This window comes from Gorilla gorilla, chromosome X (assembly GCF_029281585.2).
Source record: "Gorilla gorilla gorilla isolate KB3781 chromosome X, NHGRI_mGorGor1-v2.1_pri, whole genome shotgun sequence".
Taxonomy (NCBI): domain Eukaryota; kingdom Metazoa; phylum Chordata; class Mammalia; order Primates; family Hominidae; genus Gorilla; species Gorilla gorilla.
Window position 1 is genome coordinate 113,655,927 of NC_073247.2, and position 72,089 is coordinate 113,728,015.

The 72,089-nt window shown below is 38.2% G+C and overlaps 1 protein-coding gene, 1 non-coding gene and 1 pseudogene across 6 annotated transcripts; 2 read left to right on the forward strand and 1 right to left on the reverse strand.

Moving 5' to 3' along the window:
- Positions 1 to 4,359: 4,359 nt before the first annotated feature.
- Positions 4,360 to 54,076, reverse strand: ZMAT1 (zinc finger matrin-type 1). Of its 5 annotated transcripts, none has more exons than XM_019019496.2 (7): positions 53,723 to 54,076; positions 26,308 to 26,414; positions 20,214 to 20,315; positions 19,963 to 20,137; positions 17,901 to 17,969; positions 8,703 to 8,802; positions 4,360 to 6,892 (listed from the first exon to the last, which is right to left on the reverse strand). In XM_019019496.2, exons 1-7 carry the CDS (start codon positions 54,009 to 54,011, stop codon positions 5,581 to 5,583), a joined length of 2,154 nt encoding a protein of 717 aa, XP_018875041.2. In that variant the 5' UTR covers positions 54,012 to 54,076; the 3' UTR covers positions 4,360 to 5,580. The 5 variants fall into 5 exon arrangements, with proteins under 5 accessions (XP_018875041.2, XP_055232576.1, XP_055232574.1 ...); XM_055376601.2 differs by having other exon boundaries at positions 17,901 to 17,966; positions 53,723 to 54,042; XM_055376599.1 differs by having other exon boundaries at positions 53,471 to 54,042.
- On the forward strand, positions 29,174 to 34,348 carry LOC134757937 (zinc finger protein 844-like; annotated as a pseudogene).
- Positions 37,652 to 37,758, forward strand: LOC115932464 (U6 spliceosomal RNA). Its single transcript, XR_004068744.1, has one exon. It is a non-coding gene; the product is annotated as a U6 spliceosomal RNA (small nuclear RNA).
- Positions 54,077 to 72,089: the final 18,013 nt, after the last annotated feature.

Below are 72,089 nucleotides of genomic sequence, written 5' to 3' on the forward strand. Positions count from 1 at the left end.
GGTTTAGTGGCCAGCAGGAGAGATGGGGACAGAAGCTAGGGGAGCAAACTTGTCTTGTAAGGCAGATGGCAAAATACTAACCTCATATAAGAAGTGAATGCTAGTCCTTAATTGGGAGAAACGGGTTGGGTTGCCAGTTTAGCAAAAAGATAAAAGAAATACAAAGATACTCAGTTAAATTTAATTTCAGATAATGAATTTTTAAAGTATAAGTTTGACTAAAGTATTACATGTAACATTACAATTAGCTCTTTATCTGAAATGCACTTTTAACTGGGCATTCTGTATCTTATTTGACAATCCTAGAGCTCAGAGGGTTCAGGTGAATGTGGGATGAAGATGAAGAGATGAAAGTCTCTTTATATGTTACCAAGGATGCCTTCTTTCATATTTTGCCCAAAATTGTCATTCATTTTCTCAGCTTTTTTCTTTCTATAATGCATCAATGGCATCTAAAAAGTCAGCAAATTCTATATAATTGCCATTTCCCCTAATCTTCTCAATTACTTGAGATATTACACTTGCATGTACATTCATTTCTACTAGTATCACTTGAAAGTTTAAACAACTGTACTGCCATAGCATGCCAGGGACTACCTATTATCAGTATTTTATCTATTACCAATGACAGAATCCTCATTGCCTGCTCTGAAAATCCCATTTTGGGGTCTGTTCCCTAGGATTACTTCTGTTATCCCCCGTTTTAGGTAAGGTTCTAGGGGAAAATGACTATGAGATAAGAATTTGATTGTAGACAATTTATAGGGGCATGCTCAAAAGAACCTTTGTGAATTGGTGAGGGAGGAAAGAATAGCAGAGAAATAATTGAACTGATACAGTCACAACGAAGGCCTCAGCTGATCCTGTGGTGTTTGGTAACTGAGATGATCTTTCAAAGTTGCCCAAAATTGAACCAGGAGGTCTGGATTTTGTCTACCTACATCATTCCATCAGTGGATGCGGGCTGCATAACCTTAGAAGAGGCAGTTGCCTTCAGATAAGGGCAATTCTCCAGAATTTGGAGAAGTCAGTGCCCCTGACCTGAGAAGGTATGGCAAGGGGTGGGGAGTGGTTCCGGGCAGCAAAACACAGCCTCCATTTCAACAAATGTAATTGTATCTCTGTTGGCTATCTTTTATCTATTACTTTTATCGATCTTTAGTATATATATTTTTAAAATTCTGTTTATCTTCATTTCTCTCGTTACCAGTTTCTAGTGTCGTGTATTCCTTCCAAGTTAATCTTCATTTGTTTTCTTTATTATTATTTCCTTAGTCCTGTCAGTTTTTGTTTCATAGCCTTCTGTTATTTCCGTGTTCTTTTTCTGATTTATACTGTTTCAAAGGTTTAAATGTTTTCTTTCAGCTCATTTAGAAATACTAGGTCAGAGTTTTTATCTGCTTTGTGTATGCATGTTTCTGTGCGTTCACATCCTATGGGTCTTGGCTCTCAAGGTGTTACACTCACCTGTTGATGTTTATTTTGCTATCATACTTTCTGGGATTTGATTTCTCTGGATTCTTCTTCCATCTGCTACTATCTGAACTTTCCTTTTCCCTTACCCACAATCTCTCTTCCCTGTTCAATTTGATTTCTGAAATAAGCAGTTTTCTTTCTGTATGTGGAATTTTTTCTTCTGGAAGAAAACATATGCTGGATAGTTGTGAAATCCTTAAGGGACGAGTTCACCACAGCTCTCTCTGATCTCTTGATGATTCTGTGCAGTTTTCTTTACTTATCTATAATTCAGAACCTGTGATCACTTCTTCCAATGTTTCAATCGCTCTCAAACCTATTTTCCCAGTTTGGTCAAGAAATAATGATATCTCAGAGTAGGGTGATGACAGTAAAGATGAAGAGAACTGAACATTAAGATAAACATTTTGGTGATATAATCAAGGGGAATTGCTTATGGTCTAATGTAGGAGAGAAGAGATGCTCAAAAATGGTTTTTGGCTTAGGCAATTAGATGGTTTTACAGAAATAAGGGAAACTAGATGAACAATTGGTAATGACAGAAGGCAGCATTCTATTTGGCTATATTAAGTTTGCAGCGCCTATTAGATAACCATGTATATATATCAAATAAATAAATCTTTGAACTGAGAGAAAATGGTCTGCTTAGATGTCCTTCGGGAAGCCTTTTCTGAATGCCCTCTTCCCATCCCATTAAGCTCATTACCTTTGCTACCCACAGCGTCCTTCATCACTTTGATTGAAGCCTTTATAAAACTTATTTTGTAACTGCCTATTTATTGGTCCATTTCCTCTGTTGGACTGTGAGCTTTTTGAAAAACAATCTGTGTTCATTCTTTTTTCAGGTTCCTTCCTGGCACAATGCTGACAGTCAGCTCTTATTTGTTCAATGCATGCACACAAGACAGTAAATTCTATTTTTCTACAGCTCCAGTTTTTGAAAACTATTTTCCAGATTTGCCCAGTACTTGCCTCTCTGTATCTTCTACCCAGTTCAGGATTTATCTCTGAAGTTAGATACTTTTAACTTGTTCCAAATATTCTCTTATATATTTGACTTAGACCATATGTGATTTTTATGTCTGGGTGAGCATATTAGTCTTTCAAACCAAGCATGTAATAAAATCCTCAACATTGTTTTCACATATAATATCTTAAATTATGCTTCCTCAAATATGTTTTTGTATTGAAATACCCAAATGTAGGATTTACTATTTATATCATTAAATTTCATCTTAGTGAGTTCAACACTTAATTCCAGAAGTGGAGATCATTTGGGATCCTACACATAAACATCTTGATTTACATATACTCTTACCTCTAAGTGCTCAGAGGCAGAAGTTGGGAGCATAACACACGTGCCAAAGTTGGGCTCCAGACCCTTTCCCCACCTTCAACCAGAAAATTATGTATTTAGGTTAATGTAAAATTTGTTTTATGGTGAGGTTAACGTAAAATTTATTTTTGGCAAAAAATTGTCTTAAAATTTTTGAAAACCACTTTTCTAGAGCAAGTCACTGGTGCATATCCCAAGACCGTAATCAATACTACATCCTTTTCAGTCTACTCAACACATCACCAATTTAAATGGTTTTGGTTTTTAAAGTTTGCATGACTTATCCACTATAGATTAAAAATGGGTGGATAATTTTTATGAATCATTGTATCTATTTTTAAAAGATGAGAGTAATTTTGTATCTTAGGGAATATTTTTATAATATATAGTTTTGAGTCCTCTCCAACTTTAAATACAAGCTTCTATGAAAGAATTCGTCAATTTAACAGATGCTGGCAATTCAATTGATCTTATCTTGCACTTTGTGAAAAGGTGCTGCAGTTCTTGGTGTGCTCAAAAAAGATAACTGGCCAATTTGTGCTTGGTGATTCGCAGTCTATGTATTCTACTCTAGTTCTTCTTTCCCCTCTCCTTTCACCAATACACCAAATGTATTTAAAAGGGGGGATGATATTGTAGCATAAAATAATCTTACAACAACAGTCTCATGGAAGAAAAGTGGATTTGGGAAGCATCTAATTCCATTTAGGACTATTTACTCAACTAGGTATAAACCCAATCAATCATATTATGCTTCAGCTTACATTTACTATTTTATTTAAATTGCAAAGAACAGCTATTAAATGCCTTGCCCAAATGCAGACATGTCACCTATTAAATGCTTTGCCTAAATGTAGATATGTCACCATCTAAATTTATTTTGTTATCTTTAAAAAATAGAGACAGGATCTATGTTGCCCAGGCAGTTCTTGAACTCATGGACTCAAGTGATTCTCCTGCCCCAGCCACCCAAAGTGCTGGGATTACAGGCATGAGCCACTGTGTGGAGCATAAATTTGTTTTTTGATAGGATTAACACATGAAGAGAACACAAAGCCTACTTTTCATATTCCTAGTGATTCCAAGTTGGATTCTAATGGTATTCTCACAAGGTCACAGAGCAACTTGATGGTGCAACTGAGACCAGAATCCTGGAATTTAGATTCACAGGCCATTATTACACTGTCTACTATCCCATTGTGATCCTCAAATACTTAGTGGTACTGCTCATAAATAAAGGGAGCACCAGCGTAAAAAATTTGTCAAAATCAAACAATTCAAAGGTAACACCCTCTGGTCCTCTACTACTTACCAATTCTTCCTTCTTCGGTTTCAACCATTTAATTGGTCATATTTTCCTAACCTTAAACTGAGTTTGAGACTCAGTATCAGCCTCTGTGAGATAAGATGTAGAAAATATAAAATTATTACAACTTCACAGTGTGATCTCCTCAGAGGTATTAAGTGCCAACTGTTTAATTATTGCCCCTCCAACTCCCAAAATAATAATTTTGGATGGGAAATTATCATTTACATAAAACAATATATAGAAATTAAAACACTTTAATATAAACATTTCCAGAATATAGACTGACTTTATATCAGTACTTTTTGAGACCGTTTTAAAACTATATATCATCTAAGTTTATTATAGACTGTTTCATTTTCCACTTTCAGAACTAGAAAATGCAAAAATACACTGCAAATTAGATTTAACAAAGAAAAAATCAGTTTAAGTTATTTCATACATATTCCTTGGAGAAAGCTGAGACACATAAACACAGAAAAACAACAATAAAATACCACCAACACTACCACAAAACCAAGCAAAGAACTGATTTTGTAATGCTTGGTAATTCTGTCCTTTAAAATAAATTATCTCCCATGAATAAATAATTCACTATCACAGCAATTTGATGAGCAGAAGTAGAGACAACTTCATTTAGGGAAATTACATTATACGTGAGATACGTGAGAAACATTTAATAATTTTTTTTCTTTTTTAAGAAAATGAAGCAAAGTAACTTGAGGAAAAGGCATACTGAATACTTTTACTTCACTTGGCTTTTTTAGAGATTAAAGTAGCCATCCACCTAGAAAAATTACAATAACATGAATTTTATAAAACCAAACTTTTTTTCCTTCAACTTTGAAGGAACAAAACTAAAAAGTTGAAAATCCTAGAGTAGACTCATCCCAAATCACTGTCTCTTCTGTCTTTTCTTGAGTAGGTTTCTTTTTCTCTTAAGTTCTTGTGTTCTCATGTTAGTGTTGTTCAGAGGCTAGGTTTAGGCTTTTTTGTTGTTGTTTCTTCTTTCAATTAAATTTCAAGTTTTTTTAAATAGCTTTCCTGAAGTGACACTGACTGTATCTACCTCTCCTTTTCTTCATCTGATCCTCTTGCTTTTGTCTAAGTCCATTTTCTTAGCTGATTTCCTCAATTAATCCTTGGGCAAACAAAACTAAAAGTTCAATACCCAAGAATAGACTCATTCCAAAACACAGATTCTTGTCTTTTCTGTAACAGGTTTCCTTTTCTCTTATGTTCTCCTTGAGTTCTTATGTTCTTTCTCAGAGGTTAAGTTTGGGCTTTTTTTTTCCTTCTTTTAATTCAATTTAAATTTTTATACAAAAAAAACCTAAGTGTCCTGAAGTGACACTGACTGTATCTACCTCTCCTTTTCTTCATCAGGTGTTCCTTTTTCTAAATCCATATTGACTGTGTTTTTTTTTTTTCAATTCAACCTTGGGTAAACAAAACTAAACATTCAAAATCCAAGAATAGACTCATCCCAAAGCATTTCCTCTTCTGTCCTTTCTTCAACAGATTTCTTTTTTTCTTTCCTGTGCTTACGTTCTTCTTTCTCGGAGGGTACATCATGGCTTTTTTTCTTTTTTCGATGCTTAAGCTTTCCTGAACTGACCTTGACTCTATCCTCCTCTCTTTTCCTTTGTCTGATGCTCTTGTCTTTGTCTAAATCTGTATCTTCATAACTCTTTTTCCTTTTATGCTTGGACTGCTCTTTCTCTGGCCTTTCTTTGCCTTCTTCTAGGTGTCGTTTTCTCTTCTGATGTTTCCGTTTATGACCTGCTTGATGGTCAGCAGTATTGTTTTCTGAGGAGAGGTGCTTGTAAACTTCAGATTCTACACTGTTTGAGCCAGAGTTATTTTCTTGCTGATTAAGGCTCAAGGGTACTGGTTTTTCTGGGAAACAGTCTCTGGTGAGTTGACAGTAGCTAATAGAATCTAGTCTCTGTTTGCTATCATGAGCTGGTAAGCAATGAGGTAACTGGTTTTCCACTACTTGTGAAATACTATATGGTCCTGAATAGGTCTGGAAAGTCTCACATGGGAGCTTTTGCTCCAACATTCTATGTCTGGGTCTGACATCAACCATTTCTCTGTTCCTGTGTGTTTCTACAGAGCTATCTCCTATCTTTCTGAAACAAGTTTTTGGCTCTAGTCCTCTGGCTTTCTGCACTTTTATGTAATCTTCAAGTTCATCTTGGAAAGAATCATACGTCCTCTTTGAATGGGTTGGTAGCCACTGAGGTAACTGGCTTTCCACTGGTGAAATATGGTATGGTCGTTGGTAGGTCTGGGAAGCCTCATGTGAAAATCTTTGCTCACACATTCTTGATCTGGGTCCAGAATCAACCATTTCTCTGTACCCATGAGTATCCACAGAGTTCTCTCTCATCTTTCTGAAACAAGTCTTTGGATCTAGTCCTCTGGCTTTCTGTACTTTGATGTAATCTTCAAGTTCATCTTGGAAAGAGTCATATGTCTTCTTTGAATGAGGTAACTGCTTTTCCATTGCTTGTGAAATATTGTATGGTGCTGGGTATGTTCGGAAAGTCTCAAATGGGAGTCTTTGTTCAAACATTCTATGTCTGGGTCTGGAATCGACCACTTCTCTGTATCTACGGGTTTCCAAAGAACTCTCTTCCATCTTTCTGAAACAAGTCTTGGCCTCTAGTCCTCTGGCTTTCTGCACATTGATGTAATCTGCACACTCATTTTGGTAAGAGTCTTGTGTCTTCCTTGAATTCTTCACTAGATTGATAACAATGGATTCTCTGTAAAGAAGACAGTAGAAAATTCTTATTAGATTATTTTATTCTAAATATTTTATTTGTTCTTAAAAGTATTAGTCTGAAAAAACAAAAACAACAAATTAAAAAACCCAAACAGATTTTAAAAACCTACTTCATTATAAAAGCTATAAATTGTGAATTTTTATGCCAAAAAAGCACATTGGACAGTGAGAACCTACCTCATTATAAAGCCATAAATCATGACTTTCTATGCCCCCCAAAAAGGAGCATGGAAAATGATATATCTCCTAGGCACCTCACAATTTTTATGCAAAAAAGAAAAGGAAATTTCCTCTGGTCCGGGATGAAAGGGAAGATGGGTATAAAGTAGCAGATATATTTGATGTTGTTGTAGCACTAAAAATGTTAAGGCATGTTGGAATGTATGGGTAGGGACTAATAATATTTAATGTCCTGACAGATGCTCTGATTTGAATGTCATATCATTTTTAAAGTTTTCATTAGTTCCTTATATACATCTTATAAATGTGATATGTGTTTATTCTGTAATCTTGAGATTTTTAAAAATCTAAATTATAAATCTAGCCAGGTGTGGTGTGTGTGCCTGTATTCCCAGCTACTGAGAGTGAAGCAGGAGGATCTCTTGAGCCCAGGAGTTTGAGGCTGTACTGCACTATGATGGAACCTGTGAAAAGCCACTGGACTCCACCCTGGGCCAGAGAGCAAGAACCCATCTCTGAAAAAAAGGAATGTAAATGTAGGTTAATTGGGTAAGTCAGACAATTTAGCTTCTAAGTATTCGGATACAAATAATAGAAATATTTTCTACTAGAATAAAACAATGTAACAGAAAGAATATGTCTTGATTTTATTTTATTCATTTTATTTTATTTATTTTCTTGAGACAGGGTCTCACTCTGTTGCCCAGGTTAGAGTGCAGTGGTATGATCATGGTTCACTGCAGCCTCAACACCCTGGACTCAAGCGATCCTCCTACCTTAGCTACCCAAGTAACTGTGACCATGGGTACATGCCACTAAACCTGGCTAATTTTTCTTTTTTCTCAGGTAGAGATAAGGTCTCACTATGTTGCCCAGGCTTGACCTCAAACTCCTTGGCTCTTCCTCCCACAGTACTGGGATTACAGGCATAAGCCACCAGGCCTGGCTCTATGTCTTGACTTTAAAAGCATCAATACAAAGATAAATAGTCAAATACCCTTTGCTACCTGAACTACCCAATCTCCAACTGTCCATTCAATTCTCCTCTCCTTGAAATAACAGAATAAAATGGACTAAATATTTATTGAACTCCTACTATGTGCCAGGGCAGGCACCTTACACATATTATATTTCATCATAACAATCTTATATAAGAACTGACCAAAGTTACACACTTGGTAGAAAAATGGATCTGGTATTCTAATCCAGGTCCATCTAATAGCAAGACCTCTGTTCTCAACCACTATACATCACTGGAAAAATGGTGACTGGGTCACTGAATCCCTGGAACCAAGCCAACCTTCCAGAAATTCTCTGCATTTGTGTGGTTAGTGTGAGAGTGATCCTTTAGCATCTCTCCAAAGAACACTGCTCTCTAGTCAGGAGGGGTGCCAGTAAGCCAGGTTTGCCAGTACACTATCATTACTAGAACTAAAACTAGAACCCCTGAGGGACACTAGTATGCAATATGTTACAAATATTGCCAACCATACCCAGGTTAAACTCATAGGGACATGAATGCCTAAGACGTTTGTAAAATACATCAAAGAGTGCTTGACTAGAAGCTCTGGTCTTTGGCATTATAGGAAAATTTTGGCAAAAATACTTACTTAATTTGATGTTCACTTCCTTGCATGTGGGACCGGAACATATCTAAAGATGTAAAAGCAATACTACAAATATGGCAAACATAGGTTCTCATACTAAATGCTGAAAAAACAAAGAGTTCAAGTTAAGAAGGTCAGTATAAATACATTCAGAATCACATAATGTTAGAACTGGACAAGAATTTATTAGAGACCATCTACTTGACATTTTCCAATAAAGATGGGGCCCAGAGAGGTCAAATGACTTGGTCAAAGTCACAGAGCAAGTTAGTAGTAGTGTTAGCCTCTCAGAGCCCACACCTCTTAATTGAATGCCCAGAATTCTTTACACCACACCACACTGCTTCTCTAGCTTAACTTCTTCCCTAAGAATCTGCTATCTGTCTACTTACTGTTGCTACATGGAGGTGCAACAGGCACCTGAAATTTAGCATGGCCAACCAACCTTTGCCTCTGAATCTCTTAACCAGCCTCTTTTTGTTTGCCCCAACTCTGTTTCCACCCAACCAAAACCTGAAACGTCCCAAAACATTAAAAACAAATAAAGGCAAATTTTTTACTCTCTTACCTGAGATCACTGCAGTGCCTTAGTTACCAAAAGTAATTTCCACAGATTTTAGAAAGGAGAGAGGTTCAGTGAGCCCCACTCTCAGGATAAAAGCTGAAAGCAAAATTCTAAAACAAAACTACTAGTTACCACTTCAAAAGAGTCAAAAGCTATACACTAGGAACTATATAGTAACTAGCACACTATTCTGCTTTGTAGGTAGAATTAGAAGCAAGGGATACATTAATTTTTTAAAAATCTCATCATCCTTCCACTTTATCTTTGATCAGAAGAAGCAAATTAATACATTTCATAAGCCAAATATAAAATCATTCTGACCCTAGGGAGGAGGAAATAAATTGGTACGTGCAAAGATTTTAGGGACAACCACGGTAATCTTTTAAACCAAAAAGTGACCTAATCATTTCAAAGAAGCTAAATTAATTATTATCAAGTATATTGGCCTTGTCTGAGCAAAGACTATTCATAGAAACAGGAGACTGCTTGCAAGGGGAAGGAAAGATGCTGACTCTGAAGAAAATGAGGCTGCACACTACTGGCTATTGCGGGCCCAGGAAAACTCAGCAGGTTATGTCAAAATATGAATGAAATGTTCCCTCAAAACTATCCTTTTCTATGCTCTAATTTCATGCATACTAAGTCACTTTCTGATTATAATTGGTTTTTCATATTCTTTGATACCAAGAACAGGATACCCTGGATGATAGACATCAAGAAAAACTAGGAAATGGAAATATGTATCTCCTCTTACCATAAATCAATACCAGAATGACAATACAATAACTTAAAGTACAATGTTTCCCAGACTTCTTTGATAAAAATCAACTGGGGTGTCAGTTAAAAATACAGATTCCCAGGCTCTCCCCTGGAGAACATGATTCAATGTTTCTAGGGCAGGGACAAGAAATTTCTATGATCACAAATATGGCAAATGATTATCACAGGCTTTGTGAGAAACATATTAAAGTAATATCTTTCCAGTTAGTTATCAGCCACTTTCAAGTTTGTTTGCGGTTAGTGAGTCCCTGATTTGAGGCTGATCATCTTGAAGATTTTGGACTTCTTGCAAAGCTAAGGACTAAACCCAGGAGAGTACATATTCACAACAACCTCTTTTAGGAAATTCGTACCATCTTTTACAGGTGCTGGAACTTAGGCTCAGATTAACTTTGCCAATACCATATATTTTGAGGGTACCCAAGTTGTGCAAGATAAGCAGGAGTCCTGGTTTCCTCTGGATTAGTGGTTCTCAACGCTGGTTACACATTAGAATCATATGGAAAAATTTAAAAATATTGATGTTACAGCTCCATGTCAGACCAATTAAATCAGAATCTCTAGGAGTGGAATTAGGCACCCTTACTTTTTGAAAGCTTTACATACGATTTAACTGTGCAGCCACTGTTGAGCACTTGCCCTAGATCAAGCTTGTCCAACTTGCAGCCCACAGGCCACATGTGGCCCAGGGTGCCTTTGAATGTGACTCAACACAAATTCACAAACGTTTCTTAAAACATTATGAGATTTTTATGTGATTTTTTAAACTCATCAGTTATTGTTAGTGTTAGTGTATTTTATGTGTGGCCCAAGATAATTCTTCTTCCAGTGTGGCCCATGGAAGCCAAAAGATTGGACACCTCTACCCTAGATTATTGAGCTAATAATCTTCATTATGACTATAAACTCAGATTATATTTCAGAGTTTTTACATATTTATTTAGTGCTTATAAAGTATACTGTATACAGTGTTCTCCTCCATTCCTGCTTTGTTTCTCCACAAACTAAATCAGAAATAATATTCTAATAGAGGTAACATAGAGGTTTAGAAGAGCTGCCAGTCATGTATTAAAGATCCAGAGGCATTTCTAGAACTGTAGTCTGATTACCATTACCTTAGCCCTTGGCTTTTTCACATACTGATGTTCTTTATCTTTTTCTAGGATTCAGACATCTCAGAAAATGATATACAAAAGTTGTGTAAACCCTTTCTGTGAAGATATGAAACCTATTTATGGCCCCAAGGTCAGAATTCCTGATTGAATCCTCCTGGGGCCTGCCTCCATTCTGTTTCTTATACTCTCCACTCTTTTATTTCAGAGACTATTCCGAGGTTCTGTTCTGTTCTTGGCTGTTCTGCTCTCAGCCCTTCTAGGATTCCTTGTTTCTGAGTTCACCCAGAAACTCAGGCTCCTTTATAGCTTGTACCCTTCAGAATCTTCACTAACCTGAAACTTGTGGGGCCTACTCTTCCCCTAATCATAACCCTATCTCATAAGTCTCTGAACTAAGGTCTTTGTTTTCAAAGCATAAATTGGGAAAGTGCGTGTCTAACACTGTTTTCCATCTTGGCTCCATATAAAAATCACTTAGGGAGTTAAAAAAGAGAAAACAAAACACGAATGTGTAAGTCCCAGAGATGGTAATTTAATTGATTGGAGGGTTGGCCTGAGCAATGGGAGTTCTAAAAGCTCCTCACATGATTCTAATTAGTCAAGGCTGAGAACCACTGGTCTAACATCTTAAATGGGGAAAAGCCAATTGAGAGCTGCACATAATCAAAACTGCAGCTGTCAGGAAGAATTGCTAATGGACGCTGGGCCTACTACCTAGGTGATGGGATGATCTGCGCAGCAAAACCACCATGGCACACATTTACTTATATAACAAACCTTCACATCTGCACATGCACCCATGAACTTAAAATAAAAGTTGGAAAAAAACTGCATGTGAATATCGGATTTATGTTATAAAGAAAAACAGAAAATGTCCAATTTACCTATTTTAAAATTATGACAGGACAAAACATTTTTACAAACCTAACATTTGTTACAAACCTATTCTGTGATGGGTACTACATATACTACTTCAGTTAATTATTATTCAATCCTGTAGAGTCACATTATTTTCATTTTATACCAGAGGAATCTGCGGTGCAACTTGGCAAGTGACTGTATCTCCAAATCTATGTTTATCCCTCTATACAACACTGACTCTCAATAAACAATTTGCAAATATGAATTGAGAAAAAGTTATGCCCTCATTACCATATAAAGCACTAAGAAGGATACTGCAGAATAAAATATAATCCTTTGTCTCAGAGAAGCTAATTCCCTTGAGGGGCTATAATTGTATCAATTGTCAATGAACAGTAAAGCCTATGAGAAATCAGAGAAAGGGGAGAACACAAAGAACTAGAACAGTAAGAGAAGTTGTGATGGATCTTTGAGGACAGAAAAGATTTGAATTTGTAAGAAAGCAGGTAAGGGCATTCCAGGGGATGAAAATAATATCAAGTATGGCAGAGACAGAAATCAGCACAATGTGTTGAATCCAAATAATCGGTTTAACAAATACTGAATACCTATGTGGCACCAAGCATCAGGTTAGATGCCAGGGATACAAGATGAATGAAACAGCCAAGTTGTTCACAAATCCAGTGTGAGAAAGATACATGAACAAAAAATTTCAGTCTCACTTGGTAAAAGTAAGAGAGGTATGTTTAAGAGGTATGCGAGCAGAAAGAAGCAGGGGCACTTAGCATAATACGGGGGTCTGAAAAAGGCTACTGGAAGAGATAATGTCCTAGCTAAACTTGGAGGGATGATGAATAGTTAACCTGAAAACAGTTGAGAAGAGTGTTTTAGGTACAAAAATTCATGAAAAAAGCATAGAAGTGCTTACAGGAACTTCTTAAAATTTGGAATTGTTGTAGAGTAAAACATAAGAGAAAGAGATGGGAAGAGGCAAAATGGGTCAGATCAAAGAAAGACTTATATGTTATGCTAAGGAGCCTATATTTTTTATTCTGTGCTTTGGGAAACCTTGAAGTGGTTTATGTATTAAGTGACGTGGTTGGTCAATTGTGTGTTTTAGATGAGTCTCTTCTGTGGCTGCAATACAAAGGATTAATTAAAGAAGAGTAAGCCTAGAAGTAAGGAGATCAGGCAAGACATAATGAGGACATGGACTCATTATGGTCTCAGTAGGGGTAGAAAGAAGCAGGGAGATTGGTGTAACATTTAACTTTAAAACTGGCAAAAATTAGCGACAGAATGACTGTGACGGATTGGGGAGAGGAAAGAATCTAGAGAAGTCTAAAATAATTCCCAGAAACCTAATTTGGTAAGTGGGTGGGTGGTGATCCCATTAACTGAAATTGGAACTTCAGATGTATGTGTTGTTTTAATGGGTGGGAGAGTAGGCAATGGTGAATAGTGCAAGTTTGAACACAGGGTCTAAGATAGCTACTAAACTTTCATGTAAAGGTGTCCAACAGGCAGTTATATACAGGAGTATGAAAGGCAGAAGATAGGTCAGAGAGATTTTGGAGATGTCAGAACACGGGGGTGGATAGTCAAAATAATCAGAGTGGATGAAATCTCCTGAAGATAATGTATGGGTGGGCACAGGAATAGCAACATACTGATAAAACCCTGGAGAATGCCATTCTTTAAAGAAAGATGGTAGAGAAAGATGAGCCTATGAAAAGTCCACCAAAGCAAAGGACAGCAAATTATAAGAATGAACAGAAGAGAGTGATGTCAAAGGAGCTAAATAAAGATGTTCATTGGACTTACAAATTTAGAAGTCACTTTGCCACTGTGAGTAGTAGTTACAGTGAGGTGGTAGACTGGTGGTGTGAAGGCTGAGGGAATAAGTGCCAAAGAACAGCAGTGAGTTGAGTAAATAATAAGTGGAGACAGTAAGAGTGTACTACATTTAAAAAATAATTTGGTTAAGAAGGGAAGGGGAGAATGTAGTAGTTAAAGGAGAACTCAGGGTTACAGGAGGATTTAGTTAAACCAAGATACTTGGTAGTAATCCACATCTGATGGCCAAATTTTTCTTGATGAAATCACAAAGGAGCTTGTCTGAGAAGTGTGAAGAGAAGGAGTGTAGCGGGGGAAGAGAGTCTTGAAGAATGATATAGGTTTAAAATTGTCGCTAAGGGGAAAGTGAAGGAAAAGGAAACAGATTAAGTAGGACTAAAGGCCCAAAGAGGTTAGGTACCAAGACTCTGAAAACATACCCAATCTCTATAGTTTATAATTTTCCACAGCATCACTCAGTAGGCTTTATGCAGAAGTAGAAAATGTATAGGGTGGAACTGATCCAGGGTTGAAATCCTGCTACTAGGGAGTGAGAGAATAACAATGAGGTACAAGTAAGCTTTCCAGAAGGTTGTTACAGCATTAAGGTGTGAGGTGACGGTAGTAGAAATGTAATGAATGGCTACAGAAAGGAGAAATAGTTCTAAGATTTGATAAGATTTGCTAATGGATAGGATATAGATAATTAAGTAGTCAAAGACAGCCTCAAAGATTCAAGTGTAGGTGACTAATAAACATTGGAACTACTAGCAAAGACAGAAAACTTGGGAAATTCAAGGTGACTGTAGAGAAGATTATTAATTCCGTTTTAGGTATGTTGAGTTATAGGTGAAGGTGAGGCATCTGAGTGCAATAATGTGGCCAAAAATTAGTAAGATAAACAAAACAAATATAATAAATAAAAAATACATACATACTTTAGTTCCATATCGTTATGGTAGCCATTCCTGTGCTAATAAGATCTGAGCTGGATGAGGGACATGAAGAAAGCAGTGAGAATGGTGAAGAAAAAGAGAAAGATTAGATATGGGAGAAACATATATAAACAATAGCAGATGGAGAGGAAGGCAGACAGAAGAAAATGGGTGATGAGTGAAACAGTTAAGGTGGCATATGTTAAATTATTACCACTTGCTCACTTGTAATGAGGGCATCTGCTGTTACTGTTCTTTGAAATTGTCATTAGCTAGTTAAAATTCTCCAGGTATTTTTTAATGTTCAAATGTTTACTGCTCTCAAAATGAAAGAGCCAAGGTAGGGTTGAAAAATCTGTTGAGCTCTAGCTTCAGAGGCTAATGTAAAGTGATTCCAATGACTGGATTAAATTATGCTGATGATCATCCCCTCTCCTCCACCATCAGATGATAATTTCACCAAAATCCTTCTTTCATCATTCTAATAACATTAAAACTTCAGGGTGCCAAAATGGCCCCCCCATTTAGAAGTGACAGGAGTGCACACACTTCTCATAGTTAACTCAGTTCAAATTTACCTAATACTAGAAAATTAGAAGCCCCTTATTTCAGATACACTCAACCTAGCAACAGGAAAAATACCTTAACAAGTGAAAGTTGTCATTTCTCTGAACATATACTCCTACTTTCAGAAGCCCTAGCACTTGTATTTCTACACTTGCCTAAATCAACATTCTTCATAATCCTAGATAAAAACACGTATCTCTATGTAACTTTCTGGGATATGCTGAATCACACTAAGTAGAAACCTAAAAGAGTAGAAAACAGGATGAGCACTCAACAAATAAAGATAATTAATAGTTATCTGATGCATATATTAAGCTAATCTCTATTGAATTGGTCCTATTTCTGTGTGAGTTTCTATCTGTAGCACTGGAAATATAGATGAATTAGATGAAGTCCCTTGCCTCAAAGACCTTACATTCTAATTGGAGACAGACACATGCAGAGATACTTAGAAATGCAGGTTAAGGAAGCACATAAGATTAACCCTGAAGTAATTGAATGAGGGGGAGTTAGCCAGGGGAAGTGTTATAGGGATATTCCAGACAAAGTGGCAGCATGAACGAGGGCACAGACACAAAAAAACAGGGTAATAGTTTCTGGCAACCATATGTAGTTTGCAGGTACTGACCCATATAGATCATGCCAGGAAGTAGCAGGGGACAAGCCTGGAGAAGGCAGGCAGAAACAAGATGGTGGAGAGCTATGAAGCTTAGATTTTATATTTAGAAGATGAAGGAACAATGAAGGGTTTTAAAGAAGGGGAATGACATGGAAATACACTTTAAGTCAAACACTCTAGTGGTTAAATTGGGGGTGGGTTTGGGGGAACAAAACTGGAGGCAGAAAGAGTAGTTAGGAGGTTGTGGCAATCACTTCTCAAAACTTATTCAGTACAAATCACCTACAGATCTTGTTAAAATGCAGATTCTGATTCCGTAGGTCTGCAGTGGGGCCTGAGAGTCCTTGTTCTAACAAGTTCCCAGGTGATGCCAATGGTGTTGATCCACAACCCACACACTGAGTAGCAAACCTCTAGGAAAGATCTTGAGGACCTGAACTAATGTGGGAAGTGCAGGGCTGGAGATAAGGGGAGAGTAGTATTCAGGAGGTAGAAGAGTCACAGCTTGGTGCTTCATTAAATATATGAAGTGAAGAAGGTGGTGTTTGGGGGTTCATAGTTACCTGTGGGTTTCTACTTTGAATGACTAGGTGGATTTGAAATGGCTATGAGGCATCCAGGTGAAGCAGTAGCTGCCATTTGGATATGTGAATCTAATACTTGACAGATAGGTCATAAGCATACAGATGAGAAATGAAATCAGGGAAATAGAAATCGTGTTTGTAGAGTAAGGTCAAGGATGAAACCATGGGAATACCTACATTTAGGTAATGAATAAAAAAAGAGCCCATAGAGAAAACAAAAAAGAAACAGAAATAGAGGAGAAGAACCAGAGCATAAAGAGTTACATATGACAAAGAATAGAGCTTCAAGGAGGAGAGAAGAATGAACGTTTTCACATGAAGGAGAAAGGCTGGGTAAAGAAAGAACTGAAAAATAATAGTGAGTGGAGGAAAAGAAGTGGGTGGAAGAGAGAATATGAAAGGGGAATAAAATACACTAGTAGTGAGAAGGTGCCTGTGGGGGGAAAAATGAAAAAAAAATATGGTTAGAAGAGCAAGTGGATCACTCCAGTCAGGATCAGTCTCTTTACTGTGCCTGAATTCTTGCCACTCTTAGCTCCAAGCCCTTTGGTTCATCCTTTCTTCTTCCCACTTCTATCCATTGAAAATCATCTAAATATATGAAGATTTTTCTGGACCATTATGCTTCACTTATCTAGTTACCAAAAATATGTACACAAAAATGCGCCTGTCGGCTCTTGCAATGAAGTATTATTAACCTAACTAGTTTACACGCTCGCTCCTTTAGGGAACTGTATTCCAAAGAATGACTAGCCTAGCACCAAAGAGACACTTAAAACATACTTAGTAAAAATGATATAACCACATGATATTAATTTAAAATGCTTCCTTATGTATATACCTAAGGATCCTTATTTACCTAAAATAACATGAAACCATGAGAATTCCTATGTTTGATTCTAAAATTAAGAGGGGTCATCTAAACCATTCAGGTTCTCATTTCCTAGGAAATGAACAGATCAAGTTAGATGGACTTGTAAGTCCTTATAAAATTCTATGATTCCATGAATACTATCAACCTCTCACTCAAGAAGAGTAAAATGGTATGTAAATAAGCTAGTATGTTTTATAAAACACAAACTTCCTATGAAAAAGTTTTGGGATAATTTTATGTTTACCATTTGCATTTGATTTTGCTGGAAGAGATTTCTCTCTTATTTTGTCTAAAAATGTCTCCCTGGCTTCATTTCTTTTGTGTTTTTTTTTTCCCCAACATAATGTTGTTGAGTCATTACTGGACTATTAAAGGAAGCAGGATAGAGCTTGCAAAATTTGTTCGGATTATTCAAACCCAAATCACTGCTGGGAGAGGAAGGCATAGTCTTGTCTTTAATCCCACCTGGAGGAGGCTTGACAGGAAGGGGCTTCAGGAATGTTGACTCTGCAGAAGTAGTAAGAGGCACTCCTGCTGAAATAGTTGTAATAAGAAGTGATAAACACATTTTCAGATATTAGAACTGCATTTATTGTAAAGTACTAGGGAAATTTATAATTCTCTAAAAACCCACTCCCTGGACTTTTTTTTTCAACAGACAGCTGCTGGATAAAGCTTCTAAAGTAAAAAAGAATTTCCTTCTGTGAGAATGGAAGTGTGAATATGAATTTGTCACCAAGTTTGATATGAGAAGGAAGTAGTATTCTGTATTAGGCATTGCCTGATTATATTCATATAAAAATCAATGAAAGTATGATAGCCATCTTATGATTCTTTAAAATTAGTGAGGATAAAACATATGATATTAACTTCTAAGTTAGTCTTTCTTGAGTAACAAAGTAAGGCGTCTATTCATTCTACATTTGTGATGTCTGCATCAGAATAAAATCTATGCAGTTGTTTAAGACTATAAAACTATACATGTTCCTACAATTCCAGTATTTCATAGCTCTTTTATTTATCCTCCTCTCTGAGCCCAAGTTGATAAATTTTGGGACTGAAGATAAAGCTTTTACAAGATGTTTTTTCTTTTAGGGCACACTGATTCTGTCTATCTTTTGAATGACAGGCAGAAAAAAATGTATAAAAATTAGAGACTAAATTTAAAAAAATAATTCTGGCTTCATTTATTAAGAAAATAAAAGTTTTAATAACATATCTTGTGGCATTGACTTTGCTGGGTGACTATGAGTTCAAAATCGATGAGTTCAAATTATACTATGAGTTCAAAATTGATGTCGGTGAATTTTCCATGGCAGGCATGCCTTAGTCCTAAAGTGTTGAAGCTACAAAGAATGTGGTAAATTATTTACTACAGAGGATTAATCATCTTTTCTTGTTCTAGCACATGCATTTATAAAAATACAAGTTGAGTTTTCCAGGGTATACTCTGCCATCTTGGGCAACTTTGAGTCAGTTTTCTCATATGTGCTGGTGACCCAACATCACCAGGAGAAGGAAAGATGCAATGTTTTTATAATTCCCTGTATTTTCAGGATTTAACATAAAATAAGTACTCAGTAACTAACTGATGATGCTGGTAGTACTTCTTATTTATAGGAAGAAAGAAATAGGCTGTCATAATAGAAAGAGAGTCAGTAACTTTTTTTTTTTGCCTACAGTTAGTAGGAAACACATAACTACATTATGGTGAAGACATTGATTTGAACACTTATATGAGATAATGTTTTGGAAAATACTAACGCAAAAAAGACAGCAAGGGGAAGAAGTAAAAAGTGAAGATTTTATTATTTGATTAAAAAATGATGAGTTCATGTCCTTTGTAGGGACATGGATGAAATTGGAAATCATCATTCTCAGTAAACTATCACAAGAACAAAAAACCAAACACCGCATATTCTCACTCATAGGTGGGAATTGAACAATGAGATCACATGGACACAGGAAGGGGAATATCACACTCTGGGTACTGTTGTGGGGTGGGGGGAGGGGGGAGGGATAGCATTGGGAGATATACCTAATGCTAGATGACGAGTTAGTGGGTGCAGCGCACCAGCATGGCACATGTATACATATGTAACTAACCTGCACAATGTGCACATGTACCCTAGAACTTAAAGTATAATAAAAAAACAAGACATTATAAAAAAAAAAAGAGTAAAGGTGGAACAAAGTGTCTATCTAAAAAAAAAAAAAAAAAAGAAACTGACAAAGCTCCAGCTGCTTACTGTTGTTTCTTTATAGCAGTATAGCAAATCACTTGCTTTTGTTTGAATTTGGTGAACTGAAAAGGAGAGGTCACAACATTTCTTAAAAATCAACTAGCAATTAAAATCTCCATATTAAATGACAAAGACAGACACAGAGATTAACTAGGAAGAAGAATAATAATCAAGTTATTTCAACTGGGGTGAAAGTCTCCCCCACTAAAAAGGATATGGCAGAGTTAGACAAAACATGATAGGTAGATCCTGCATTGAAGATCAAGAGGTGAATGGAACCTTACCCATCTCTGGTTGAAATCCTGATGGAGATGCCTGATCATGTTCCTCCATCAATTGCTTCAGTTTTTTAGCATGGACCTTTCCCACATAGTGAGACTGAGCAATAAGTGGAGAGCTAAACATCATGTTGCAGAGATGACAAAATTTGTTTTTGTCCACTCCTTCATACCTATGCACCTGAAATAGGCACAATCTTGTTAGAAAGATTCAATAACTCAAAGTTTGGATTACAATACCAACACACATCACTCACCTGAAAATTCTCAACATGCATCTTCATTTTCTTACCAGGCACTTCATTTTGTTCCCCATGCATTTGAAAATAAAAACTAACATTTTGAGCATGTTTTTCACCCTGAAAAAAGATATAATATGACTTTGTTTATTCAATAAAAGAGTCATTCAAAATTTACACCTTTCTGAATTTGAGGATGGCACTCATGTGTGTTAATATATTTAGTCAAACTTGGTACAGACTCACATGATTTCAAATCTCTAAATGTCAGTTAAAATGAAAATAATGCTAAATTTAGAAGCCAATAACTTTTAGATTCTTGTTTTTGAAATGGATTCCTAGTTGCTGCCCAATATCAAATATCTTCTTTTTACTTAGTTACAGATCTTGAGCAATGTACCCAGTTAAAAGACTATGTTTTTCAGCCTTCCTTTCAGCAAGATGTATCCATATAACTAGATTCTGGTCAATAAGATATAATTTGAAGTGTTATGTAGAACTTCTGGGAAGCCTCCTTAAATGACTGGGCCATAAGCCCTTATTCTACCCTTCTTCCTTACTGATTTTGGAATTAAGATACAAAGGATGGAGTTTCAACAGTCATCTTTGGACCATGGTGGACATTGAGGAGGAAAACCAGTTCATCAGAGCAGAAAGACAGAAAATGCCCGCCAGACGTGGTGGCTCACGCCTGTAATCCCAGCACTTTGGGAGGCTGAGGTGGGCAGATCACAAGGTCAGGAGTTCGAGACCAGCCTGACCAACATGGTGAAACCCTGTCTCTACTAAAAATACAAAAATTAGCTGGGCGTGGTGGTGTGCACCTGTAATCTCAGCTGCTCAGGAGGCTGAGGCAGGAGAATCACTTGAACCCAGGAGGTGGAGGTTGCAGCGAGCCGAGATTGCGCCACTGCACTCCAGCCTAGGCGACAGAGACTCTGTCTCAAAAAAAAAATGCCTAGGTCCCTGATAATGTTATAAAGCTGTCATATCAGCCCTCTACTACCTCCCTTGCAAATTCTTTTACGTGAGAAAAGAAATCCTTCTGGGTTTAAGAGACATTAGAAATAATCTCTAACAAATATATAACCAAATATGTAAGAATGACTAAGATGTTGGTGTAGGGGGAAGGGAAACTAACATTTCCTGAGCACATAATGTGAGATAATCACTCTCTCTACAGAATTTTATTTATTTTTAAAATTTAATTTAATTATACTTTTCCATAAGTTATTAGGGTACAGGTGGCATTTGGTTACATAAGTTCTTTAGTGGTGATTTGTGAGATTTTAGTGCACCCAGCACCCGAGCAGTATACACTGTGCCATATTTGTAGTCTTTTATTCCTCGCCTCCCTTCCACTCTTCCCCCCAAGTCCCCAAAGTCCATTGTATCATTCTTATGCCTTGCATCCTCGTAGCTTAGCTCCCACATATCAGAGAGAACATACGATGTTTGATTTTCCATTCCTGAGTTACTTCACTTAGAATAATAGTCTCCAATCTCATCCAGATAACTGCAAATGCTGCTAATTCATTACTTTTTATGGCTGAGTGGTATTCCAGTGTATATATACCACAGTTTCTTTATCCACTCAGTGATTGATGGGCATTTGCGTTGGTTCCACGATTTTGCAATTGTGAATTGTGCTGCTATAAATATGCGTGTGCAAGCATCTTTTTTGAATTATGACTTCTTTTTCTCTGGGTAGATATCCAGTAGTGGATTGCTGGATGAAATGATAGTTCTACTCTTAGTTATTTAAGGAATCTCCACAATGTTTTCCATAGTGGCCGTACTAGTTTATATTACCACCAGCAGTGTAGAAGTGTTACCTGTTCACCACTTCCACGCCAACACTACTGTTATTTGATTTTTTGATTATGGCCATTCTTGCAGGAGTAAGGTGGTATCGCATTGTGGTTTTGATTTGCATTTCCCTGATCATTAGTGACGTGGAGCATTTTTTCCTGTGTTTGTTGGCCATTTGCATATCTTCTTTTGAGAATCGTCTATTCATGTCCTTAGCCCACTTTTTGATGGGATTGCTTGTTTCTTACTGATTTGTTTGAGTTTGTTGTAGATTCTGGATATTAGTCCTTTGTCAGATGTATAGATTGTGAAGATCTTCTCCCACTCTGTAGGTTGTCTGTTTACTCTGCTGACTGTTCCTTTTGGTGTGCAAAAGCTCTTTAGTTTAATCAGGTCCCAGCTATTTATCTTTGTTTTTATTGCATTTGCTTTTGGGTTCTTGGTCATGAAATCCTTGCCTAAGCCAGTATCTAGAAGGGTTTTTCCATTGTTATCATCCAGAATTTTTATAATTTCAAGTCTTAGGTTTAAGTCTTTAAACCATGTTGAGTTGATTTTTGTATAAGGTGAGAGGTGAAGATCCGGTTTCATTCTCCTACATGTGGCTAGCCAATTATCCCAGCACCATTTGTTGAATAGGGTGTCCTTTCCCCAATTGATATTTTTGTTTGCTTTGTTGAAGATCAGTTGGCTTTAAGTATTAGGGTTTATTTCTGAGTTCTCTATTATGTTCCATTGGTCTATGTGCCTATTTTTATACCAGTACCATTCTATTTTGGTGACTATGGCCTTATAGTATAGTTTGAAACCAGGTAGTGTGATGCCTCTAGATTTGTTCTTTTTGCTTAGTCTTGCTTTGGCTATGTGGGCTCTTTTTTGGTTCCATATGAAGTTTAGAATTGTTTTTTATAATTCCGTGAAGAATGATGGTGGTATTTTGATGGGGATTGCACTGAATTTGTAGATTGCTTTTGGCACAGAATTTGTAGATTGCATTTTCACAGTATTGATTCTACCCATCCATGAGCATGGAATATGTTTCCATTTGTTTGTGTCATCTATGATTTCTTTCAGCAGTGTTTTGTAGTTTTCCTTACAGAGATCTTTCGACTCCTTGGTTAGGTATATTCCTAATTTTTTTTTCTTTGCAGCTATTGTAAAAGGGGTTGGGTTCTTGATTTGATTCTCTGCTTGGTCGCTGTTGGTGTATAGAAGAGCTACTGATTTGTGTACATTAATCTTGTATCCAGAAACTTTGCTGAATTCTTTTATCAGTTCTAGGGGCTTTCTGGAGGAGTCTTTAGGGTTTTCAAGGTAAATGATCATATCATCGGCAAACAGTGACAGTTTGACTTCCTCTTTACAGATTTGGATGCCCTTTATTTCTTTCTTTGTCTGATTGCTCTGGTTAGGAATTCCAGTACTATGTTGAAGAGGAGTGGTGAGAGTGGGCATCCTTGTCTTGTTCCATTCCTCAGAGGGAATGCCTTTCAACTTTTCCCTATTCAGTATTATATTAGCTGTGGGTTTGTCATAGATGGTCTACATAATTTTAAAATGTGAAATATACCCATTGTATAGGAAAGAACAGGAAACAATATAATCGAAACCCATACCCACTATTCAGTTTTAACACTTTGTTGCATTTCTCTCAAATTTCCTTTAAAAGAGGTAAAATTTTACAGATACAATCCTATACCCTCATGCTCACAATCCTTTCTTCCTCTCTCTCTCTTAAAGTTGGTGTACCTGATTTCCTTTCATGCTTTTATTCCTTTACTACACGCACATATCCATAAATAGTTTTATATATTACTATCTTGTAAAAATTGATTATAAAAAGTGGAATCATTTGATACATATTCTTTCCAAATTGCTTTTTAAAACTCAGTATTTTATTTATGAGATTTATTGATATTGATACATATAGCTCTAGTTCATTCATGCTATAATATTCTACTCCATATGCTACCTATCCAGTTCCCTGTTTAGGACAATTATGTTTCAGTTTATTTTGCTAACACAAGCATTGCTGCAATTAACATATATAAATAGATCTCCCAATATACATGTTCAAAAGTTCCTTTAGAATAGATACCTAGAAGTGGAATTCTTGGCCTATAAGGAGTGTGGATTTTCAACTTTACCAGGTATAAAATTTTGAAGCAGTTTACATCTCCAAATGCAGCGATGAGAGTGTTTCCCTATATTATCTTGAAGTGTTAAGTGTTATTAGATTTTAATTTTTGCCAGTATTATGGTTCTTATATGATAGTTTATTATTTTAACTTGCATGTCCTGTGTGATCACTAGTGAAGCTGAGTATCTATTCTATGGACTGTTCACATCACTTTCCCATTTTTCTATTTGCTTCTTGTTCTAATTGATTTGTAGTCCTCTCTATATTCTAGACACGAATCCTTCGTTAGTTATATAGGTTATAAATATCAACTAATGTGTGGCATATATTTTTAATTTAGTTTATGATTTAAAAATTTTTAACGTCATATAAATTTCTTCTACAGATACTGTGACTCATTTGAAAGCTGTGACTTATTTTAAAGGTGAAATTGTTGTAGATATAGGAAACCAGGCTAATACAATAAAACAGGATAAAAGCCTCAAAACAAACCAATATATATGTGGAAATTAGCATACGATAGAGGTGCCACTACAAATCAATGAGGTAAGGATGGACTATACAATAAATAGTGCTGGAACAACTGGCTATCCATATGAAAAACCTGTTGTCACCCTCCATACACGAAAATCAATACCAGATGAATTATAACATAAGAAGTAAATCTTCAAAGTTTTAGAAGAAAATAGAGGAAAGTATATGACAAAAGTGCATAGAATGGTTTATTAAACACATAAGCACAGACACAAAAGAAATATTAATAAATACAACCTCATTAAAATTCAAAACTTCTGCAATACTATTATATTTTACAATACTATACTGAGTCTGTATATCTTTTTTGTAAAAATGCATGTGTATATGTGTGTGTGTGTGTTCAGAAATCATATTGGAATCACAGAAGCAAAAGAGAAATTAAATAATGGTTAACTACAAGTGATATAATTTATATCTATTTTCTTGTATTTTTGCCTATTTTCTAGACTGAATAGTGCTTTATGATTCCATAAAAAGCTGTTTTTCCAATATAAATTAAAATGGTCCAAATGGATAAATTGTAGTTATCACAGAGCCCCTTGACTGTCTGTCTCTGTTACTAATTCTAAATCTTTGATCTATGGAGTCTAAAGATGTGCTAGGCACTCTCACACATTTGATTTCACTTAATTCTCACAAGTATAGTAAGAGGTTTTTACCACTCTCACTTTACAGGTCCAAGAAACATGCTCAGAAAGGTAAAGTGACTTGCCAAAGCTTATGTAACTCGCCAATGGTGGAATTAAGACTTAACCCTACCTCCTCTCAATCCACAGTCACACAATTTCCCTATCTGTAATTATAGTAAATTAATTTCAACCAACATTAGGACTAAAATATAATTACCAATAAGATTAGCAATGGGAAGAACAAGATGAGATGTTTAAAAAAGTAGAACTGGCATTACATTAGTTTTAAATGAATGTATCTAGTATTTTTGGTAACCTAGATACCAGATACGAAAGAAATCCAACAGCTCATCAGATAATGTAGAAACATGAAGCAACACCAAATGAAGGGAAAGAACACTGGATATGAAATAAGAAGAAATCATTTTTAGGCTTAGTCATACCAGTGATTAGCCATGGAGAAGTATTAATCCTCTTGGTCTCAGTTTTCTAATCTATAAGCTAAGAGAGTAAGGACATTAAACATTCTCTATTTTAGCTCTAGGATTCTACATTCCTGTGTCTAAAAACATGTGGTTCAATCAAGTGCAAGACTGGTTCGTTTTGTTTTTATAGTCTTCATTTGCTGTAAAGGAAGACTCTGGGAGTTCTATATAATATCCCTTGATTCACATTAATAGTTTCCTATGCAAGCTTCATAATGCCTCACTTATATTTAATACAAGGGTGGATGGCTTGATGGATGCAAAGGGAGTGGTGTGAAGAGAAGAAAACAAGCTTTGGAGTAAAAAGACTGAGTTTAAATCTGAATTCCCCAAACTTAAAGTAGTATATTACCATCCCTTTCTGAGCCAATCTCCTCATCCATCAAAGGAAAATACTACTACCTTTTTCACAGGATTCTCATAAGAATCAAGTAAGATGACTTACTGGAAGTTTACTTGCTACATTTAAAAACCTGCTTTAGACCCTACTTCCATTATTTTTAACCTACCTCATAATGTGAAATTCTTTGTGATTCAAACTGTAGCATCACTCCACATACTTGACAAAACTTATCTGTAAAAAGTTCAGCCTTTTCCTGTTCATTCCAAATGGCGTCTGTGAATAAAAAAGGGAAGACAAATATATCAGATTAATAAATATTTAGAGGTATCATTTTTCATTCCTCAACTATATATGATTTCATATGATACTTCAAATTTGAGTGCTTGTGAGGCTACAGTAACAGCTTTTTGTTCGAGTGTGCAATTTAATATGCACATACTAAGTATCCCTCTAATGTCAGATATGGCAAGAGTTATTTATTTAGTATGATAAGTCTAGGCAATGGCATTCTAAAGGAATCATTATGGGGGCACCAGTAACTTCATGAGCTTCATGGAATGACTTGGGACACCAGTAATTAAAGGCTGGATTTAAAAACCCAGCCTTGGCCAGGTGCGGTGGCTCATGCCTGTAATCCCAGCACTTTGGGAGGCTGAGATAGGAGGACCACTTGAGGTCAGGAGTTTGAGAACAGCCTGGGCAACATAGCAAGACACAATCTCTAAAAAAAAAAGAAATAAAAATTAGCTGGGCATGGTGGCATGCGCCTGTGGTCCTAGCTACTCTGGAGGCTGAGATGATCACTTGAGCCCAGGAGGTCGAGGCTGCAGTGAGCTATGATTGTGCCTTCCAGCCTGAGCGACAGCAAGACACTGTTTCAAACAAACAAACAAAAAACAAACCTGAAAACCAACCAAACAAACAAAAAACAGCCTTGATATTTTATGTTTAACAGCAGACAATCCTAAGAAATGCTTTGTTTTAGGACTGTCATTTGTCACAGGATTCTCACTAAGAATCAAGAGATTTTTACCACTCTCATTTTACAGGTCCAAGAAACATGAAGCTATGCCTTCAATGTTATCTAGAAATCACAAGGAACCACAAACTATCTTTGCCCATAGTGGGCAAACATCCTTCATCATTGTACAAACACTAGCCTACTAATGTGGCCAAACAAGTCTCACACAAGTCTCTCAAAGCTATAATGTAATGTTCATATACATATCTAGAAATGTATGCTGTAGTGTTTCTCACTGTAATAAATAACACATGCCAAAACTTTCTGCATTTACACTTGAGGTCTATAGTGTCAACTAAAATTCTTAAGAACTACAATGTATTCTGCCAAAGTTTATCCATTTTTTATACAGTATGAGTCACAAACATCAAAATTCTCATTGCTATTTGGCTATCAAAGTGAATAAGTTGGTACACATGCTTTCACAGAGAGATGCCAATTGCTTATTAAATGAATAAAAAGCTGTAGAACAAATACAATACATCCAATTCCCAATACTAACAAAAATTAAATATATGCACATATATGCACAGAAAAATCTGGAATAAAATAAACCGAATTTAAAAATGGTTAACTCTGGTAAGTAGGCCTAGAAAAGGAACAAGGAGAGACAACTTAATGTTTAACTCTCTGTACAACCGTCTTAATTTTTGCAGAAAAGAATGCAGGACTTTCTAATTAAAAAACCATTAGGACGGACATCATCAAGATGGTGGAATAGGACTCTTCAGCACTCATCTCTCTACAGAAACATCAATTAAAATAACTATCCACAAATGAAAATATCTTCACAAGAGCCAAAAAACTAAAAAAAACCAAAACAAATATGTAGGAGATTATATCGGCACCTGGGTGTAGCACAGAAATAAGGTGCATTCAAGAAGGTAGGAAAGAGAGTTTTACACTATCAGCATCAGCCCCCTACCAAGCCCAGCATAGAGTGGAGAGAGATACCCTCTGTGTGAGAGAAGGAGAGGGAAGTGAGCACTGAACTTTGATTCCAACTCCAAAACTGGACCCACCCCGGTAATATCCAGTGCTAGGAAGGCCCCCACAGCCCCAGACTTCAGGACAGTACCAGTGGACTCAGCCTCCAGGCCTGCTCCAGTGCCAAGCCGAATCATTCAACCCCAAGCTCCAGGCCTGCACAGTGGACTTGGTCTCCAGGTTACCCCAACATCAGGCCAACCTCAGCAGTACCATGCCCTCGACCATCTCCAGCATTGGACTAGCTCCCAAGGCTCCTGGCTTCAGGCCAGGGTCAGCTCCAGCACCCGGCCAACTCCCACAGCCCTAGTCATAAGGCTGGCACCTGCAGACTCAGCCTCCAGGCCAGCCCCTGGAGGGAGCTAATATAGGCCCCAAGAGGCTGGTACCCACAGACTGAGCCTCCAGGCCCACCCCAGAACCAGGCAGGATCCCACAGCCCTGCCCTCCAGGCTGGCTCCTGTAGCTCTTGCTGGAGCTCCTGCATCTCAGTGTTCCAGCAGACCCAGGGCCCACCCAGGCCAGTTCCAGTAGACCACAGTGCTCGGCTTGCCCCCGTGGACCCAGGTGCCAGGACCATCCCTGTGTGCCCAGGTCCCAGGCTGGCCCTGTGGCTCCAAGACCCACATTAGCCCCCAGGGACCTAGCCTCTAAGCTAGCCCTTGCACACCCAGCCTCCAGGCTTGCTTCTGCAGACTCAGGCTCCAGGCCAGCCCAAGTAGCTCCAGGCATTGGGCTAGCATCCACAATCCTGGACTCCAGATGAGACTCTGGTTACAGGTTCCACACTGGTCCCAGCACCAGGCCCCAGGCTCCAGAGGACCCAGGCTCCAGGCTTATTCTAGAAGACCCAGGGTCCATGCCCACTCCTGTAGACCCCATTACCAGGCAGGACCCCTTGGACTGAGGCTCCAAGACCACCCCTGCAGACTCAGGCTCCAGGTCTATCTCCGTGATCCCAAGAACCAGGCACCTCAGTGATCATTTCAATAATCCAAGACACCCCAGTGCTAGGCTAGCCTCCATGGACTCAAGCTCCAGCCCCATGCCAGTGGACCTAGGTGTCAGGCCATTCCAGTGTTCAGCCATCTCCTATAGACTCCGGTTCAAGGCCTACCCCAGCACCAGGTGAGCCCCTGTGGACCAGGCTTCAGGTTGGCTCCTGTGGATACAGGCTCCAGGCCTGCCCTCGTGGACACAGGCTGTAGGTCCATTCCTCAAGACCCAATCAACAGGTCCATCCCAGTGGATTCAGGCTTCAGGCCCAACCCTGAAGACCCAGATACCAGGCCCAACAAGCGCATCAGGGATCATACCAGATGGCCTGCCCGGGAATCTCTGGATGGGCTGACTGGTGAAGGGCTTTCCCAGAAAAATTAAGTCTGCAAAAATTGGAATAAGTCCTTACGTTTCTTTAAATGTGCAGACATTAATGTAAGGCAATGAGAAACATGAAAAACCAAGAGACATACCACCACCACAAGAACACAGTCTCTTAGTAGCTAACCTCTATACAAACGGTCTGACAAAGATTCAAAATAACTGTTTTTAGAAATCTCAATGAACTTCAAAAAAATAGAGAATTTAATGAAATCAAGAAAACAATAAATGACCAAATTAGACATTTAACAGAGGGACTGAAATTATATTTTAAATCAAATAAATTCTGGAGCTTAAAAATACAATGAATGAAATGAAAAATGTAATAGCATCAACCTCAGAATTGATCAGGCAAAAGAAATAATCTATGAACTCAAAGATAAGCTATTTGAAAATATACAGTAAGAGGAAAAAAAAAGAAAAGAATGAAAAGGAAAAACTAAAACAGAGCAGGAATACCTATACCTATATCTATATTAGATAGAAACTGTTGAAGATATTTATTTTAAAAGTTATGTTAGATATCTTCACCTAAGTTAATTTTCAATACCATTACATGGACTAAAAAGGCTTACTTTTAAAAGTGCATACTCAAGATAAGAATAAATGTAACTAGAAACGTGTAAAAAATAACAATGAATAGTTACAAATTTATCTCTACTACATATAGTATCACCTCAATTATTTTTGAGATTGTTTTAGAATATATGATTTATCTAACTTCGATTCTAACATCAGCAGTGTAAATAAGTTAATTAAAATGCATTTCGTGACTTCCCTTTTTCAGGATTAACTACTACGTGCAAATTGAGCATAGTGGTATAATCTTGAACTTCCCATCCATTAAAATCTTTAATACGAATAAGTAAATATAGAAGGCAAAGCAAGATGGCAGAACAGAAAGCTCTACTGATTGTCCCCCAACCCCACAAGGACACCAAGTTAACAACTATCTACACAGAAAAAAATACCTTCACAAGAACCAAAAATCAGGTGAGAGCTCAAAGCACCCAATTTTAACTTCAGATCACTGAAAGAGGCACTTAAGAGATAGAAAAAAAAAGGTCCTGAATAGATGATGCCACCCCTCCCCGATCCCTGCAGCTGCAGCCTGGTGCAGAGAGCATTTCTGGATGCTGGAAGGGAGAACACAGCAATTCTTAGGCAGTGAACTCGGTGCTATCCTGTTAGAGCAGAAAGGAAAAGCAGACCAAACTCAGCTGGTACCCAACCAGGGAAGGATCATTTAAACCAGCCCTAGCCAGAGAGGAGTTGTTCATCCCAGTGGTTCAAAGTTGAGTGCCTGCAAACCTTACCTCTGAGGGCCAAAGTGCTCTCAGTCTCTAAGTAAACCTGAAAGGCAGTCTAGGCCATAGGTACTGCAATTCGTAGGCGAGTCCTAGGGCTGAACTAGGCCCAGAGACAGTGGACTGGGGTGAGGGGGCAGGGCACATGACATACTGAGACACCAGCTGGGGCAGCCAAGGAAGGACTGAAATCACCCCTCCCTTAATCCCAGGCTACATGGTTTGAGGCTCCAAAAGAGACCTCTTCCTTCTGCTTGAGGAGAGGAGAGGTAAGAGAGGAGAGGACTTTGCCTTGCATCTTGGTTACCAGCTCAGCCACACAAGGATAGGGCACCAGTCAGAGCTGTGAGGACCCTGTTCCAGGCCATAGCTCCCAGATGACATTTCAAGACACACCCTGAGCCAGAAAGGTATTCCCTGACTTGAAGGAAAGGACCCAATCCTTACAGCGTTCATCATCTGCTAACTGAAGAGCCCTTGGGACCTGAATAACCAGCAGTGATACCCAGGAACTACCTTGAGGGCCTTGTTGAGCCTCTGACACTTGCTGGCTTCAGGTAGGGCTCAGCAAATTACCAGCTGTGGTGCTATGGGGCAAAACTCCTTCTCCTTTAGAAAAGCAGAGGGAAAAGTAAAGAGGACTTTGTCTTACCCCTTAGGTACCAACACCACCACAGTGGGGTAGAGCATCAAGCGGGCTCCTGGGGTCCCTGATTCTGGAGTTGACTGTTGGACAGCATTTCTGGGACTGCCCTGGGCCAGAGGCGAGCTCACAGTGCTGAAATGTGAGTCCCAAGCCAGGCAGCATTCACAAGTGCACTTAAGAGCCCCTGTGCCTTAAGGGAACACCAGTGGTAATCTGGCAGTACACCTTGCCTTGTGGCCAGGGGAGGCCATGGCTATGGGGTGAGGCTACTCTGCCTTTGGAAAGTGAAGGAAGGATAAGAAAGACTGAGTCTTGTGGTTTGAGTACCAGCTCAGCTGCAATACAATAGAATACCAGGTAGACTTCTAAGGTTTTTTTTAACTCTAGTCGCTGACTCCCAGACAACACTTCTAGACTCACCCAGAGATTAGGGGACCTCGCCACCCTGAAAGGAAGGACACAGGCCTGGCTGGCTTTGCTACTTGTGGATTGTAGAGCCCCAGGGCCTTGAGAAAACATAGGCAGTAGTAAGGGAGTGGTTACAATGGGCCTTAGGCAAGACTCAGCTCTGTGCTGGCTTCAGGTGTGACCCAGCATAGTCACAGTGGTGGTGGCCACAGGGATGCTTCTGTCAATCCATCCCCTGATTTAGGTGACTCAGAACAGACAGAGACTCTGTAAGTTTGGGAGAAAGTAAGGGAAGAGAAAAAGAGTATCTGCCTGCTCATATAGAGAATTCTCCCAGATCATGTTCAAGACCATCAGGGCAGCACCTCTATGAGTCTGCGAGAACCACAGTGTTACAGGGCCTGGGTGCCCCAGAAAGAAGACACAGCTTAGATCACAACACCCAGGTCCTTTCAAATATCTGGTAAGCCTTCCCAAGAAGGACAGCTACAAATAAGCCCAGACAGTGAAGACTACATTAAATGGCCAGACACCAAAGAACATCTACTAGCATCAACACCATTCCGAAAAACATGACCTCACCAAATAAACTTAAAAAGGCACCAGGGACCAATCCTGGAGAAACAGAGATATGTGGACTTTCACAGAGAGAATTGAAAGTAGCTGTGTTGAGGAAACTCAAAGAAATTCAAGATAACAGAGAGAAGGAATTCAGAATTGTATCAGATAAATTTAACAAAGAGATTGAAATAATTAAAAAGAATCAGGCAGAAATACTGGAGCTGAAAAATCAACTGGCATACTGAAGAATGAATCAGAGTCCTTTAATAGCAGAACAGATAAAGCAGAAGAAAGAATTAGTGAGCTTGAAGATAGGCTACTTGAAAATACACAGAGGAGACAAAAGAAAAAAGAATAAAAAAACAATGACACACACCTACAGGAACTAGAAAATAGATTGAAAAAGGCAAATCTATGAGTTGTTGGCCTGAAAGAGGAGGTAGAGAAAGAAATAAGGTAGAAAGCTTATTCAAAGGGATAATAATGAGAACTTCTGAAATCTAGATAAAGATATCAATATCCAAGTACAAGAACATTATAGAACACCAAGCAGATTTAATTCAAAGAAGACTACCCCAAGGCATTTAATAATCAAGTACCAAAAGGTCAAGAATAAAGAAAGGATCCTAAAAACAGCAAGAGAAAAGAAACAAATAACATACAATGGAGCTCCAATATGTCAGGCAGCAGACTTTTCAATGGAAACCTTACAGGATAGAAGAGAGTGGCATCACATATTTAAATGCTAAAGAAAAAAAAAGCCCTTTTACCCTAGAATAGTATATTCAGTGAAAATATCCCTTAAACATGAAGGAGAAGTACTTTCCAAGACAAACAAATGCTGACGGATTTCATCAATATCAGACCTGTGCTAAAAGAAATGCTAAAGGGAGTACTTCAACCAGAAAGAAAGGGACATTAATGAGCAATAAATAATCACCTGAAGGTACAAAACTCACTAGTGATAGTAAATACACAGAAAACCACAGAATATTATAATACTATAACAGAGGTGTATAAACTACTCTTATCCTAAGTAGAAAGACTGAATAATGAACCAATCAAAAAGAATAACTACAACTTTTCAAGACATAGTACAGTAAGATATAAGTAAAAACAACAAAAAGTTAAAAAGTCACCTCACCCAACACCAGCGAATCCACACAGGGGAGAAGCCCTATGAATGCAATGACTGCGGCAAGGCATTCAGTCACAGCTTGTCCCTCACCAAACATCAGCGAATCCACGCTGGGGAGAAGCCAGCCCTACGAATGCAACCAGTGTGGCAGAGCCTTCAGCCAGCTTGCTCCCCTCATTCAGCATCAGAGGATCCACACAGGAGAGAAACCCTATGAATGTAACCAGTGTGGCAGAGCCTTCAGCCAGAGCTCCCTTCTCATCAAACACCAGAGGATTCACACCAAGGAAAAGCCCTATTGGTGCAATGAGTGTGGGAAATCCTTCAGCCACAGCTCCTTGCTCAGCCAGCATGAAAGGACGCACACTGGGGAAAAGCCCCATGGGTGTCATGATTGCGGAAAGTCCTTTAGGCAGAGCACCCACCTCACTCAGCACCGGAGGATCCACACAGGAGAGAAGCCATTATGTGTGCAGGGACTGTGGAAAGGCCCTTACACACAGCTCCTCCCTTACCAAGCACCAGAGAATTCACACTGGATAAACCCACTCCACATGTGCTGGGGACATAGGAAGACCTTAAGCCATAGCTCATCCTTTTCTAGATTTGACCCAATCATACACATGAGAAACGTATATTCATACACAAGCCTTTTCACACAGCACTCCCCTCAGACACCCTCAGAGAGTTCACACTGATGGGAAATGACCATGGGACCACCAAGCTCTAGGTCATCCATCCCTGCATCCAAATAGTAGGGAAATGTGGAAATAATCAACACTCATGACCTTCAGCCTCGAACACCCATTAGTGCTACATTATAGAACCTACAAAAAAGAAATGGAACAAGTGTAGTGGATCCAGGGAAAGCTTTTGTCCAAGGATTCACCGTATTCCAAACCAGAGATGTTCAAATTGGTGAGAAATCCAACAAATGCCTTTCATATATACAAGAACCAAATGAAGTCAGAATTTGCCATTATTGCACATTACATTTTTGGGTGGGGGGGAAGTGCTTATGAATGGTGCAGGTTGACTGTGATATTCATTCCCAAATGACAATATGGCAGAGTGTTCCAGAAATGAGAGTGGCATCTTTATGGAATCACTATGGATACTGACTGTCTCAGTAAAAAGCTGTCTGGTTTGTGTGTATATTGTTTGATCAGGGTACATGGCAGCCAGTCACAGATTGGAATTCCATATGACAAAGTATCAGTGTACTATAAACAGGTTTTTAGTTATCCCTGCATTATTTTTGCAATTAATCTTTATATGCAATGAGACTGAAAAGCTTTGTATGGGAAGACTCAAAATGTAAAGCTGCTTCCATAGAGTCTCACTGATTTTGAGATGGCTTTTGCTGCTCTGTTCTCCCTCTACATTTCTCTGCAGAACTCGCGTTAGCAACACAGATATTTGTTTTACAAAAAGGGAGATTTTTCCTTTGTTAAACCATCGTCTTATAAGCAATAGCAAATTCATGTTAGAAAAAAAAGGGGGGGGATGAAGTTAAGGTGAGTTTTTATTAGTTTTCTTTTTGCTTGTTTATGTAAATAGTGTTAAGTTGTTAGCAGTTTAAAATAATGGGTTATAAGTTATAAGAAGGTATCTGCAAGCCTCATGGGAACCTCAAACCAAAAAACATACAATAGATACACTAAAAATAAAAAGCAAGAAATTAAATCATATTATCAGAGAAAATCATCTTCACTAGAGGAAGACAGAAATGAAAGAAAGAAGGAAGAGAAGACCACAAAACAACCAGGAAACAAAAATCAAAAGGGAAGAACTAAGCCCTTACTTATCAATAATAATACTGAAGGTAAATGGACTAAACTTCCCAATCAAAAGACACTGACTCACTGAATGGATGAAAAAACAAGACCCACTGATCTGTTGCCTAGAGGAAACATACTTCACCTATACAGACACACAGACTGAAAATGAAAGGATAGAAATAGACATTCCATGCCAATGAAACTAAAACAGAACAGGAGTCACTATACTTAGATCAGACAAAATAGATTTCAAGACCAAAACTGTAAGAAGAGACAAAGAAGGACACTATATGATGATAAAGGGGTCAGTTCAGCCAGAGGGAGGACATAACAATTTTAAATAGATATGCACCCAACACTGCAGTGCCCAGATATATAAAGGAAATATTACTCAAGTGAAAGAGAGAGATAGGCCCCAATACAATAACAGCTGGAGACTTCAACACCCCACTTTCAGCTTTAGAAAGATCTTCCAGACAGAAAGTCAACAAAGAAACAGTAGATGTAATCTGCACTACGGACGAAATGGATCTAACAGATATTTACAGAACATGTCATGCAACAACTGCAGAATACACATTCTTTTCCTTAGCACATAGGTCTTTCTCAAGAATAGACCATATGTTAGGTCACAAAACAACTCTTAAAACTCTCAAAAAACTGAAATAATATCAAGCATCTTCTCGAACCACAATGGAATAAAACTAGAAATCAATAATAATAGGAATTTTGAAAACTATACAAATACATGGAAATTAAACAATATGCTCCTCAATAACCAGTGGCTCAATGAAGAAATTAAGAAGGATATTGAAAAATTTCTTGAAACAAATAACAATAGAAACACAACATGCCAAAACCTATGGAATACAGCAAAAGCAGTACTCAGAGGGAAGTTTATAGCTATAAGTCTCCACATTTAAAAAGAGTTTAGAAAAACTTCAAGTAAATAATCAAATGATGGATCTTAAAGAACTAGAAAAAAACAGCAAAACAACCCCCAAATTAGTAGAACAAAAGAAATAATAAATATCAAGCAGAAATAAATGAAATTGAAATTAAAAATACAATACAAAAGACCAATGAAACAAAAAGCTGGGTTTTTTTTTGAAAAGTTCAACAAAATTGACAAACCATTAGCCAGACTACTAAGAAGAAAAGCAAGAAGATCCAAATATATCAAATCAGAAATGAAAAGGGAGACATTACAACTGATACTGCAAAAATTCAAAGGATCATTAGTGTCTACTATGAGCAACTATATGCCAGTAATTTGGAAACTCTAGAGGAAATGGACAAATTCCTTGATAGATACAGCTTACTGAAATTGAACCAGGAAGAAATCCAGAACCATTCAGGCCAATAACAAGTAATGAGATAGAAGCCATAATAAAAAAAATTCTCAGTAAAGAAAAGCCCGGGACCTAACTGCTAAATTCTAGCAAACATTTAAAGAACTAAGACCAATCCTACTAAAACTATTCTGAAAAATAGAGGAGGAAGCAATACTTCCAAACTCATTCTATGATGCCAGTATTACCCTGATACCAAAACCAGACAAAGAGACATCCAAAAAAGAAAACTACAGGCCAAGATCTCTGATGAATATTGATGCAAAAATCCTCAACAAAATACTAGCAAACAGAATTCAACACTACATTAGAACGATCATTCATCATGACCTAGTAGGATGTTTTTCCTGGGATGCAAGGATGGTTCAACATATACAAATTAATCAATGAGATACATCATAATAATAAAGGATTAAAAACCATATGATCATTTCAATTGATGCTGACAAAGCATTTGATATAATTCAACATTCCTTTGTGATAAAAATCCTCAAAAAACTGGGGATAGATGGAACATACTTCAACATAATAAAAGCCATATACTACAGACCCACAGCTAGTATTGCAATGAATGGGCAAAAACTGAAAGGTTTTACTCTAAGATCTGGAACTTGACAAGGATGCCCAGTGTCAAAACTGTTATTCAGCATAGTACTAGAAGTCCTAGCTAGAGCAATCAGACAAAAAAAAAATACATATATATATATAAAGGGCATCCAAATGGGAAAGGAAGAAGTCAAATTATCCTTGTTTGCAGATGATGATATGACCTTATACTTGGGAAAACCTATAGACTCCACAAGTAAACTATTAGAACTGATAAACAAAATCAGTAAATTTTCAGGAAACAAAATCAACACACAAAAAGGACTAGCATTTCTATATGCCAACAATGAACAATCTGAAAAAGAAATTAAAAAATAATTCAAATGCTTACTTCAGCAGCACATATACTAAAACTGGAATGATACAGAGAAAATTAGCATGGCCCCTGCACACGGATGACACACAAATTCATGAAGCATTCCATAGTTTTCATCTCATGCCAGTCATAATGGTGATCACTAAAAAGTCAAGAAACAACAGATGGTGGCAAGGCTGTGGAGAAATAGGAACACTATTACACTATTGGTGGGAATGCAAAATATTTCAACCATTGTGGAAGACAGTGCAGTGATTCTTAAGGATCTAGAACGAGAAATACCATTTGACCCAGAAATCCCACTACTGGATATATAGCCAAAGGATTATAAATCATTCTGCTGTAAAGACACATGCACATGTATGTTTATTGCAGCACTATTTACAACATCAAAGACATGGAACCAACCCAAATGTCCATCAATGATAGACTGGATAAAGAAAATATGGTACATATACACCATGGAATACTATGCAGTCACATAAAGGAATGAGATCATGTTCTTTGCAGGGACATGGATGAAGCTGGAAGCCATAATCCTCAGCAAACTAACACATGAACAGAAAACCAAACACCGCATTTCTCACTCATAAGTGGGAGTTGAATAATGAGAACACATGGACACAGTGAGGGGAATAACACACATCGGGGCCAGTTGGGGGGTGGGGGCGAAAGGAGGGAGAACATTAGGGCAAATAGCTAATACATGCAGGGCTTAAAACCTAGATGATGGGTTGATAGGTTCAGCAAACCATGGCACATATATACCTATGTAACAAACCTACATGTTCTGCACTTGTATTCTGGAATTTAAAGTAAAATTTAAGAAATTTTAAAAAGTAATCCAATTTACAATAGTCACACATAAAATTAAATACCTAGGCATTAACTTAAGCAAAGAAATGCAAGATCTCCGTAATGAAAACTGTAAAACACTGATGAATTATATGAAGAGGACACCAAAAAAATAGAAAAATATTCCATGTTCATGGATTGGAAGAATCAATATTGTTAAAATCTCCATAGGACCCAAAGCAATCTACAGATTCAAAGCAATCCCTATCAAAACACCAATGACATTCTTCACAGAGATAGAAAAAAAAATCTCAAAATTTATATGGAACTACAGAAGACCCAGAATAGCCAAAGTTATCCTAAGTAAAAAGAACAAAACTGGAGGAATTGTTCCTCCATTGCCTGACTTCAAATTATACTACAGAGCTAAAGTAACCAAAACAGTGTGGTACTGGCATAAAAGCAGACACATAGACCAATGGAACAGAATAGAGAACCCAGAAACAAATCCACACACCTACAGTGACCTCATTTTTGAGAAAGGTGCCAAGGACATAATCTGGGGAAAAGATAATCTCACCAATAAACAGTGCTGGGAAAATTGGATATCCATATGCAGAAAAATGCAGCTAGACCCCTATCTCTATATACAAAATTCAAATCAAAATGCATTAAAGACTTAAATGTAAGACCTCAAACCATAAAATTACTACAAGAAAACATTGAGGAAAATCTCCAGGACACTGGTCTTGGCAAAGATTTCTTGAGCAATACCCCACAAGCACAGGCAACAACATAAAAACGGACAAATGGGATTATATCAATTTAAAAAGCTTCTGCACAGCAAAGGATATAATCAACAAAGTGAAGAGACAATTCACAGAATGGGAGAAAATATTTTCAAACCACCCATCTGACAAAAGATTAGTAAACAAAATATAGAAGGAACTCAAAGAACTCCAATGGAAAAAATATCTAATAATCCAATCAAAACATGGGCAAATGATTTGCATAGACAGTACTCAAAACAAGACATACAAATGGCAAACATGCATATGAAAAGGTGTTCAACATAATTAATCATCAGCAAAATGCAAATCAAAGCTACAACGAAATAACATCTCACCCCTGTTAAAATGGCTTATATCTAAAAGACAGGCAATAGCAAATGCTGGCAAGGATGTGGAGAAAAGGGAATCCTCATACACTGTTGGTGGGAATGTAAATTAGTACAACTACTAAGGAGACCAGTCTGGAGGTTCCTCAAAAAACTAAATTGAGCTACCATATGATTCAGCAATCTCACCGCTGGGTATTTACCCCAAAGAAAGGAAATCAGTATATCAAAGAGATATCTGCACTGCTATATTTGTTGCAGCACTGTTTACAATAACTAAAATTTGGAAGCAACCGAAGTGTCCACCAACAGATGAATGGATAAACAAAATGTGGTACATATACACAATGGAGTACTATTCAGCCATAAAATGAATGAGATTCAGTCATTTGCAACATCATGAATGGAACTGGAGATTATGTTAAGTGAAATAAACCAGGCACAGAAAGACAAACATTGCATATTCTCACTTATTTGTGGGATCTAAAAATCAAAACAACTGAATTCACGGACATACAGATTAGAAGGATAGTTACCAGAGGCTGGGAATGGTAGTGGTGGGTTGGTGGTGAGGTAGAGATGGTTAATGGGCACAAAATAAACAGAATGAATAAGCCTAGTATTTGATAGCACAACAAGGTGCTTATTGTCAGTAATAACCATATATTTTTAAATAATGTAAACAGTAATTGGGTTGTTTGAAACTCAATGGATAAATTAGGGGATGGATACCCCATTCTTCATGATGTGCTTATTTCACACTGCATGCCTGTATCAAAACATCTCATGTATCCTACAAATATATACACCTACTATGTACCCATGAAAAGTAAAGGCCGGGCATGGTGGCTCATGCCTGTGATCCCAGCACTTTGGGAAGCCAAGGTGGGTGGATCACAAGGTCAAGAGATTGACCCATCTTGGCCAACATGGTGAAACCCCATCTCTACTAAAATACACAAACACACACACACACACACACACACACAAATTAGCTGGGCATGGTGGTGCGTGCCTGTAGTCCCAGCTATTTGGGAGGCTGAGGCAGGGGAATCGCTTGAACCCGGGAGGTGGAGGCTGCAGTGAGCCGAGATTGCGCCACTGCACTCCAGCCTGGTGACAGAGCAAGACTCCATCAAAAAAAAACAGAAAAGTAAAAATTAAAAAGAAAGTAAATAAATATTATTCTTTGATTACAATATAACTTATTACAGAAGAACCATTTCTTTTAAGGAAACAAAAGGAAACTATTAAAGGTTCAAGAATTCCTAAAATTTAACACTTATTTCTCTCCTAGATCAACCCTTAATTCCAGACTTCTCCACTATTAACAGTCAAAGTTTGAAACTGACACTCAAGTTCATAAATATCAATGCCTTTTTTTTTTAAACACACCCTTTCATGACTGGGGCTCCAGATCATTTCCATGAAGCCTATGAAAATACTAGTGCTCCTATAACTTTTCGTTTAGAATGGCGTTGCCTAGACTTACTTCCTTTGACTCATTTCCTCAAACAAGTTCTTGGTCTCTCTTTTTTTTAATCAAATGGCATAATATTCCTAGGATTAAAATCTCAGTCATTCTTCTCCCCAGAAAATTATTGACTCATATCAATTCTAGCTTATAACATTTTTCAACATCTACCTTTTCCTTTTAATTCATAACACTACCTAGTTCAGGCCCTCAGTGTCTTGGGTATCATATAGCTTTATTGTTATGTATTGAGCTTAGTTTCAAAGTATTATGGTAGATATTTTTGAGAGATAAGAAAGAACAAACATTTAATGAGGGCCTCTATATGTCAAAAATGATAGATTATCCCTTTAGACCTTAAGACAAATGTACAAGGTAAGTGGCACATTTGTCTGAATGTTCAAAAATTTTGAAGATAAGAAAATTAGGATTCAGTGAAATCAAAATAACTTGTCACATGTCATCTGGGTTTAGCTGGAACTTAACTTTGCATTATCTTGACTCTTTTCATTATGCATACATAATGGTTCCACATGTTGGAGATGACAAACTACGTGATGCAATTCCTAATTTCATGAAATTGACAATTTAGTAAGGAAGATGAGATGTGTACCGAAAGAACTATGATCCCAAGACCAACATGGTCTAAGTGTTATAAGACACAAGAAGGTACAGTGTGCTCCTGCTGAGGAATTTGGGGGAAAAAAAGGTTTCTGGAGTAGAACTGATTTTGAGCGAAACTTTAAAAGATATGTAAAATTCAAACAAAAAGAGTGGAATAAAAGTATTTCAGGGGAGGCAAGAGTATGAAGGACAATAACGGAAAGCTTAGAATAAAGCCAAGTCATGATGGGCTTCACAAGGGCATATGGACTTAACTCTGCATTCAACAGGCGGAAAGGAGTGACTTAAAGTGGGTATTATCAGGGGTCAGTTTCAGGCTTCAGGATTGAACCAGAAGAAGGGCAGTGGGCACAGAATGGAAGGAAAGAATAGAAGAGGTATATCAAAACTAGAGAGTATTACAGCTTGAGTTTAGAACTTGCTATGAATACAACAATCCTTTAGATTTATTACTTTTTTTTTTTTTGAAACAAGGTCCTACTCTTTACTCGGGCTGGAGTGCAGTGGTGCAATCATGGCTCACTGCAGCCTCCACCTCCTGGGCTAAGCGATTCTCCCACCTCAGCCTCCCAAGTAGCTGGGACTACAGGCACACACCACCATGCTCAGCTAATTTTTTTATTTTTTGTAGAGACCGGGTTTCACCATGTTGCCTAGGCTGGTCTCAAACTCCTGGGCTGAAATAATCTGCCTGCCTCTGCCTCCCAATGTACTGGGACTACAGGTGGGAGCCACTGTGCCCAGCCTAGATCTATTACATTTAAGCTTAAGTAATGTTTTTCCTGATGCAGGAGATGGAGCTTTGACTTTACATGAAACAAATTCGTCTACAATTGTCAATGACAAATTCTCTTTGTGGGTGTAATAAAATAAATGTGTTGATGCTCTGATTTCAGTAATTGAAAATTAAAATACATGAAAATATGAAATTATAAAAGATACTGGAGTGATGATTCACATTTACAATGTACTTAAAAGGTAGACTGTGAGTTCTGCAAGGAGAAAATAATGGAAAAAAAAGAAAAATTAAAATGTACTTAAACGGATTTATCCAAATTTTTTCTAAGTAGCATGCTTTCCTAATTCAGTCAAATGGTTTATATCTACTCATATATTCAGGAACAAATCCTAATGTAAAAATAATTAATCAATCAGGGTTTTCTATCACATCCAAACACATAGCTTTTCAAAATCATACATGCTGAATTAAAATCAAAGTATCTGTGGGTGGTTCAATTCATCCATAAGTGATTCTTATGATCAGTTAGGATGGGAATCGTTGCCCTACAGGACAGGCTTAGAATCTTACAGATAACAGCTGTCCAATATCTATTTGGTGACTAAGCTGATTGATATAAAAGTCTTGCCATCTAGAATGGTACTTATCAAGCTAAATTATGCTTTAGTCTAACATGAAGAGATTTTTGAAAAAAAAGGATATATAAATGTACATCTTTTTTGCACTACTTCAAATCTACTTAATTCTCCGAAGTTGAGGCTAAATAATCTCTGCTTTTAGCCTATATTTGGCCGTAATCTCTTAGCCAAACTAGTCATTTGGTTCAACCTTCCACCACGGTTGTTTTCAAGCCTAGCTGCACAGCAGAATCACCAATTAAAACATACCAGTGCCCAGGATCCACTCGACTAATTAGAATCTCTGAGAGCGGTTCCCAGTCATATTTTACTATTTGTTTTATTTCTTAAAGCTTCCCAGGTGATACAACAAGTATAAACCTTCTTCTAAAATGACAATCCTTCAATATTTTAAGACAGCATTATTTATTTAGGACATATTTATTCTTCCATCCCTCTCTGCCCTATTTGTGACTTAATCCCAGTATATCATAATTTCTAATCCTTTTTTAGTTTTATTAGTTTGCCTAAATCCCTGCCACTCATAAGGTATAACCTAAACACAATCACTTTAATACTGTAATAACAACAAATAAGTAAAATGGGACCACCTTTTTCACCCTGCTATTAACTAGCTGTGTGACTAAGAACATATCACAGCCTTTCAGATTTCTGTTTCTACCTGACTTTATATGGGTTGATGGAGATCAATGAAAAAATATATTTTAGATGGGAATACATACGGAAGCAAAATTTTGGTGGGGTACTTATGTTTTTTAATTGTGGTAAAATCCATGTAAAATTTACTACCTCAACCATTTCAAGTGTACAGTTCAGTAGTATTAAGTATATTTAACTCCTTATTTTGAGTATTTATCTTCTATTAATACAGTCTACAATAGCTTCACCATTTTTTGGTGGTCATATCATACTGTTGACTCATGCTCAGCTAACTTTCGATTAAATACGTGGTTCTTTTTGATCTAGAACTGGTTAAAATATATCCCTCTAGGACATAGTTAGATAGAAATTCTTCTGGATCCCAAAACAGATCCAATATATACTTATATTTTTTATTTTAAGTCTCACCTTCTTAGAGTCAAACAACCATTTCCGGGCTTTCAAGATCTTTTTGGATCTTCTAGAATCTGCCACCAGGAGGCTCATGGAAGGGGGGTTTCCACTGAGAACAAATTTATAAAATGGGTGTTGTTTTCCAGAGGCTACTGTACACTGCCACATTCTCCTCAGGTTGCATTTCCTCTAAATTTGACATGAATTTGATGATGTCTACTTTCTAAAAGTCATACCTAAGACTTGGAGAGGTTAAACAGTTTGCCCAAAGTCACACAGTTGATAAGTGTCAAAGCCAGGATTCAAATCTAAGTCTGCCCAAGATTTCCCTGAGCTCACTCTTAGAAAGGTTAGTCTTTTTTTTTTTTTTTTTCTGAGATGGAATCTTGCTATGTCATCCAGGCTGGAGTTCAGTGGTGTGATCTTGGCTCACTGCAACCTCTGCTTCCGGGGTTCAAGTGATTCTTCTGCCTCAGCCTCCCAAGTAGCTGGACTACAGGCGTGCACCACCATGCCCGACTAATTTTTGTATTTTTAGTAGAGACGGGATTTCATTATGTTGGCCAGGCCGGTCTTAAACTTCTGACCTCAGGTGATCCGCCTGCCTTGGCCTCCCAAAGTGCTGGGATTACAGGCGAGGCTAATCTTAAAAAGAGACTTGATCTCCAGGCTTGACATATGTAAGAAACATATGTCTGATTCACAAGAGATGCTAAATGTTTCTTTCGATCCACCCGACCCCCAACCCCCACTATTTGAGACATGATTTTTGGAGTCCCAGAAAAAAATGACCAATAGCCAATTCTGAAAGTCGAGAGGAAACTGGTGACAATACAGATGTCTTTCAGCCTGTTTCAGGGTGACAGCTTACAGGAAAGGCCAGCCTCAGGGAGCAGATGTTCAATTAGAGGATGGGTGAGCAGATAATGTTGACTGTGAGGAAGATGACTGGGACAGGAACTAATGTTTACTGAGAACTCACTACCTGCCAGGAATAAAACTGTTCTGGCATAGAATTGGGACTTAGGAGCTGATTCTAGTAGAAACGGGAACCAAGGGATAGCTGAAGAAACTTGGGGGCATCTTCCTCTCTTTTCTTCTTTATACTCTCACCATGTCTTTTCTCTTCCTTAACTGATTAGAATATGAAATAAATCTATTTTTATTGGTTGGTTGTTAAGTGTGGGTTTATACTGATTCTTAATTCCAATAGTAAGAGTTGTAAAAAGCATTAGGATGAGAGAGACTGCATTAGTTTTCACCCTGCTATTAACTAGCTGTGTGACTAAGAACATATCACAGCCTTTCAGATTTCTGTTTCTACCTGACTTTATATGGGTTGATGGTGATCAATGAAAAAATATATTTTAGATGGGAATATATACGGAAGCAAAATTTTGGTGGGGTACTTACAGAGGACCCAAACACCTAGCTGCTTCCAAATATGAAGCACAGAAGATGATTTAAAGTTTTAAGCAGCTATACAGTTAACACAAACCTTTAAGGGCCTAAAAAATCAAAGGGTCCCAATATTTCTTCTCTTACTCTTCCATTATCTTTATTTTCTTGTCTACGTCCTAACCCTAAAGCTGGTTCTCTCCAAAATATCTCTTTGTAAAAATCTATGAGGCATTTCTATTACCAAGTGTAATATTTTAATAATTGCAACTAGAGTTAAAAAGAAATTTTCTGCAAAATTAGTATTTTGGTTATGATTTAGGTACAATAGTTGAGTTTTCCCCAATGATAAATGTACAAAATTCATGGAAGATGGTCTTTTATCTTTCAATCTAATTAAGTAAGAAATTAGGAGAGCTAGGGTTAAAAATATAAACAGATTACACATTAGAATATCAAATGACAATATACTGAATATTGTGAAGTATGATTTCAAGTCTCATCTGGAAAAAATACATGTCTTTGAAAATGGTATGGTAAATACCTCCTGGTTAATTTTAGGCATATTTTTTCAATATTTCTAGCCTAGAATTTTTCAACTGTTCTTCATTCCCTGGTACATTTGAATTTTTTTATGCTACTATAAACTTGGAAAAGAGATAAGGATAGAGAAGCAAGTTTGTTTTGTTTTTTGAGATGAAGTCTCACTCTGCCACCCAGGCTGGAGTGCAGTGGTGAGATCTTGGCTCACTGCAACCTCTGCCTCCCAAGTTCAAGTGATTCTCCTGCCTCAGCCTCCCAAGTAGCCGGGATTACAGGCATGTACCACTGTGCCCGGCTAATTTTTGTAATTTTAGTAGAGATGGGGTTTCACCATGTTGGCCAGGCTGGTCTCGAACTCTTGACCGCAGGTGATCCACTCATCTCGGCCTCCCAAAGTGCTGGGATTACAGGCGTGAGCCACCGTGCCCGGCCAAGGAGCCTACTTTAGTGAAACTTGGTATTGAGATCTTAATGACACAAAGGCATGCTCTCAAATATGAAGTGGGATATACCATCTTTAAAATATACAGGAATTTCTGATGCTGATATCATTTATTTCCATTTTAACATGAAACAAAAGCAATGGGGAATAAGAAAGTACTATCAAAAACTAGGTTCAAAATGGGAAGATAACCTATATCTGATAATGAAGTAAGGGTTTAAAAATAATAAGATGTGGAAAAAATAAGACCAATGTTTACTAGATGGTCCCATTTATACTCAGGGTATAAGAGGGTAAAATTGCTTTGCAATGCTGTGCTTTGTGGTAATAAGAAACTATTCAAGTTGCCAACTGTTAACAAATTAAGCATGACTTTTAAATATATATTACTTTCCATAAATACATCAGAAAGTTCTTCAGAGTGGAGAAATATGGTCATATAACAAAACTATGACCTATACGTACAGAGTTTCAATTTGGGATGATGAAAAAGTTCTGGAGATGGACAGTGGTGAAGCTTGCTTGACAATGTAAATGTAGTTAATGCCACTGAATTTCACACTTAAAATGGCAAAGTTTATGGTGTGCATATTTTACAATAAAACATAAAATAAAATATTGAAAAAAATAAAAGATAAAAGCATCTGAATCACTGCATGAAGGACAGCTGCCCTGTAGAGTCAACCTGCTGCTCAGAGGAAACTGCATGAGCAAGTGATGGTTGTTTTGCTACCATGACATAAACAATCCACTTCTGAATAACATTTATGATGGTTATTTGAAATGAAATGGTAGTTTTGTGACAAATTATAAATGGGATCTGATCAGAGAGCTCATATATTCCAGTAATGTATTTGATTACATTTAAGTGTGGCTTCAGCATTTGGTGGGAGAAATGAATAAACTCCAATTTTCTATAAATAAGAGTGTTTTACCTCTTCATTTCCCTCTTACAAGAAATGTTTTCACGACCTAAGAAAATAAATCTTTCATAATAATTTGTAATGGGGAGAAAAACTATGACCTACAGTACTGGGATGTTGGAAAAAAATAAATAAGATTCTGAGTTGGTCAAACAGATTCAAATCCCATCTTTACCCACAACTATATAGCCTTCAGCAAATTATGTAACCATTATGGACCGTTTTTTATTTCACCTTAAAGGTACAGAAATACAATGTGTAATTTTTAATTCTAGGACTTGGTGAATGTTAAATGAAATAATTTTTAAAATGTTCAACACATGTAGGCACTTGATAAAGTATGCTTGTTCACTAATCCAGCTTTGCATTTTTTACTTAATATTATACATAATCATTTTATTTAGACCAGAGTTATTTTAGAGGTCATCTAGTTCATGGTTTCTGAAACTCGGCACTATTGTCACTTTGGGCTGGATAACTGATTGTGGTGAGGAGCCTGTCCTACGCATTATAGGATATTTGGCAGCATCTTTGGCCTCTGCCAATCAGATGCTGGTAGCATTCCATAGTTGTGACAACCAAAAATATCTCCAGACAACGTCAAATATCCCCTGTGAGGCAAAACTGCCTCCAGTTTAGAACCAGTCCAATGTCCTCATTTCATAAATGAGGAAGCTAAGGCCCAGAGAGGTAATAGGAATTAAAGAATTGAGGGAGGTAAAATGTAAAACATGATTCTAGACTCAGGTGGATTTGGTCTATCAAAAAATTCTAGTAGTCTGGGAAGAGACAATAGTAATAGAGGGATGTTCTTAAGTCAGTAAAATGCAATTAGGAGTACTAATAGCTCACATTCTATGGACTTGGGAATTACTAAAATTCCTTATGTTGATATAAAATACTCAATTCAGTTTGTATCAGAATATCTGCCTTCAATGATATAAAAAGCAAAGAGATTGACTTGACAGAAACTTACTTTTTAGCTACTTTTGTTGGATTGTGCCTACTCCAAATAGCAGCACTATTATGTGAAAGTAAAGTAACATTAACTTCTGCATTCAAAAGTGCAGCTGAGTGTGAAATCCAAATTATCATATTTGAAACTTTCTAATTAATGCTACTACGTAACAACAGGCAATTTAAGATGAAATGCATTTTTATGACAAAAATAAAACATTTATGGCTTGAGTGAGAATAATGAATTTGGTCCACCCGTGCTTATGGAATTGTAAACCATGCAGGATCTCTGAGGAAAGGAACCAGAAAATTACCATATTTCTTCAGTTCCAGGCAAGAGAATTCTCTGTTCATTCCAATTAAATGTTCTTTGTTAACCCCCAAGTTTAAGCTATTCAAATTAGGTGACTCTATTTTAGATATAACTGGCTATATTTAATAAAGTGAATCTCACTTGCATTTGTTAAATGACAATTAGGTTGAGTTGCACAAAACCCCAAATTTCCTCTTCAGGATAACCCGTCAGATGTTTATGGGAAAAACTTGCTATTAGATGTTTTAATGCTTTGCTGAAGTGGGAAGTTCACAGGCCAACTGATCTTGATGCAAAAACATCTAGCATTATAAAGGATTCGTTGTATACCCTATTTTAATAAAGTAACAAAAATGGAGCAAACTTCAGGACTGGCTGCAATATCATAAACATAAATCTCATTCTCAGTCACAGATTTAAAGTCAGGCATTACAAAATCTGAGAAATAATCATTTTAATTGTGCAAAGAGCACATGTGCTATATTTTCCATGATTACACTTTTAAACTCCCTCAAGCATTCTTGATTAAATAGAATTAAAAAAAACTGACTTGACCTTTGCCATCTTTTAACACCATCAGAATCTTAGAAAAGAATGAGCAGAGCACAGCACTAAGTTATAAGAGACTGGGGAACTGAGTTAACCTACACGAAATGTTTTAACTCTTTTTCCCCTAAAGGTCACACTCTGTTTAAGGAATTTTCATGAATAATAGCTGTGGTAGAAATGCAGATCTGTACCTCTCAGCATGATGACCACTCACAGCTATAACGCTATCTAGTGTCCTTAGTTTTTCAGTTTATAAGACTAACACCTGACTTATGAGTTTGCCAAGTTTTAGCTACTTTACACAGTTATCACAATCAAACAAATAATGAAGGGTTTCCCATGGCATGTTAACAATTATATATTACAACAGAATTAACAAAATAATTGGGAGTACTAGTTATATGTTTAACATTTACATTGTCTTTATTTGAACCAAGTCCTTTACCTTCATAATCATAAGCACTTTGTGGCTAGCCAGCTCAGGGTTCATGCTTGTGAAGTCAGAAACTGAATTAAGGTACTGTGTAAATCCATTAATACACTTGATCCCATGACAGCTACTTTGCATCAGAAAGCCACCAAATACATGGCATTCATTCCAACAGGTTAGTAAATGTGAATGAATCTGCAAGGCTGGTTTCAGATGAGAAAGAATCAAAGTTTTTATCCTAACCGATATGTAATAAATATAGTAGGGGGTATGCTTCAGTTAGTCTTTACAACAAGCTTAGTTAGTATTTTCACACACTGAAATCTAATAGAGAGGATCAGAAACGAACAAATAATAATTTACCTCTCTCCAGACATCTCCACCTGCCAAATGCAGAGAATTAAAAACTAATTCTGTAACAGTTTACTGTTCTTCCGTCACACCAACATTAGATTTACAGTATAATTTGCTTTACTGTGCCTGTAGTATATAAAATACTATGAGCTACAGAGTACAGATTTATAATAAACAATGGAATGGTCCTGTGGCTCAGGATTCTGACTAGTAACATTTAAAACTGCATTCCTTCCCTTATTTAAATATTTTATAATTTTACTATCAAGCACTATTATTGAGTTGTTTAGTATAGCTGTGTTTAATTTGTCCGTATATCCTTAACACTAAGCATAGTGCCTGGCACACACACATAGAAGTGTTCAATAAATGATTCCTGAATACATGAAAGGTTACTCACTAGATTTTCTTTTTCTTTCTTTTTTTGTTTTTTTGAGATGGGGCCTCGCTCTGTTGCCCAGACTGGAGTGCAGTGGCACTATCTCCGGTCACTGCAACCTCCCACTCCCAGGTTCAAGTGATTCTTCTGCCTCAGCCTCCTGAGCAACTGTGACTATAGGCATGTGCCACCACGCCCGGCTAATTTTTTGTATTTTTAGTACAGACAGGGTTTCACCGTGTTAGCCAGGATGGTCTCCATCTCCTGACCTCGCGATCTGCCCGCCTCCGCCTTCCAAAGTGTTGGGATTACAGGCGTGAGCCTCCGGGCCCAGCCTACCCACTAGATTTTCTTATGGTGGTCTTACTATCATTTGACTTGAAACTTTACTGAATAATATGGGCACTGCTACACAAACGGATTAATAGCTAAATAAAAAGCCAGAAGGTCTTCCAATCTAAAACAGGATAAATTTGATATATTTTTTCTTAAAGGAAGAGGTAAATAAGCAATATTTTTTTTACTATGAATATACCAGAACATTATTCCTGGGTGAAAATTCATTTTTGAGCCATTAAACATTTTTGAAAAATGAAATATGAAGTGTCCTACAAAATCTCATAATTCCCTTTACTGTGAATTCTGAGTGTATATGTGTCTTTTCAGATGGCATTTCTTTTCTTTCTTTGTTCTACTTCTAGGTTTACTGCTCAATGTCCCATTTGTAATCTTCGAAAGCTTCTAATATTCCCTGTTTGCTAGTTTCTAATCTCCATTGACATTTGTTCATTATCCACCCCAAGACAGATGAAATCCTCAATAACAGCTACAGTTCAAAATGGATCAGCAAATGCTTTTCCAAACCACTTTTAATGATCCTATAAGGAGTGGATTTGCAATAACTGAATCTTGACAATTCTTTGACATCTTTTAGGGCAATCTCTTTAACTAGGACTTAAACAAGCAAAAGATACTGGCACACCACCAAGTAACATTTTCCTTTCTTCTCCTTTATCTGCCATCATAATTGACAACCGTTTATGGCATATATATATATATATATATATTCTCTCTATATACAGAGAGAATATATATATATATAGAGAGAGAGAGAGAGAGAGAGAGAAACAAAAATATTTTGAGGCCTAATAGTGTTTCGAACAGTGCAATATATAAAATGTTTGCCATTTGTTAAGTGAAAAGGTGAGAGAATTTTAGTTTGGACTGAATAGTGAATGAAGGATATATAGCTAAAATGAAATGGTAAGAGGGAATTTTTAGGTTAACAATTATATTTGGTTTTTCATACGCTAGTAAATTGTCTCAACACTAACTCAACACAGATCTCATTATTCATTGAATGTCAGGTGATAACTATCAGAAAAGGTTTCTTACGATTTATGAGTTATTGTTCTAGTGCACAGCCATGGAAATGTGATTGAAAGACTATCAATCCAGAACAGCAAAATCATGGTTGATACTTTCAGATCTGAAATCAACCCTCAGAGCGTGGGTAGTTTTACTCCCTTATTTCAAAAATGTCAAAACCCAAATCGAGAGGGCATGGGGCCTGTTCAGGGTCACAAAGTCCAGTGAATTAATTAGCAGCTGAACCTATGTTAACTGCATCACACTCCTATGCCAGGGTGCTCCTCATTTTACTGCCTACAGCAATAATATAGGTAAGGTATTGCTCCTACTTTATGAAATTAGCTCTCTGAAAGCCTTTAATATTTGCATATATTAAAAGATACTGCAAACAAACCAGTTGCATCACCAGGCAAAAAGCCATATTTTTTTTTTTCCACGAGATACTGGTCTTAAACCTTACTGTGAACAGACGATGAGAGCCAAATTGAATTGTGATCTTGATGCCTATAAAACTGCTCTTGCCTACTAGCTGGTTATGGACATAAAGGTTGATATAAATTTTTAAAATCCAGATTTCATGTTTCCATCCATTAAGGCTGATTGAAGACACTAAATGGAGTCTTTCAAAGGTTGACTTTAGTAACAGAGTTGATAAATAAAATATTACAGTGTATTTCTAACTTCCATATTTAATAAGTGGCATTTATGTAATGTGCCTATACAAATATTGTAAGGGATTTTTTTTCTACTTTGCCATTCCTCCAAAGTGAAAGGTGTGAAAGGTTATGGAATAGCACACAGGGATATATCACTTAAGAATGTGAAGAAGAGATTATTTTTATGCGATAATTTTAATGGAGTATCTTCCTAAGAAAAAGGAACTTATTTTCCTCTATTTTGGTGTCCACAATCTTTCACTTTGGAGGCAAGTTAGCAACATAAGGTAACACAGCAAATTCTGGAAATTAATTACGAAATTTACATGGCAAAATGCTTTACTGGGATGCTCTGCAGTGGAATGGTCTCCACCAGCTAAGAACATTTCCCAAACTGCTTTAAAACACATTTCAATGGCAAATTTTACAGTTTGCTATTAGTAGGCTGTTTACGAGTATACAGAACTTTGTGTGAATACCGCTTATATTGATACAGTCAAGAAATATCTTTTTATGTTAGGAGTATTATGTGTTGGTAGGTACAACAGAACTTATTAAAGCCAAACCACCTTAAAGATGGACCTGTAAATCTTGCTTTACTAGGTCACATCCTCAAATAGCCAAAGAAAACTCTCCAAAGTGATTCCTGAAATCTGTACTTCTGCCACTCTCTTCCTCTCTTTCCCTAGTAGAGTCCCCTCCACCAGACCTTACCTTCCTAAAATCCGACAGATCTTACTTTAAAGCTCAAGTATACACTTGTAACCTGCCCAAATTTCTAACGCCATCTCTCTGTAAATATTCTACTTCGAGTTTCTACACTGCAGGACGTTGAACACCAAAGGGGGTTTACTCCCCCTTATTTCTTCGGTATTTCCTCTTTTATCTCCGCCCCTTTCTCCATCGGTCCCCCTTCCCTTATCCTTTACCCTCTTGGCCCACAGCACTTCTACCTTGCCTCCTCTCTCTTCCAAATCACACCTCAGCTTCCTACAGCACACTAAGGTGTCCTGGCTGGGAGAGAAATTATGTGGTATTTTTTTTCCCTTCAAACTCCTGCCTCATGAGTACCTGCAATTCTTTTGCCTGGGGGCCCCCATCCTTTACAGGTGGGAGAGGTAGGGAAGGCCCTCTCTGCTTCAGTCCATCTTGCACACTCGGGGCTAATACGGCGGGGCGGGGCGGGGCAAGCTTGGCCTTTACTGCGCCACGGCAGGTGGGGGGTGGGGCAGTGGCGAACCGCGCCCAGCCCAATCTCGGACAGGCTGAAGAGAGGCAGCGAAGGAGATGGGGCCGCCCCCGCACCCCGGGACGGGAACTCACCTTCTCTGAGGCAAGGGCGGGTGTCTACTTTAAAACTACTGCCCCCCCTCCCCGCCGCCGCCATAGTGGAGCCGCCAAAGCCGCCGCCGCCGCCGTCGCCACAGCCACCGGCAGGCGGGCAGGCAGGGGCGGAGGTGGCGGAGGAGGCAGGAACAATTACTGCCGCCGCCGCCGCCGCCGCCGCCGCCGCGCAGGCGGTGTAGGAGGAGGAGGAGGCGGCAGAGACGGTAGCTTCCTGAGGGGAAGACTCCGCCGCCAGCGGGGTGACTGTGCTCGGCGCCGCCGCCATCGCAGCGAGGCGCGCGGACAATTGCACTTGCGTCTCGATTCCGTTAAGCTCCTTTAGCCCCGCCTTCCGTTAGCCCCACCCCCTTTGTCCCTCTTTTCAACGCTTCAGCTCGAGCCTCGTTCTCGCTCCTCAGTCCACCAATCGGAGAGCTTTAAGCCGCCGGCCGTTTCCCCCTCCCCCACTGCCTTGCGTCACCCCACCTCCCTTTGGAGGGGAAGCAACGACGGCCAAGGGCAAAGGGCAAAAAGCGCGGGATGTGAAAGCACGTGGGCCTCACACAGTGAGGCTTCTTTGGAGAGCTAATCTAAAACCAATTTAAGAGGAAAAAATGTCTAGAAACCTATTGATTTCACCTCCAAAATATCTCTGAAATATATCTTCACCTGGCTTTTTTTTTCTCTTTCTTTTTTTTTTTGAGGGAGAGTCTTGCCCTGTAGCCCAGGCTGGAGTGCAGTGGTGCGATCTCACTCACTGCTACCTCCGCCTCCCGGGTCCTGGTTCAAGCAATTTTGCCTCAGTCTCCCGAGTAGCTGGGATTACAGGCATGTGCCACCATGCCCAGCTAATTTTTGTATTTTTAGTAGAGATGGGGTTTCACTATGTTAGCCAGGCTAGTCTTGAATTCCTGACCTCATGATCCACCTGCCTCGGCCTCCCAAAGTGCTGGGATTACAGGCGTGAGCCACCACGCCCGGCCCCTGGCTTTCTTAAAGCACTTAGTACAGAGAATAGAACAGAAGCTTTCATTCTGACACATTGTTTTCGTGACCTCTTAAAGGACTGCCTATCTATCGATCTGCCCATCTTAATTACAATAAATTCCTGTGAATTCAGCACCCAATAGAAGTACTAGAATATTACTGATAACTTAAATCTCATCTTGTCCCCCCAACCTCTCCTCTCAAAGAGACCAATGTCCTGATTTATATTTATTATTTCTTTGCATTTTAACATATATTCTTATCACATAGATATGTGCCTAAATAGTGTTGTTTAGTTTTGTTTTCAATTTTCACAAATATTTATATCTTTTTCTAGGTAGCATTCTGGGACTTGTTTCTGCTTTTTTTTCCCTCAAGCAATACTCCCACCTCAGCCTCTGGAGTAGCTGGGATTACAGGAAGGAGCCACCATGCTTGGCCTGGGACTTGTTTCTTTCATGCAACATTCTAAGATTCATCTATGTTGTTGCTTGTAGCTGTAGTTATGCACTGTCAATGCTGTAGAATATCTCACCCTTTTCCTTATTGATGGGCACACCTCCTGGTGCATTTGTGCAAGTCTCCCTTAAGTATTCTCTCCTTTCCAGTCTTAGATCCATTGCTGTATTTCAAGTCCTCATGATATATGGTCAGAAGTATGGCATCTACCCCACTGGTCTTCTTTCCTCTGATCTCAATCCCTCCAATCTATTACCAAGTTGTTGCCAGTCGTCACTGGCTGTCCAGTGCTTACTGGACAAAGTCAAAAGACACAGTTTTGCCCTGTTAGTCTCCCCATTCACCTCTTTGACCTCATCTCTTTCCACTGTCCCCATCTCTCCCCTCTGCTTTTACTTTGATTTAGCAATCCCTAAATCTTCTTAGATTCCTGTGAAGACCGCCAGGCGCGGTGGTTCACGCCTGTAATCCCAGCACTTTGGGAGGCCGAGGCCGGTGGATCACGAGGTCAGGAGATCGAGACCATCCTGGCTAACACAATGAAACCCTGTCTCTACTAAAAATACAAAAAAATTAGCTGGGCGTGGTGGGGGGCGCCTGTAGTCCCAGCTACTCAGGAGGCTGAGGCAGGAGAATGGCTTGAACCCGGGAGGCGGAGCTTGCAGTAAGTTGAGATTGTGCCACTGCACTCCAGCCTGGGCGACAAAGCGAGACTCCGTCTCAAAAAAAAAAAAAAAAAAAGGATTCCTGTGAAGACCATGTTATTTCATGATGTAATGTTACTGTATATGTTCTTCTCTCTTCCTGAAACACCTTTTCCCCAACATTAGGCACTTGCTTAATGAAATCCTATACACCCTTAGAAACCCAGACACATCACCTCACCAAGTAACCTGTTCTGTCTCTCCTTAGAGTTAATTTCACCTTCTTCTGTGCTACATCTATATCTGGTGTGTATTTTTATTGTAATGAATTATATACTTTGTACTTCTCAAGAACCTGGGACCATTTGAGACAAAAGACAGCGTCTTATTTTGGATGACTCATGCTCCAGCCCAGTAAAGTCCTAGGACAGAAGTTGAAAGGCAGGGATCCCTAGGCCCAGGTCTCTAAGTCCCTAGATCTGGCTTATGATATGTTTTCTTCTATGTACATAATTGTTTATTCATGTCCTCATCAACATTTGAAAGGGGTATTTCATGCAAAATAAAAGTCTCTTAACAACATGAAGATTTGGCAGTACTGGCTGTGCATTCCTGAATGGCTACAGTTGGCTAGAGCTGAATAACCAGTTAGAGAGACTTGGAGTTCTGGGCTTTTAAGCACTTATCTTTATGTTGTTTTTTGTGGTTCAATAATTTACCCAAGATTACCTGAGTCAATGGGTAGCTTCTCTAGACTTCTACCTTGTCCTTATGTAAGTTAGATCAAATTTTACTCATTAAGGAAATTACTGGATAGGCCAGACACAAGAAATAATCTGCTCAAGTAGCTAGTAGGACAAGGCAAGCATACAAATGGGGTGTGATTTTATTCCTTCTGATATGGAGGGATCTCTCAAAAACATTGTTTTTTGAAATATGAATCACAATCCACTTATGTAAGAAATATTCAATCAGAATCTCTGGAGGAGTGGGCATCACTCAAGATTCAGTCAGCAAAAAAGAAACTACACTAGGTATTTCAAACAGAAAATATTTAATGTAGAATATCAGGTACTTAAAAGAATCAGAAAGGTTAAAGAAGTAAAATCCAGGAGACTTACGCAGATAAGGTCATCTGGCAGTTGGAAGCTTTTTCATCCTCTTCTATGTTCTCTCCTTTGTTGCAGAAGCTGGAATCCTATGAATTACATTTCCTAAACTTCTTGCCAGCAGGATTCTGAATATGGTTTAGGTATCACCAATGCTATGTATTTGTATGATATTTTTTAAATAGAAAGGAAATAAAAACTGTTCTTTATGTGGAATCTGGCAGATATAAAACAAATTTTTTTCACACCCTAGCATTCTTCTGTAAATCTTGTACTCAAAGGCTTTGGAGGATCTGTGAGATTAGCAGTGGTTTTCTGCAGTTCCCTGACCTCTGTCTGACAGTAACAACTATATCAGTCAACAAATATATATTAAATTATGGAATTACTTTGTCCTTCTTAGGATCCACGGAAAATTCTGTCTCTGCCACTTTAACAGTAAAAAGAAGTGGTAGGATAATGCACAAAATAAAATAAAATTATTAGTTAATTTTCTCCCCATCCTTCAACTGCATTTGGTGACATGCCATAACATGAAAATGCCACCAAACCTCAGTCATGCACTGTGACAATAAGCACACACTTCCCTTTTCCTCCTCTTATACTTATCATTGCTCTCAATGACAGTAATGTTATTAAGTGAATGCCAATGTAATTTATCTCACAGGAAAGAGGAGGTGGAATATAGCACAGAGTAGCAATTAAGGAAAGCCTGCTATGGGCCAGACGTTTCCTAGAATTTCCCAGTCTTCTCACAAAAGTGATGTTATATTGGGCTCATTAATTCCATTTAAAAACGCAAAACTCAGTCTCATGAGTATGAATAACTTCTCCATGGTTCTTTACTTATTGATTAAAATGGTCTGTTTATATCATTGACCCATAGGGAGGAGACTGTATTAATTGAAATGAATTTCAACTACCAATCCCCCAAATCATAGAAAGGAAACAAGGGTGGGATTAGGGGAGGGAAGTTGCGTGTAAGGTAGGGGTAGAGGTGCTAACAAGAAATGAGAGAATATTTTTGCATATGTGAGAAATCAGCAAAAAACAAAAAGCATACCAGTGGTCATTTCACTATATTTGCAGTGAAATATAATATACCTCATTTGGAATAATATGGGAAAATTGAAAAGCCATTATCAACAAACACAATACATTTAAAGGCATCAGAAAATGGGAGAAATAATCCAAACAGAATTTAATAGCATATAAGTAATATGACTGACATAGGAATGAATCTGACTAGGTATAATAGTAATGTTTAATTTTATTAACAAATGATTTGAAAGTGAGAAGCAATGGCAAACATCCAAAGTTGTTTAACAATACTAAAATTAAAGACAAATAAAAAGATACATTGAGATATACAAATAATCACCTCCCAGAGGCACTACCACTTAACACTATTACATTGACAATTAAGTTTCAACATATGAATTTTGGGGAACATTCAGACAATAGCGGTATGTATAATGTGACTCAATTTTGAACAAAAATGTATTTGCACATATGAACATATAGCTTTTGAATTATATATAAACACACATAAAATATATCTGGAAAGTATATATGAAAATACTATGAGTAGATAGCCTGTGGTAAGTCAGGCTTAAGATGAAACTATATGCTAATTAATGCATATATTTCCCCATTGTTTCAGGATTAATAGTGATAGATAAAATTACAGTAGTATAGGATGTACCTGGTAGGGAATGGAAGTTATAGAAATTTATCTTTATTGATATGAAATGTTGTCAAATATATATACATACATATATTTAAATGAAAAAGTTATACAGAACTTTTATAAAAATAGATCTGTGTATACCTAATGTATTTGTCTCATAGTGTACACTTTCATATATTCTCATTCTTGTTCTCTGCTCCCTACCCTTATCACAGACACACGCACATGTTGTCAGCCTAGAGAGGGTCTGAAGGAAATATCCTAGCATGTGATTTCGTATCCAGATATATGCCAGAATCACTCTTAATGTTTCCTTTCCTATGTAAACATCTAGAAAGTTCCAGAACGTTCTCACTGTTTGACTTTAACCATAGGGAAGTGTTTTCCTTTAACCTAAGCTTCTTTATAATTGGTTAAAGGAAGAACGTAGTTAGGCATTGGTCACTTAATCATTCTGTGGAGTATGGAGTCAGTGAACGATTTCATCACTCCATTTTCCTTTGTTTCATGTGCCTTTCTGATCTCTGATTTTTATATTTTATGTTATTCATCCTCTTTACATCGCCATGCAGGTCTTGCTTTAAAAGGCATCAACTTTCCTTCCAGGTGGTGTCTAGAGTTGTTCTTTTGGATAAAAACTGTTCTCCACATTCAAGTGACAATGAAGATAAATAAAAGTAATTTGACATGTAATAGTGTATATTAGATTTTTAAAATTTAAGACTGATCCTAAACCTAGCTAATAATCATCTTCTGGATGTAAAGAACATCAGAATAAATGTCATTGTAGCCATTTTTTTTGTTATTGATAAAGGGTGTATTTCAGGTAGGCATTCTGAAAGAAGACAATTATAGAATGTGAAATTTTGTGCTAAGGGAAGAGGCTGAGAATTTAGCTTGATGATATATGGTGTGTGTGTGTGTGTGCGTGTGTATGTGTGTGTACTTAAACCAAATCTAGGTGTTTGAACTCTTCTTCAACAGAGCCACTCACCACAAGTCTTTTCTTCAGGAAAGAATGATTTTAAAATAACTCTATTCCAGGAGTGTTTGGGTGAGGGTCTGAACGTTTTTACCGGGCCTCGTATTCCAAAACTACTCAAAAGCACCACAGTATACTTAACTAATTATAACAGTTGGCATTTACTGAGTGCTGAGTATGATAAGAAAGAGAGTGACCTACTTTAGGTGCTGCAAAGACTGATGGCTCTGATTATGGGATACACATCTGCTGACTCTCACTTTAGTGCTCAATCCAATAGACCTACTCCCCTGAGTATTGTGTCTTTTCAGCCTCCAGGGATAGCACAGACATGAGGTTCCAAGAAGGGAAAACCTTGCAACTTTATAGCAAGTTTATATAGTAATGATTCTGATAGTCCTTCCCCAAAGGGACCTATGACCATTTACTTAGCTAACTGTACACTGAGGGAAATTACTTATACATTTTTTAGGCCTTTGGACACAGGGTTCTAGCTGACCCTATGTCAACTAGATGCCTGAAGACCTGAAGCATCATCATGGCCCTCTATTGGAGGCCCTCACTGTGTTTCTACTGAGTCTGCTCAGGTCCGGTTCACTGTCATTCTAATGAATCGACAGACTAATCTGCTTGTCGTTTCCCTGATCCACAAATATATAATTAGAATGGATATACATGACAGATGATAGAATCTCCACATTTGTTCCTTAGCCTGTGAGGAGAAAGCTATCATTCTGGGGAAATTCAGTAGTAGCAGCTTCAGAGCTGCTACTATTCCAGCCAGAACAATAAATAAAACAACCATACAAAATCCTGTGTGGGCCAGGTGTGGTGGCTCATGCCTGTAATCCCAACACTTTGGGAGGCTAAGGCGGGCAGATCACCTAAGGTCAGGAGTTCAAGACCAGCCTGGCCAACATGGGGAAACCCCGTCTCTACTAAAAATACCAAAAAACAAAAAAAAAAAACCGAGTGTGGTGGCACACACCTCTAGCCCCAGCTACTCAGGAGGATGAGGCAGGAGAATTGCTTGAACTAGGGAGCTGGAGGTTGCAGTGTGTGGAGTTTGCACCACTGCACTCCAGCCTGAGTGACAGAGTGAGACTCCATGTCAAAAATAAATACATAAATAAATAAGTAAATAAAAATCCTGTGGAGAGTGGCAGAAATTTGTGCCACTCTTAATGAATTAAATGATGTAAAAGTAGTGATGTCTATCATTTTCCCATTTAATTCACTAGTCCAGAGAGATTATATAGAGGAGGAGAGTGAACTACCACAAACGCAAACAAGTATTAGCCCCGATGCAACTACTGTACTGGATGTGGTATTTTTGTCAGAACAGATGAACATGGTTTTAGGTACATTGTGTGTGGCCGCTAATCTAGCAATGAATTATTTCCCATTACTGTCATGAAGAATGACCAAGTGCAGTTCACGTTCACATGCTTTGAAAAACAGAATCAATTTAGGGCTTTGCCCCAGAGATATGGTAACACTGCCACTGTTATAACGTAGTCTGAAGAGATATGGACTGTGTGGACATTCTGCAGAACATTGCTTTGATCCACTATATCGATAACACCACATCAATTGGATCAAATGAGAAAGAATTGGCAGGTACATTGAAGTCATCAGTAAAACACATGTGCTTCATAGGGTGAGGAATAAAATCATTGCAGATTCATGTCAGTAGAGTTTTTAGGGGTCCAGTGGTTTTGGGCATATTGGCACAATCCTACAGAAACACTACACACATTGTAGTATTTTGTGTTGTCCACCAATAAGTAGAAAACACCACACCTGATATACTGCTTCAGATTGCGGAGGCAATATATTCTAGCTTGGGAATACTGCACTGATCCACTTACTGAGTGGCATGCAAGACTACCAACTTTGACTGGGGCTGAAAGCAGGAAAAGACTCTAAAGCAGGTCCAAGTTGGAGTGCGAGTAGCCCTGCCTCTTGGGCCATATAACCCAATAGATCTTATACTATTAGAAGTGCATTTGGAGGAAATAGATTCCATGTGGAATTTATGGCAAGCTTCAACAGGAGACTTACAAATAATCTCTGAAGTTCTGAATCAGGGCCAAGCTATCTGCAGTGAAGAATTAGCATTCAAAAAAGATTCCCTGTCATGTTATTAGGCCTTAAAAGACACAGAGCACCTGATTCTTCAACATCAAGTGAACATATAGCCAGAATTTCCCATCATAAACTGGATACTGTCAGACCCACAAGATCATAAATTTTATTATTATTATTATTATTATTATTATTATACTTTAAGTTTTAGGGTACATGTGCACAATGTGCAGGTTAGTTACATATGTATACATGTGCCATGCTGGTGTGCTGCACCCATTAACTCGTCATTTAGCATTAGGTATATCTCCTAATGCTATCCCTCCCCCCTCCCCCAACCCCACAACAGTCCCCAGAGTGTGATGTTCCCCTTCCTGTGTGCATGTGTTCTCATTGTTCAATTCCCACCTATGAGTGAGAACATGCGGCGTTTGGTTTTTTGTCCTTGTGATAGTTTACTGAGAATGATGATTTCCAATTTCATCCATGACCCTACAAAGGACATGAACTCATCATTTTTTATGGCTGCATAGTATTCCATGGTGTATATGTGCCACATTTTCTTAATCTGGTCTCTCATTGTTGGACATTTGGGTTGGTTCCAAGTCCTTGCTATTGTGAGTAGTGCTACAATAAACATACGTGTGCATGTGTCTTTATAGCAGCATGATTTATAGCCCTTTGGGTATATAGCCAGTAATGGGATGGCTGGGTCAAATGGTATTTCTAGTTCTAGATCCCTGAGGAATCGCCACACTGACTTCCACAATGGTTGAACTAGTTTACAGTCCCACCAGCAGTGGAAAAGTGTTCCTATTTCTCCACATCCTCTCCAGCACCTGTTGTTTCCTGACTTTTTAATGATTTCCATTCTACCTGGTGTGAGATGGTATCTCATTGTGGTTTTGATTTGCACTTCTCTGATGGCCAGTGATGGTGAGCATTTTTTTATGAGTTTTTTGGCTGCATAAATGTTCTACCAGAGGTACAAGGAGGAACTGGTACCATTCCTTCTGAAACTATTCCAATCAATAGAAAAAGAGGGAATCCTCCCTCACTCATTTGATGAGGCCAGCATCAGCCTGATACCAAAGCCGGGCAGAGAAACAGCAAAAAAAGAGAATTTTAGACCAATATCCTTGATGAACATTGATGCAAAAATCCTCAGTAAAATACTGGCAAACCGAATCCAGCAGCACATCAAAAAGCTTATCCACCATGATCAAGTGGGCTTCATCCCTGGGATGCAAGGCTGGTTCAATATACACAAATCAATAAATGTAATCCAGCATATAAACAGAACCAAACACAAAAAACACATGATTATCTCAATAGTTGCAGAAAAGGCCTTTCACAAAATTCAACAACCCTTCATGCTAAAAACTCTCAATAAATTAGGTATTGATGGGATGTATCTCAAAATAATAAGAGCTATCTATGACAAACCCACAGCCAATATCATACCAAATGGGCAAAAACTGGAAGCATTCCCTTTGAAAACTGGCACAAGACAGGGATGCCCTCTCTCACCTCTCCTATTCAACATAGTGTTGGAAGTTCTGGCCAGGGCAATCAGGCAGGAGAAGGAAATAAAGGGTATTCAATTAGGAAAAGAGGAAGTCAAATTGTCCCTGTTTGCAGATGACATGATTGTATATCTAGAAAACCCCATTGTCTCAGCCCAAAATCTCCTCAAGCTGAGAAGCAACTTCAGCAAAGTCTCAGGATACAAAATCAATGTACAAAAATCACAAGCATTCTTATACACCAACAACAGACAAACAGAGAGCCAAATCATGAGTGAACTCCCATTCACAATTGCTTCAAAGAGAATAAAATACCTAGGAATCCAACTTACAAGGGATGTGAAGGACCTCTTCAAGGAGAACTACAAACCGCTGCTCAGTGAAATAAAAGAGGATACAAACAAATGGAAGAACATTCCATGCTCATGGGTAGGAAGAATCAATATCGTGAAAATGGCCATACTGCCCAAGGTAATTTACAGATTCAGTGCCATCCCCATGAAGCTACCAATGACTTTCTTCACAGAATTGGAAAAAACTACTTTAAAGTTCATATGGAACCAAAAAAGAGCCTGCATCGCCAAGTCAATCCTATGCCAAAAGAACAAAACTGAAGGCATCACGCCACCTGACTTCAAACTATACTACAAGGCTACAGTAACCAAAACAGCATGGTACTGGTACCAAAACAGAGATATAGATCAATGGAACAGAACAGAGCCCTCAGAAATAATGCCACATATCTACAACTATCTGATCTTTGACAAACCTGAGAAAAACAAGCAATAGGGAAAGGATTCCCTATTTAATAAATGGTGCTGGGAAAACTGGCTAGCCATATGCAGAAAGCTGAAACTGGATCCCTTCCTTACACCTTATACAAAAATTAATTCAAGATGGATTAAAGACTTAAATGTTAGACCTAAAACCATAAAAACCCTAGAAGAAAACCTAGGCATTACCATTCAGGACATAGGCATGGGCGAGGACTTCATGTCTAAAATACCAAAAGCAATGGCAACAAAAGTCAAAATTAACAAATGGGATCTAATTAAACTAAAGAGCTTCTGCACAGCAAAAGAAACTACCATCAGAGTGAACAGGCAACCTACAAAATGGGAGAAAATTTTTGCAACCTACTCATCTGACAAAGGGCTAATATCCAGAATCTACAATGAACTCAAACAAATTTACAAGAAAAAAACAAACAACCCCATCAAAAAGTGGGCAAAGGACATGAACAGACACTTCTCAAAAGGAGATCATAAACTTGAGTGGTCCAGCAACAATTCTTTGTAAATTGCTAGTGGTATGGCTGCGATTGGGCATAGGCAGGTCCAGAAAGCACAGTGAAATGACTGGAGAGGGGATCCAGACTTCCAATTTATCAACACTGTTGCATCAGAGCCTCAGGTCTCAGCTCACATTTATGGCCATGGGAGATCCCTTATGACTAGCTGATGGAGAAGGAAAATGACAGAGCCTGATTCATGGAGGGGTTGGCTCAATATGCGGGTACAAGCTGAAAATGGAACGCTGCTGCACTAAGCCTCACTCAAAGGTAACTGAAAGACATCCATTTTAAGGGCAAAGCTTCCCAATATGCATAGGGAATACCAGGCCAGAGCATCTCGTAATTTATCTTGGTTCAAGGAGAATTGGCTGGAGATAGGTATATATATATACTCACAGGCAGTGGAAAATGACTTGTCAGGTTGGTCAGCGTCCTGGAAGGAGAAATATTTGAATATCAAATACAGTAAAGTCTGGGGAGGAGGCAGGCATGTGGATGGACTAATGGGAATAGGCAGAAAGTGAAAATCTTTGTATTGCCCATTAATGTCCACTAGAGAGCATCTACCACAGAAAAGATACTAAACACTTAAGTAGACAGGATAACCCAGCCAGTTACCTTCAGCCAGTCTCTAGTAGCAGTCTATTATGGTGCTAGCAAAATGGGTACCTGAAGGGAGTAACCCCTAATGACAATGATGAATACTATGCATGGGGCCAACAGCATGGGTTTCCTGAATCCATTTTTCTATCAAGTGATCCCACTATTATGCTGTGTCCCTCTGTACCATCTTTTGGAACTCAATGGGAAATTTTCTCCTAAATCACACTATATGATAAAATCGGTGATTAGGAAAATACATGAAATAAAAGAAAATGATAAAATTATTCTTTTCTTCTTTACTAATTCCATAAGGTAATTCATCCTATAACCACTGAATATTGAAAATAATGTGATAAGTCTCTTTCCCTTCCCCCCCTGCCGCAAACACACACACACACACACACACACACACAACTTTCCTTGAAAAATGAGATACTACTTATCAAGGAACAAATTCAGTACTTTGGCTGCTGGAGGGGCCACTGGACTGAATTCAGGAAACCTCTCTGGGTTCCAGTGAGAGATCTAACCCAGTAACTCTGCAACAACCTTGTGTAAATCCCTTCACCTCTCTTTTTTTAGCTTACCTGTCAGCCTGAATTTTATCTATCCTGCTTCTCGAATATCCAGAATTGTGCAGGAGAATAATGTGAGGATTAGATAAATTACTTTATTTAAACATCTTCTGGGTCATTACATTGAGGCCTGATGGCATCAAAAGGCACACTGGGGCTAATTACCAGCAAGAGCAGAAGTCTTGGATTCAGTAGCCCTAGGTACTGGTTCCAGCTTTATGGTAAGGATGTGGAAGTGGTTTAAAGCACCCTGAGTTAAAGTTATTGGTTATCATTTTACTACAAAATAGAATCCAGTTTAACATAGTATGCAATGAGAGTCCACCCAAGTACCCATCAAACCAAAGTGTCCATTGCCTTAAAGGACCAGTTCCCCTCCTAGGTTATATATGATGCCTTCTTTCTCATAACTGGAAGCCCCTTTTCTACACTCAAGTAACAATTGGGTAATGAGGTGCAGTTTTGTCCTTTCTCAGCAATACCAGAATTTAAAATGCAAACCAAGATTGTTCTTTCAAATAGAACTTCATTCCCATAAGACCACACACCTACACAACAGGGTTATCATTGATCAAGACATTGATCACAAGATACCCAATGTACAATTCTCACAAGAGTACCAGGATCACAAGACCACAGCCAATACACTCAGCCTTTTTTTGATACACAAAATCAAGCCACATTTTCCTTTTTTTTTTTTGATTCGGAGTCTTACTCTGTTGCCCAGGCTGGAGTGCAGTGGCATGATCTCGGCTCACTGCAACCTCTGCCTGCCAGGTTCAAGTGAGTCTCCTGCCTCAGCCTCCTGAGTAGCTAGGATTACAGGTGCGTGACATTACACTTGGATTTTTTTTTTTTTGTATTTTTAGGAGAGACGGGGTTTCACTGTGTTAGCCAGGATGGTCTCAATCTCCTGACCTCGTGATCCACCTGCCTCGGCATCCCAAAGTGCTGGCATTACAGGCATAAGCCCCCACGCCTGGCCCACATTTTCCATTTCTAGAACCCATATGATTTATAGAACACTTGCAATGTCTCTCAATAGCTCTTTTTCTATTAATATGTCTTCACATTAGACATTCAAGTATATAATACAGATGACTTATCAAGTCAATTCTCATATTTTTGTTGATCTTACCTTAGGTTCTTTTCAATAATGACTCTAATGCTAAAGTCAATAACATTGAATATAATGTCATAGGAACATGAGTTACAATATAATTTTTTCTATACAGTGACTGTGTTACCCAAGATTTCATCTGGTGAATAGAAATGATAACACTCCGGATCGTAGTTATGCTGAAGGAAATAATTGGGTAATTTGTGTCAAGGAGCAAGCATAGTACCTGGCACACAGCAATCATGGAGTTCCTGGGGTTCCCAGAGTACAAGGACCGTGTAAACTTTCTTCAATCCTTCCCAAAACCAGTGAGCACATATTTGGTGATAACAGCAACAATAACAACAACAAAAAACAGTTTTTAAAGTTTCTTCTTAATGTAGAAAAAGATGAAAAAACAAGTTTAAAACAATATCACTTGTTGATACTTGTTGTGAAAAGTTGGTAGGATAAAATGAAGGAAGTTAATAGGATAAAAAAGAAGCATGGGGTTGATAGGTGCAGCAAACTACCGTGGCACATGTATACCTATGTAACAAATCTTCACGTTCTGCACATGTATGCCAGAACTTAAAGTAAAATAAAAAAATGGAAAGCTGGTGATGTTAAATCATGTCCACAAAATTTTTGACAGTTGCTATGGTCTGAATGTTTGTGTCCCTCTCAAATTCATATGTTGAAATCAATTTCCCAATGTGTTAATATTAAGAGGCGAGGTCTTTGGGAAATGACTAGGTCATAAGGGCAGAGGCCTTGTGAATAGGATTAGTTTCCTTATAAAAGAAGCCTGCAGGAGCTTGTTTGCCCCTTTTGCCCTTCTGGCATGTGAGGGTACAGCTAAAGGGAGTCATCTTTGTAGCAGGGAGCAGGCACTCACCAGACATCAAATCTGCTGGCAACTTGATCTTGGACTTCTCAGGCTCCAGAACTGTGAGTCATAAATTTCTCTTGTTTGTTGATTACCCAGTCTAGGGTATTTTGTTATAGCAACCCGAATGGACTAAGACAGAAACTGGTACCAAAAAGTGGATTGCTGCTGCAACTAGTATCTAAAAATATAGAAGTGGCTTTGGAACTAGGTAATGGGTAGAAGCTGAAAGAATTTGGAGGCACATGCTAGAAGAAGACTACATTGCCATGAGTGGAGCATTAAGAGTGATGCTGGTGAAGGCTCAGAAGAAGAGGAGTGCTGTAGAGAAAGCTTCAGTCTTCTTAGAGATTACCTAAGTGGTCATAAGCAGATGCCAAGGTGTTAACTGCTTACACCCAGAGCCGACCAGTTGCAATTCAACAGTCCTAGGAACTGCCCAGACCACCCATTTTTCCAGCCTAGGGTCTATATGGGTCTATTCAGATTACTGCACCAGAGGGAGGGTACTAGACTAAACAAAATGCATTAAACTTCCTCTATCTCCACTAATCTTCATTCTCCTTCTGGTTGGCTGGTAGGAATACAAATTATGATATATTCAGCTAACATACATTGAGAATTTAAGTGCCAGGAACAATACCACTTAAGATATGTGCACTCCTTCTTTTATTCTTTCCAACACTTTTATGTTGTGTGTACTTTTATTTTTATTTCATAGATGAGGAAATAAGTTCTTAGGGAAAACACATAACTATGGTTAATTATCATGCAAACAACAATAAATTAAACTCAGGCTTTCATTAAATATATCTATATATTAGATCTCTTTATGAACTTGCCATTTTGTTCCTTAAACATTCATTATCATGTTTCTAGCCATAAAATGGGCACTTCTCACTTACGACTCTAGATATAGGATACCCAAATATAATATCACCTTCCACTTAATGACACCTTCCCATTTTACTACCTCTTTTCTATTTTGGCATAAATTATGCCAGATTGATGCCTGGATTTAGGGAAGAAAACAGAATGGGGATCAATAAAATCCAGAACCTCCCCCACCCCAAAAGTTTATTCCATATGCCACAAAAAGGCATTCTGCCAAAGTCTGCCGTCATTCTCCATTATAATGGTTTTTAAGTTTGGTTAACTAACTGTAGGTTCTTAACAGGGAATAGAGATCTCTGCAACTGATCCCACACTTACAACTGTGTAGATCTTCCAATGAAGAATAAAAGATCTGAAATTAGTTCTCAGAGCCAATATTATTAAGTAGGATACCAGCTCTGGCTCCAACCCATCACAGTGATGTTGAATGAGGAGCCACTACAGGATTCAAAATGACAATACCCATGAATCTCATCATAATAAACAAACACCCTGAGCATACCAGGGATTATATGCCAAAAGCCTGAAAATGTTGTAGAGCATTTATTCTGGTTATGCTTGTCCTGGCCAAGACTTAATTTAGTTCATGGTTTGGATGTGGACTTTGCCACTTCTGCTCAATGCCAAAGTCCTTGGGCTTCTTTTCCTCCTTCTTGTTTGGAGTATTCAATTAGTTCACAGTTTTTCTATAAGAAGTGACTCTGTAACTGCTAGGGCAAAAGACAAATCTCTGGACACTTTCACAATAATTTTTCAAAGGTACTTTACCTCAAGGTCTTAAAGGTAGCTCCAGACTCATATCAGGAGCCCTGACCTCCCACCACACTAGGTTCTTTACAGTTAACATCCACAAGCAGTAATGAACAACACAGGCCAACAATCATCACCTCAAGAATGATGACCTCAGATCGTCAATCCAACTTTTCCAAGATGATGACCTCTGCCAAAGAGACCAACTCTTTCCAAATGATGATCTCAGCACAACTGACAGTCCCAGCATTAACAATGATACCCTAGGATGTCTTGCCCCCAAAATTCCATGCCCAAACCCACCAAACAAAGATTTTGATCTCCTCCTTGCTTCCAAAAACAACCCCTGGCTCTTCCACTCCACCTGTAAACCCACCTGGATCCCCTATAATTTCCCCAACTGCTCTTTCTTATTTCTCACCTCCTGCCTTATACCCCAAGTTTCAATCTATGCAGATATTTGTTTCCTACCTACCAGATGCCAACACCACCGTGGTTACTGTGAACTGCTTAACTAAAGATCCCACCCATCCTGCTTATATATGCCTTTGTGATTTCATATACTTCTTATTTATGCAATGTTAAGGATACCTTACAAAGAAGTAAAGCTTATTGGCAGGTCCTTACTTGCCTAGACCATACCTAAACCCTGTTGAATGACACCATGGAGAGATCTCACAAATACAATCCCATAGGGGATTATGGTTTAAACATATTAATTTTGAGGGGACACAAACATGCAGCCCACAACAACCTCTCTCATTTAGCCTCCCCACAGAAAGAAGCACCAACCTATCTTTTTCTATCATATTGGACCTTATGACAATCTCTGGTATAACAGGAACACATTTAGTTATTTTCAATTCTGTAACACAGACTGAATTCATAAGGCCACTCAGACATTGTCACAGTCCTGGCAGACCATATACAGTAAGCATCTTAAGCCTTAGAAGCCCTTAATGAGGCACAAAGCCCTCTAGTTGCTGTGGTAGCTGACAAAAGATTAGCATTGGACTACCTACTGCCATGTCAAGGTAAAGTTTCTGCCTTAAAGAGGACCTCTTGCTGCATGTAGGTTAGACAGAACAAGTCTCCAGAATATTTAAACAAATAGAACAAACCAAAATAATTAATAATACTACAAGAGTAGTCTAAGAGATTCTCCAGACCCCAGTTGATACCTTCTCTTGGCCGTCTCCTGCATGCAGTGACTGGCTCTTCCCTATCTTTCAGGGAGCTATAATAGTTGCTGGTCAAATTATTGTGAATTGACTTTGCAAATTTGATCTCTCTCAGACAAAGTATATGTTTATTTACAGGAAACCTGAGCAGTTGCTGTGCTTACTCAGATTTAGGCATAATTGCGAAGACCACAGGAATAAAAATCTTGTATCCCCACTGATATTTGATTGAGTGTCAGCAACCCCTAAGCCACATTCCTACTGTGTCTTTTGCCTTCCTTTAGCATTAATATCCTGATAACTGTCACTCTGCCCCCACACACATACCACAAGCTAATGCACCCTCTTGATTCCTCTTTTAAACTTTTTGCTGGCAACTTCCTCTTTTATAAAATGCCTGTGTACTTGCCAGTCTCTCTCTCTCTCTCTCTCTCTCTCTCTCTCTCTCTCTCTCTCTCTCTCTCTCTGTCTCTCCCTCCTCACCTGCTCCTAGGCTCTCTCCCAGAGGGCTAACCTTTCATCCTCTTGCCTTGAGATTTCCCTGCCTGTGTAAGTAATACATCTTCCTTTGATCATACCAAAGGATGACTGTTACAAGTTTCGATATCAGAAACAAATATTTTCAGGCCGGGAGATTTCCAGTGTCCCAGTACAGTTGCTATACCAAGAGGGTTTATTCACCATCCATCACAACAAAAGCGATTGGGATAGGTCATCCTTCCCCCAGTTGGTCTGAGTCTGCTTAGGTGAACCGATGCATGTGCCCAGCTGAATAATTCCATAGGCTTCTGCTTCCATCTACTATATTCAGGCTCCTTTCTGTGTCATTCAGTGTGACAATGTTGAAAAGAGAGACCACTATAATTCCATGTACACACTCATTTAAGCAATAGAGGAAGAGGATGAATAAGGGGAGATAAGAACCCTGACACATAATGAATGAATACGTATATTCTGGAAAATCTGTCTTTTTTGGAGGGAAAAACCAAATAAGGGGAAAATTCCATCTTTTTGGAGTGAACAGCCAAAACAGGAGAAAGGCTTTGCTTTGATTTAAGCAAATTTATCCACTCATTCAATATGTATTTACTAAATACCTACTATGTTCCAGGAGTTGTACTAGATACTGTAAATAAAAAGATGAATAAGAGGGCATAGTCCCTGACCTCTGAGAGCTTACAATTTGATGAAGTATACAGACAAGTAATCAAGCTTACAGCACATGTAAGAAGTGTTACTGGAGGGATGGGGGCTGTAGTCTGCTGTAGGTTGAAGAAGGAATTGAAGGTGAAAAACTGCAGAAATATAAGAGATAAGAAAGAATATAAGAAATAATTCTGGAGTTTGGCTGGCAAGATGGCTGAACAGGAACAGCTCTGGTCTGCAGCTCCTAGGAAGACCAATGCAGAAGGCAGGTGACTTCTGCATTTCCAATTGAGGTACCCTGTTCATCTCACTGGGACTGGGTAGACAGTGGGTGCATCCCATGGAGGGCAAGCAGAAGCAGGGTGGGGCGTCGCTTCACAAGGGAAGTGCAAGGAGCAGGGGAGCCTCCCTTTCCCAGCCAAGGGAAGCCATGAAGGACTGTGCTATC

Coding starts and splice junctions, on each gene's coding strand:
- ZMAT1 (XM_055376599.1), bottom strand. CDS start 54,011: ATGGCGGCGGCGCCGAGCACAGTCACCCCGCTGGCGGCGGAGTCTTCC. Junction 26,415..53,470: donor CCCAGGCAAAAGAATTGCAG/GTACTCATGAGG, acceptor TTTTATTCACAG/ACGCCATTTGGAATGAACAG. Junction 8,803..17,900: donor TCCTGTCAAGCCTCCTCCAG/GTGGGATTAAAG, acceptor TTGTTTTTTCAG/CATTTAGTATGAGAACCTAT.